The 60,948-nt window shown below is 41.0% G+C and overlaps 2 protein-coding genes across 10 annotated transcripts; both read left to right on the top strand.

Annotated features, from left to right (window-relative positions):
- Positions 1-2,159: 2,159 nt before the first annotated feature.
- On the top strand, positions 2,160-45,091 carry U2SURP (U2 snRNP associated SURP domain containing). 9 transcript variants are annotated; one of them, XM_062498757.1, is made up of 28 exons: positions 3,152-3,213; positions 10,138-10,185; positions 12,971-13,069; positions 14,164-14,278; positions 14,659-14,792; positions 15,921-15,962; positions 16,726-16,793; positions 18,064-18,158; positions 18,242-18,277; positions 18,379-18,461; positions 18,838-19,003; positions 19,428-19,639; positions 20,579-20,622; positions 23,860-23,964; positions 24,580-24,646; positions 24,737-24,900; positions 26,004-26,166; positions 26,368-26,447; positions 27,474-27,561; positions 29,135-29,257; positions 30,170-30,326; positions 30,671-30,766; positions 31,381-31,447; positions 32,338-32,500; positions 39,393-39,503; positions 41,599-41,717; positions 42,494-42,661; positions 43,933-45,091. In XM_062498757.1, exons 1-28 carry the CDS (start codon positions 3,169-3,171, stop codon positions 44,069-44,071), a joined length of 2,997 nt encoding a protein of 998 aa, XP_062354741.1. In that variant the 5' UTR covers positions 3,152-3,168; the 3' UTR covers positions 44,072-45,091. The 9 variants fall into 9 exon arrangements, with proteins under 9 accessions (XP_062354747.1, XP_062354741.1, XP_062354745.1 ...); XM_062498760.1 differs by lacking the exon at positions 15,921-15,962 and adding an exon at positions 10,602-10,625 and having other exon boundaries at positions 3,165-3,213; XM_062498759.1 differs by lacking the exon at positions 15,921-15,962 and having other exon boundaries at positions 3,165-3,213; positions 18,242-18,274.
- An 11,753-nt stretch (positions 45,092-56,844) lies between these two features.
- Positions 56,845-59,980, top strand: CHST2 (carbohydrate sulfotransferase 2). Its single transcript, XM_062499044.1, has one exon. The coding sequence runs from the start codon at positions 56,945-56,947 to the stop codon at positions 58,232-58,234; it is 1,290 nt and encodes a 429-aa protein (XP_062355028.1). The 5' UTR covers positions 56,845-56,944; the 3' UTR covers positions 58,235-59,980.
- Positions 59,981-60,948: the final 968 nt, after the last annotated feature.

Genomic DNA, 60,948 nt, shown 5'->3' with positions numbered 1-60,948 from the left:
AGAGAGCAGACAGAGCAGTGGCAGCAAGTCCAGACTGCCCTCTCCCAGTAGCCCCTCTGGCTCTTTCTCGTTATTCCGGTGGTCCTTGCTAAAGCATCTCAATTGAGCCCAGGCTCTCTGTGCTCCGACTGGAAGTGCTCTGGTTGTGAGTGCTCCTCTCCCTCTCCTCCCTAGCAACCCTCGAGTGCACGGGGGAGCTGCAGCTGCCTGTTCTGAGAATCCTCGCTGGCGGTTTTCAGTCTCTGGGGTGGGAGGAGGTGGAGGGCGGAATAAGGGAAAAAGCTGGAAGAGTGCTGCCTAATCTTACGCTAGGGAGCGCACACGCAGCCGGTGGCTTTAGTGATCCGGGAGCTACTCTGTAAAACTACAGAGCAAAGTGTGAACTGTTACAGAGTTACAAACCTCTACACTTCCGTCCCACTCATCATCTGCCTGCCCCACGTCCTCAAACATGCTTCCTTTGTCACAGGCTACGGAACTTCCACAGCACCCTAAATCCTTCCTCTCCCGTTCCCTGGCATCCACATTTGCTAAAGAGTTGCAGCAGTTCCGTGGCCTGGCCCGGAGTGAGAATAGTGGAGAGCTTTCACCTGGGGGTTGGGGAAAAAGCAGCCGGAAAGACAAGTGTAACACACTGCAGCGTGTGGTTTACTTAATGTAGCTTAATTATTTATGATAATTCGTGATTTTCCTGAGTATATTGCCTAATGCTACTTGTCATTGTAACAACAGTTAATAAGCAATTCCCAGGTCTGCAGGCAACCAGACCTACTGCATTATAATGAAAAATGCCTACAATTTACTTTTAAATATTGTTATTATTATTAGCCTACTATTATTAGCCTTTCCTGCATTAATTCTCCATGGATTTCTGCATCTCACTGCTTCCTTTCCTTTCTGCTCTCCTTCCTGCCCTTGCTCTCCCATTAAGCCCTAAACAGTAACATGTGTTCTCATTCACTAACTGTACATGAGTGCTACTGTACTATTGCAATGTGCTACAAATAGCACAGATTGAGAAGTATGGTTCATTCTGAAAAATTATCTTTAGAGATGACCTTTGAAACTGTCTTTCCTGTTTTTCACAGCATGCTCTCGATTGCGATGCTCTTAATTTGGGGCAGTTTATTAATTACAAAAGAGTGTAGAGGCTAAGCAGTAAGCAGAGGATTTGAACAATGAGGTGGATAATTAAAATGGATTAATGAGGTGGATAAAATAAAGGGATCGAGGCCAAATGGAGCACAAATTTTCTAAACCTTATTGGCCCCAAAACTCTTATCATCCAAGGCACATTCCTCTTTCCAGCAAGATGTCCGTTTTGTATCCAGAAGTGTCAGTCATCTTTCATGCCATGTTAATTAATACAGTCCCAGGTGAGTTGAGCATCATCTAGCGTCTTCTCCTGTGGCTCTAAATGCTCTTTCTAGCCAGTACAAGTTGCCCAGCTGGTTTGCTTTCCACTCATTGCTGCACCTGTTTGCACTACTAAGTTAAAAACCACTCCAAAAGCAGGTCAGAGATGATACTAATCCTGTGTCTCTGCAAGCCAGTGAAATGGTCCTCAAGTAAACAGGGAGAAAGATGAGTGAAGAGAGGGGCTTGGCTTGGATTCTGAAGCAGTAAATCCTGCCTAATCCATCCGTAATACTCCTTGACCAGGAAGGGCTCCTCTATGGGAAATTTTGGGGCTCAAAAAATCCTAAAAAGACGGGTGGAATTGCACCTGTCAATGCGTGGGTTTTATTCCCCCTCCTTCCTTCCAAGCCTCAGTGATTCCACGTCAAATTTATCCTAGAGAGCCGTGCGGGCTCCTGCAGGGTGGAGGTGCGACCCAGCACCGTGCCAGCCGAGGGACCAGCCCGCACTAATCGCTGGAATCGCCCAGGTGTATTAGACACACATCTCTGTGTCTGCAGCCCCGGCTGCCACGCCGGTACCAGAACATTCCGCCTTGTGTCGCGGACGGCGGCGGGAGGCTCCGGCAGCCGGAGAAACGCCTTGACTGGTGGCCTTTCTCCTTGCCTCGCCTTTGCCGCAGTTCCAGCAGCACCGCCTGGCCCTCTGCGGGTTGAACTGCGGCGTAATGCAGCTCGTACCTAAGGAACGATGGGCAGCCTTAGTTTTTATTTTGCCATTTTTCGTGTAACTTGGGGTGAAGTCACGTTACGTGGCACGGGCCGCCTCAGGCGGGCGCGCGGCGCGGGCCGTGCCTGCCCCCTGGCGGCGCCTGCGCGTCCCGCCGCGCCCTGCGCCGCTGCAGGAATAGGAAACCCCGGCAGTGCCGCTGCTGCCCGCCCTGCTCTTGTTGCACACTGACCCGCGTCCTCCGCCTGCCCTGCCGTCAGCGCTCGCTGCCGCGCCGTTGTGCCGTCCCCGTCCTGACCAGCCCGCTCAGTGCTGGTGACGGCTGCCATGGAAGCGCTCGCAGCTGGGCCCTCGCCCTGACACAACTGCGGGCAGAGCAGCGGCTCTCACCAGACCATGTCCCTGCACAGCTGGACGCGCATCGACAGCCGGTGAGGTTTCCTGAGAGTTTTGCCTTCTTCTATAAACTTCCAGCCTTCTGCAGTTGCCTCTGCCCTCTTCAACCTCTCCTTTTCCTTTTTTTCTTTTTCTTTTTTTTCTTCTGCCTTCTGGAACCTTCATTTCCCTCTGCCCCAAGTGGTTGTTAGCACAGGCCCTGCTCCCTCCTGCAGGTGGTGGATTAAAGCTTTCAACAATGTTTGTGTATCTTTTTGTCTTCTCCTTAAGTATTATCTCCTGCCCTGCATATTCCACTCTGAAAATTCATGAAAGCACGGGGATTCAAGACTCATGATAAATGTGACCGCGGATTATAATCCCCAGTTAAACAGCGTTCAATAAAGTTGCAACTGCAGTGTGATATCAAACCCAGTAACGAAGGATTTGCTGTGTTAGCCTTTTCAATATTCAAGGGCTTTTCTCAGTGAGATGTAACATTCCAGGCTGTTCCAAACGGTGTCAGTTCCATTTCCCATCGTTACACGTACGGGGCAAGCGCTACCTGCGGGCGGTGCGGCCCTTCCGCGCCGGGGGTGGGGGCCATCGGCGGCTCGGCCATCGGCTTCGCGCCCTCCGCTGGCGGGCTCGGTGGGATCGGCGCTCGCTTGGCCGCCGCCAGGGCTGGGCGAGGGAAGAGGCAAGATGGCGGACAAGGCGCCCGGCGGCTCGCAGAAACCCGCCGGGAAGGTGAGGCCGCTCCGCCCCGGGGCACGGCCGGCGCCCGCTGCGCTCGGCTCGGGAGGCACGGCGCGTGGGCCGCTCCGTTGCGCTCGGGGAGCGCGGCCCGCGGCCCACTGCCGGGCGGCGGGGCCCGGTAGCGGCAGGGCGGCGAGGCGCGGGCGGCGCGGCCTGCTCTGCTCCTGCTCTGAGCCCGGGGTGACCGCGGGCCCCGGGACGGGGTGGGAGGCGGGAAGGGGGCTCGGGGTCCCGGGCCTCTTACGGGGCACCCCCGCTCCCCGAGGCCGCCCCGGGCACGTCTCTGCCCCCGTGGCGTCCCCGTGCCCCGGCGGAGGAAGACGCGGGGCTCGGCGGAGGCGCTGTGCCGGCCCGCGCGTCCCCGGGTTGGGGCGCGGGCTGTTCCGTAATGCCCGAGCCCCACCGTGCCCTCCGACGGGTTTTATTTCATTGTCTTCCCTCCCGTGGGCTGAGCCCCGCGCAGGGTTAGTTTCCAGCTCGCGGGTGTGAAGGAAAACGACGGATTGAGATGGAGTGGGTTCTTTTAAAGTGCCGTGAAGTTCCGTAGAATTGCCGCGGCGTTCCCCGCGCTTTTCACTGTACCCGCTCTACTTCCTGTGGTTCCTGTTGGGTGGATTTCCAGCCCAGAAGCACAGGTAGTGCCGCAGTTCTGGAAAACTTGGCCCAGAGCTGTGTTCTGAAATCTGCGAGTGGTCCCAGCCTACAGCTGCTTACGCTTGCAGCATCGCTCCTGCTGGGAGGGTAGAGGGCAAGATATTTTGGGGGATACGATGGCGGCTGATGGTTTGAGGATTACTCCCTTTCATTCACTTTCGTTTCAGGTTTTAGATTAGAACTACATAGATCCTCCAGGTTTTGGTGTTTGAGTGTGTAAATCATTCAAAGAGGAAGCCGTGTTATGGCTCAGGAATTTCCAGTGCTATAAATGTATAATTTTTGTCCATCTTTTTATTAAGCAAAATCAGGATTATTTATTTTTTTCTTTTATTTTGCTGCTAGGAAACGGTAGTAATTAATGCAGTGGGTAATGAAATGTAGTTACTTAACGCCTCTGCATGTTTACTCAGTTGTTATTAGAGTAGGAGAGTTTTATTTTTGTTTCCGTTTTATGACCCTGTTCCAAATATTGCCGAGAAACATTTTTTTTAATCTTGCTTTTGTATTGGCAATGGCAAGTAAGAGCTGGACAGAACACTTGAGTAGTAAAATAGGTCTTAATTTGTGGGCAGTAGCTTTCAGGGAATAGGATATTTTGGGATTTCAAGTATAATTGGAAATAGAATAATTAATTATTGATTAATGCAGCTGGTAACATGGTACAGAAAACCAACCCCGATGTGATTCCTTTCTTTTTGCAGTTCCATCATAGGTTATTTTTGTTTTGTCATTTTCTGTTTCTGTACTGATGATACTAATTTTTCAATATACAGTAGCAATTAATTTATATTAATTGTTTTCTGTCTTAGATGTCAGTTCTGCAGAGGTATGTTCAGACAGTTAACTCTTCCATCCCATGGAAGTCAGTGGGATACCTAGGGAATGTAAGGTCAGACGTGTGTTCGTCTGTCAGGGCCTGCTGAGGATGTCCTGTACCTTTCTTGCCACCTTTGTGCACTCTCCACTCACCCCTCAGTTCCCCATTCCTCCAGACATCCATGCTGTGTTCCACTGGTATTTTTCCCGTGCTTTACATGCTAGATCTTGCTTGTTTCTTGTCAGAGAAAATAGGGATAGTACATACTTGGATCCATGAGAATGTTTCTGTTGAAAAGTGAAATAAAATGAGATATGCCTATCTCATGGGATTTATTTCCTAAAAAGTAAATCTTGGGAAATCTTGGGGGGCTGAACAGTGTGTGTTCCTTCCAGTACCTTTGTTTTTTTATTCTGTAAATGCTTGTGATACACATTGAGATACTTTTCAGATGTCTGCAGAAAGAAATGGTGTTGAAATTAGTAATATTATTTTTTGTTTTAATTAGTTTATTCACACAGGGATTACAATGTGTATTTTTTAGTTGAGCCTATAAAAATGTTTATGGTTTAACAATTGAGCAAGTAACCATTTTGCTAAATTTTATGAAGTAATTATTTATCAGACATTTTGATTATTTTAAATCATTTTAGGATTCATTTACTTATGTAATTAAAACTGAAGTTGTAGGCTTCTTTTGCCAGTTATATTTGTTTTGTAAATACAATTATTTATGTATCTCATAAACTCCATAGGATATGTTTCAGTGGCAATTCCAAAGTGTGCTTTTGCTGGCTGACTTCTAGTTACCTGCTGGAACAGTGACCTTTTATTTTCTGTGCTCTGTGAGGAACTGTGACCTAGTGCCTGAAATAAAATAACTTCTCCCCTTCAAAATGGTTGGTGTTTGTTCTTCAGTCTCGGTGTCCAAGTACTGATTTTGACCCAGTTATTTTGATGATATATATTTATAGTGTAAACCCACATATTTTCAGCCAGGTATTATTTGTTTGATTCACTGACTGGAAAGTCGTGCTGGAGGTGGTACAGGTTCAGGCAGCCCCCAGCGCCTGCCTCGCTGTGGTGGCAGCTGCTTTGTGTGGTACTGGCAGCTGCTAAGTAACTTTGAGAGTCTCCCATGTGAAATGTACTGCAAAGGCATTAACTATTCCTTTGGCACTTGGAGATTAGAATAGCAAGATTCGTGCTTGAGATTTCTAGTAATCCAAGTAGGAAAGAAGGATAATTAAAGAATAGAAAATAGTGATTGCCAAGGACTGCGCAGGACATCAGTATAGGACATGGTTCTGAAATGGCAGATACAGATGTTCAGTTTTTATCTTTATGTAATGAAGTTTTAGCTGCTCAGTGACTCTTCCATTTTGTTATTATATCTTCTGAGAATAGTGACTGTCTGGCATGACCACTTCTCTTATATAGGCTGTTGTTATTCTTGGGTACCATATGCAAAAGAAATACTCCACTTGGACCAAGCTGTACCTTTCCCTTTTTCATCCCAAGAGCTGTAGCTTTTTTCTGAGTTTAAGGTTCTTACAGAATACCATTCTATACAAATACTTCCAGAGAAAGCCACTGTCCATTTGCTTTTGTGTCTGAGAGTTATTTTTCAAGCACTTACTTTCTAGAGAGAAAGGAAGAACAAAAAACATAAGGCAAGCTGGAAACCTCCTTTTGCTGACTTTTGACATCTTAATTTATGATGTGTTCCCATTTGTTTTTCCTTGCTGTCAGTGCTGACACAAATAATCCCAGCCTAAGGTACTTCTTCCCTACCACATTGTCCTCTTTGGTTGATTTGGAATGATGTGGGCAGTGAGGTGCTCTCTGAGTTGGGAGATGGTTTGGCTGAACTTCCCCATCTCTCTCATAGTTGATCAGCTGGACCAGGAACAGTGGTGTAGTTCAGTGTGACAAGTATGGGGGCAGGATCAATGGAAGGTGTTGAAACAGGGCAGGAGTGGCTTTCATCAGAGTTTCTTTTAAACATTTCACTCTGAGGCTATTGGTTCCTTCAAGGACAGGGCTTTAATTTATGTTTTAAGTTGTAGCCATTACAGTTGTAAAAATACCATTCAGCATTTAGAAGACCACAGATTGTCTCCTGGGCTCTATTGGCAGCTTTTGTGCTTTTGTTGCTCTTTGTTGTTTTACCAAATGACATTAATGAAACGTTTCACTAAATGACATTAGTATTAATTTAAAAAATACTTACTGCATACAGTATATTTTAAATACTGGTGATATAACAAAATCATGCCAGTTTTACCAAGAGATTTTTAAATCTGGAGAAAATGTGAAGAGCTGGATTTGTGGCCATGTGAGCTGTGAGCAGGAAGGAAGATTTTGAAGAGCTGTTCTCTTCTCTGTTTTCTTGGAAGCTTCCATGAAACTGGAAGAAAATGTAAAGATTTTAATCTCAGAGATGACTCTGCTTGGGCATTTCCATGGAAGTTTGTCGTAAATCTCATTTGTATGGTCCTTTGAAGTTTTTGGCTTTTCTCTTGGAGGTTGAATGAAGTTGGCTGGACTTAGTAGTGAAGCTTTGTGTGCCCTGACCTCTAGGACTGGGGTTTGACAGGGCTGTATTTTACTGCAGGAGCAATACAGGCTGCTTGAATGGCACTTCAGCTCTGCTGGCACGAGCTTGGAGAAATGTGCAGTGTGAAAGTGGTGGAAAAAGTGGTCCAGCTGTAAAATAGTCTGGTTGAGGATAAAAAAAAAAAATTAAAGATAGTTTTCATGCAGAGATGCAATGAATTGGGGATAAGAAGGCATTTGTCAATTGGTTATGCTGGCAGTGACTGAAAGTTGGATTCACTGCATTTTTTCTGTCGGCATTTTGAACAGGAGGGAGCTGTCCTCACATCTCATCAGTGTAGGGCAGAGCTTTGTGTGTCTTTCTTTCAGCAGTTAAGTTCAGTGGAGCTACTTGACATGATGAGAACAGAAAAAATAATCCTGCTCCAGATTTCAAGACAGGTGGGCAGTGTCTTCTAAAATGTTTCCCTCTGTTAAAAAGACACCGATTCCGCTGAGTCAGTGCAGCTGGTCTGACTCTTAAGGAAACAAAATGGCCCCTTTTGTCAAAGCTGTGCAGATGGATGCAAAGTGCAGTGTTGTGAGAATTTGTGATTTTTAAATAACTGCCATTTAGAAACTGGCAGATAGCAATGTGCAGTTTTGTCAAGAACCTTGTGCTTTGTCAGAACAGTTGCTTGGTTGGTCAGGAGTAGTATCAAAGGTAGAACTAAATTTATACCTAGGAAGAGAAGACTTGAAAAATAAGAATTGTTGAGTTTGTGGCTCTCCAAAGCTGTTAATTACTGTGGGGTAAAGTTGATCCAAAAGCTAAAATTGCTTTTAGAAGTTTTCTCGGTGCGCCTTAATAGAAATTCTTCTGCTCAGCTAAATGTTCAGAGTGACTCCACAGTGCCATGGGCCCTGTTGGTGGTTTGGGGAGAATCACACAGAATGTCTGTGTGCCACCACTCACTGAAGCCTTTCTGAGCAGTATCATCTGCTTGCTGGTGGAGGAGCAGATTGAGTGTCTTAGTTTTTTTATATTTTTCTTCAGGATAATCTGTCATTTTACTGAGCATTCCCACTGCTTGTTACTCTGTGTAATGCTTTGTTTTTGTCCTCCCTGTAGCACCACCCAGTTGGGAGGTGCTGCTGTCTAAAACTTCTATAAATTAAACAGATGTGGACAATGAGGAAGTGGCCATTCCTTTCTGCTGTTGCCAGACAAGCTCCTGTCCTGGAGCAGCGCTCGATCTGTGTCGGTACACTAAGGCAGGCAGCACTGTGTCATTCCACCTCTGAGACTTAATTTTTTTTTAACTGCAGGTCTCAAATTGTTTTTTGGGAGGCTGGAATTGCAGCTGCTGTGTTGGCTGCTGCAGGGTGGCAGCTGGCAGCAGGAAGAATGCTGTTTCCATGTTCTGGAATTCTTTTGCACAGTGTACATCTTTTATCTGTGTGATGTTGGTTCTACACGTTCATAAACTCTTGGGGGGAGGACAGCTTTCCTTAGGCTACATTTGTGCAGTATGCAGACCTGTGCATAACGGAATTACTGATCTGAGTGCCTGAGGCAGTTGTGGATCACAAAAAAGTCCAGCACCAAGTACACAGGAGGACAAGTTTGCAGGAAATGGCATTAGTAAAAGATGCTTGAGATACTTGCTTCCATGTGTATTGTAATGAACTGCTACTGCTGGATGTGATCTTAGATTGTTACTAGCTTTTGTGCAGAGGTGTGGTTGTGAGTCATACAGTGCTGCAAGGAAGGGGTTTTGGGAGGTCTTTGAGAGTAAGACATGATTTTTTCCCCTGCCCCATTTCTCTTTCTTTAAAACACTTTCAAACATATTCTTAGAAGCCTTTTGCTTTTCCCTTGGAAGAGCTGCATCTTTGTGTTGCTCTTTACCTTTGTGCACTTAATTCTGGTTGCTGAAGTGCTTTCTGTTGAAGACCATTTTATTCTAAATTGATTTTATTGTATAACATAGGAATATACTTGCTGAAAGAAAAATGTCTCTGTCTTAGCTGATGAAAAAGCAGGATGCACAGTTAAAACAAGGCCTTGTAAATTATCTTCTAAAGTAGCATTTGGTGCTTGTTGGTTTTGAAAGACTGGAAATGAGCATCATCTCCTAGTATTTCTAGTATAAACTGTGAACTCCAGGTAATAAGGATAAATACTAATGTTCTGCAACAAATGAACAGATTTCAGCTAATGGAAATGTGTTACTTTGACATAAATTTCAATTAAGGTATGAATTGTGCATCAGGCAATAATATCTTAATAGTAAATGTTACGTCAGGTTTTCTGGAATTTGGGCATTACATAATTTAAAAGCATGTTCTCCATCACTTAAGCTCATTTAAAACCTGATTTTGTCTGTATGCTAGTTTAAGTGTTGAAGTTCAGTTAGGGTTTAAAGTAATAATGTCACTTAGTACCTAGTCACAAAGTGAGGTTTTTGAGGTGGCCAGGTTCCATCTATACACAATATGGTAAAAGCAGTTTTGGAAATTATTTTATAGGAAACCAAATGTAATCAAGCACTTTATGTCATCTTTAAGGTCCTTTAATGACAGCTCTTGGGGGTGCCATGTAACTAACTTTGTTCCCAGTGGTTCCATTAGTGATGTATTTATAAAATCCAGCTGTGGAAATTCACATTTTTTAATGTTCTGTCTTTAGATCTGTCCCTTACTTGCCTTATATTGACATTGTTCTTGAGGTGACCTAGGTCAGATATGTCATTAAAATACATTATATGTATCTTTGTTCTTGTGTATTTGGATGTTGAAATTGAAATGAAAATCACATTCCAAGAACTGGGAAAAGCCCCCCAGAGGTTGGCTGTCTGTTTCTTACTACGTGCCTTACCTCCTCATCATTCTCTCCTTAGGTCAGAGGGCCAGATGCAGTACATACCACTGGATCTGCTGATTCACATGTAAGTCCAAAATGCTTAAAAAAACAAAAATTGCAGCCAAACCCACAGACTCAAAATAGGCCTGTTTTTAAAGAAAACTACTTGCTACAGGCAGAGTCTGGTGCACTGGGTATGTAACCTGTAGGTGTTTGCAAATGAACCATTGATTTCATGTTTAAAAATACTCGTTGAAACTTTGAAAACAAGCACCAGTGTAGGAAGCTGTGATGCATGCTACTGCATCCATAATAGGTACTGGAACAGAAAGAAGCTGCAAGGACCCTGTATGGGTTTGTGCCTTCTGAGGAATGCTTGAGAATACAAGGTGATCAATCCTAGGAGTCATGGGATATTGAAGAGCCTTTTCATACACACTTGGCTTCTCAAAGCTGAGACAGTGTGGCCCTAATTCCATCCTTTATTTTTCTTTCAAACAGAATATGGTAAAGGAAAAGATAAGAGTAATAACCTGATCTTTCTGTCCACCCCACCCCTTATCCCCTCAGTAATGTGACCTTTGCCTGGTTGTGTGGTTGGTACATTGCCTGAAGACCTACCTGTTTCTGAGCTAAAATGAAAACAGGAAGCAAGAGCCAAACTGGGACTTAATACCAGACGATTCATTCTGTGCTTTGGATTTTCTTCAGGATTTCAATTTGATTTTGTACATGCAAAAGTCAATTACCAGCTGTTAAATTGCTTGTAAGAGCATTATTCAAGTTGTGATAGCAGAAAGTTTTCATAACGAAATAGTTTGTTTTATTGATTTCTTTTACTTGCTACAATTTGACAACTACTCTTAAATCTCTTCTGAGTATTTTCTACTGATGGAACCGGAACTTGAGTGCTTTGTGCCACTTGACAGTCAATGCAGTGTTCTGTTTAAACAGAAACTTGCTTTCATACAGAGATTTGATTACTCAGCTGCAATTTTCTCTTTGCTTCCATCATTTGCTTTACCCTTTTCACAGTATTTTGCATTTTTTGAAGGAGGAAGACCTTCAAGTTTTGTATAGTTCTATTAGGAATTCTGTGAAGCTGCATGTGGTTAATGATGATGTTATAATTGCCCACTGGAATCTAACTAGCAGGCATAAATTAGTTCAATCTTCTTAACTTTATATTGCTCCTGCCCCTTGGAAGGTGTTTTTTTCCCTGAGACCCTTTCTAAACTGAGCACATCTTAGTGTCAGATCTCTTTATCTTGCAGCTGCTTCTTTTCTGTCACTGGAACAAATATTCATGTGGCTGATCCGCAGGTATCCTGTGACATTACTGTGAGAGATTATTTTCTGATGACAGGATAAGCCTTGGGTAGGAGTGTGGTATTTGTTCTGCCTGCATTGCTGTGCCGTAGCTGTGTGCTCATGTTTTGCCAAGGTTGTATATTGTTTGTCATACTGAAATAGAAGCTGTTTTTCAGACAACTGGAAGACAGGATTTTTTTAAATTTAAAAACACACAGATGAATTAAAAGCTCCTGATAAGCTTGTCACAGGAGCTCACATTGACAAACACAGTGTCATAAAACAGATAACTTCACAGACAACACTGCATAAATTTGTCACTGGTACCTTTACTTTCAGTGATGATGAGGGAACATTTTCAAAGAAGTATGAGCTACTAGGTCCTATGCTTGGCACAGATCTAAGAGATGTCTGTGATGTTAAGCAAGGATTATAAATGGAAGATATTTAAAACAGTTTGTTTTTCATGGTGCTTTTTTATGAAAAAAAATTTTGAATAGGAAGCTGATACTAGAAATAAAATTCTTTACAAAGAAAATTATTCCTAGAGGATACCAGTTGGTATCAGAATATTTTTTGTAATATGCCATTTAAGTTGTTCACCTTATTTGTCTTAATGTTTTATTGAGCTTTTTTTTTTTAAAGAACTGTCATTGCAAAAATTGTAGTTTTAAGCATCACTGTGTGCTCTGTATAAGAGCATCACAAATATTTAAAAAACAAGACTTAGAACTTCTGGGGCTTTTTTGTTGTGCTGTTTCTTCATGAATTACTGTGTTAAGGTAGGAGTTTCCAGAGAAGTATCTTTTCTCTCATGTAACTTCCCACTGCCCATGTCTTTGGAACGTGCTCTCCATCCTGTTGTCTTTCTTCTCTTGGTGCTTTACTGCCTGTTAACTACCAGAATAGAGCCTTAAGAATTAAATTTCTCCAGAAATTACTGTTATCTGGAGTGCTTCTTTCATCAGGGTTTTGGAAAGAAATTTGAAACGATCTAGGTGGGTGAGGTTTTTTGTTTAATTTCATTTAACCGATAACTGCAAACCTCTAGAATGCATTTTGTTGTTCCAGCAAAGCTATTAATTTTTACCTTGAAGTACAGCTGAAATTTAGCATCCATATGATTGTTCCATTACATGTCCAACTTTGCACAAACATTTTTCTGGCCAAAATAGTCAGAAAAGCTTTTTTGAGGGGATAGGGGAGGGAAGGGGGAAGAATTGTACTGCCAAGTGTGTATTTCTGAAGGTTTAGAAACTGCAGCACTGCACAGTGGTAAATGTCCAGACTCTTACAGCAAGTGTCCTTCAGATTTCATCTGTGTATGAATGGTGTGTTAAAAGCTTTCTCATTAAACCAAGGATGGTTTGTTTAAAAACACCCACAGAGATTAAAATTTTTGTTTAGTTGTATTAGATTATGACAACTTTAGAGATAAGTACAGGAAGGCTTTTCCTTGTTTTATTTGAAGTACTGGTGTAGACCAAGGTCAAAAGCAACATAAATATTTTAATTGTTCTGTAAACAGTTTGATGTCTTTTTCCTTACTCCCTTTGCAGCCTCTAATGGAAAGTAAACTTAAAGCATTCAGTATTGGCAAAATGAGTGCTGCCAAACGGACTCTGAGCAAGAAGGAGCAAGAGGAATTAAAAAAGAAGGTAATGGTAAACCATGAAAATTTTGCTTTGTATGCAGAGCTCAAGTAAGTTTGCTTTTAGGTTGCAACCAACTTTTACACTGAATATGTTAATTTTGATAATTTTAGCTCTCCAAGAGAGAAAGTGAATCGTATTTTACATGTGTAGTGTATTTTTGGCATCCATGGCATTAATGATACAGAGAGGCTTACTCTTTCCTTCTCTGTGAGAAATCAAGGTCTCTGGCTTCCTGAAATAGGGAATTAAAATAATCCATTTATGTATTGCTCAGGATGGAGACAGCTGTCACCTTAGGTAGTTCTCTGGTCTTCTATTGCTCTCTGTCATTGGATTTCAGTAATTATCAAGTACCTGTCATTTTTGAAACTTTCAGTACACATCCTTGTTAGTTCTATAAAACATCTTTTTGTCTAATGACCGTATTGGAAACTAATACAAACCTTAAAATTTGATACTGCACTTTAGATTACTCAGGAGTGTCCAGATTTTAGGAAATATGTATCTAGTAGTTGGTAAGGTGGAAATTTTGAAAATGTTGGGGTTTGAACTTCATACACGCAACTCATACTATATTGTTGTGGCTTATCTCCTGCTGGGGTATTGGAAATATTGGCCTAAAGATCACGATCATGCTAAATTTAGTGTCTCAGATTAATCCATTGAATTAACTTGTGTTCTGGGAAATTCAGAAAGGTGGTCCTATTGTCTTTTGGTCTCCTTCAGTCACATAGGTTGATCGTAAAGACTGAGATGGAATGGGCACTGTTCTCTCATGCTGAGGCCAACAAAGCTCCAGGCTCATAAGACTTTGATTTGAGCTTTTCTGTTGGGCATATTTTGAATGTTAAATTTTCATATAGACTCCTGAAAAGGAACATACTGAGCACACAGCCTCACTGGCTTTGTGTGTTATATGCTGTGTTCTGCCCACATTTCTCAGAAATTTGAATTGTGTAAAATTGAAACTCCTTTGATGCGGTTTGTAGCTTGAACTCTAGAAAATAAAAAGGAATGTCACACAGCTAATTTAAGAGTAACTGTCTAGTGAAGGTTGTTCTGCGATGATAGTAAATAGATTAACATTTGCTATGTAGGAGGATGAGAAGGCTGCTGCAGAAATTTATGAAGAATTCCTTGCTGCCTTTGAAGGAGGTGACGGTAATAAAGTGAAAACATTTGTAAGAGGAGGAATCGTTAATGCATCTAAAGGTATAGCTAATCTTTTTTTGGATGTGGTGGGTCATTTGGCTTTGAGTAAAGATGAAGATTGGCTTTGAATTGCATTTTAAAATGTTACATTAGAAGCAGAAAAGAAAACTTGATGCTAAAATCTACTTTATGCTTTGACTGAGGTAGGCAGTGGTGTGATTTGTATTTTAACCATAAGGAGAAAAAATGTTTCTGTTTGGACTACCTAATATATATTCCTTTTCTTCATATTAAAAGACGTTAAATTAAGTGAAATCTGTATTTTCAGCTTTTTAAAAATGAAATAATATATTGAATTGAAGGAACAGCATTATTTCTAATGAATAGTGTTGTGCAGCATTAGTTAATAAAATTTGCTTTCAACTTGTCTTTAATTTCAGAGGAGCATGAAACAGATGAAAAACGGGGTAAAATCTATAAACCTTCGTCACGATTCTCAGATCAAAAAAATCAACCAAGTCAGCCATCCAATGAGAAACCTCCATCCCTCCTAATGATAGAAACCAAAAAGCCTGTAAGTTTCTTGCTTGAATCTTAACTCCAGCCTGATGTATTTAGAAGTGCTTAGAAAAAGGGCCATGTGATCTTGCAGAGTAGTTTTATCTGCACGAGAGAAGATGGACATTTGGAGTTGCCTGAACCCATAGCAGATATGAAGGTGATGAAATGCAGGGGCCCAGGAGCCCTGTATGTGGCACAATACATTTGGTGCTGCACTGCCTTTTTACTGTGTTCCTGCTTATTTGGACAAATTTCTTGTGGATAGGGATTTAGTGACTGTTGCAAAGTAACAACTTCTTCAGTCCTGAGAATTTCTGGTTTTAGAAGCAATTCTTCTCAATTCCTATTGCTACCATCTGTGTTTGATTTTTTTTTTTTAACTTAAAAACCAAAAGATAAATTGACCTTTGTGTTGATCCAAGTTTTTCTTGGTAGGTTTCTTTGAGTTTGTTTGTTTGTTTTGGTTTGTTTTTTTGGGGGCAGTAAAGTTTGAGAAATCCCTCTTTGAGTTCCAGAACTTGCACAGTTCTGAAGCTGAGCACCTTTTACTTTATTTTGTCTTCCACATGGTTTGATGGAGGGTTTTTTGTTTTGTTTTAGTTTGTTGGTTTTTTTTAACCAAGGTTCATTGTAAAATGTAATGAAAATAATAGAAATACGAACAAGCAGCCTTCAAGTCAAGTGATAATTGCAGATGATTACTGTTACTACTGTGTATGTGTAATGAATGTCTTGGATGTCTTCAAAGTCTTTTAACAGAGCTTACTACAGTTTTAAAGCTTAAGTGAAACATATGATGCTGCCTGTTAGGGTGGGAAATTAATGTAATGTGATAATTGTGGGCAGTTCCATCATAACCTCCCTTCAACAAATGTCAGTGTTAGACCAGTGGGGTACTACTGGATAGCAGTTTTGATTTTCACTGTATATAAAGCTCTACAGATACAGAAATGAATTGTAGCATTTTTTTTTATTTTTCTGAGCTCTGTTCTGTCATATGCAAGTGTTTGTAATGTAAGACTATTACTGCTTTTCAAATTTTTCATAAATACTTGTGAAGTAATGCAATCAGTTTACTCACTTGCCATGTCCAATGGTGATTGAAGATAATGAGGTAAAAATGATTTTATTTATTTGGCAGACCCTCCCCAAAAACAAAAACAAACAAACAACTTTGCCTGGGGTGAGTAGGAAGTCCAGTTTTTCCAAAGCTGTAGTGTGTAACACAAATATTTTGTATGTCTGCCTATTGAAAACGTTTTCATTTAAATTTGATTATATAAAAACAATGTTGTTGAAGATAATATTTCACATGAGTTAGTTAAGGAACATATATTACTGTTAAAAAAGTAGTATTGCAGTATCCATATTCTTTGTCATACAAGAGTGCTTTTCCTGAGGATCTTGTGCTATTTAAAGTAACTTTTTTCGGATTGTATTTACATCCAAAAGGAAGCAAGAGAAGGAAATTCTTTTCAAGTAGAATGTTTGTGGATAAAATAATTGAATATATATGTAAAATAATTTACATATATATATATATACACGCATCTCTCAAATTCATTAGAGCATGATGGTTTGCTAGGGGTGTAGTCAGCATCCTAGTTTCCAGATGGACAAAGTGACACAATACCTCACAGTTGTTTTAAATGTGTATGTAGTAGAGAGAGTGTTTGATCACATGTGCTGCATTGAAAGAATGAGCAGTAACAGTTTATTTTCAACTATCCTTAAGTTTTTATTTTCTAGCTTTGTGTTTGATAGCGCTCAGTCTGAATGTTTCGAGTCTTGTTTGGTTGTTGTTTTGGGGTTTTTTTTGTTGTTTTTTCCTCCTTTTGAAAGCTGTGGGTAAAAATGCATGGAAATTATCTAAAGTTTTGTTATATGATTTTTAATTCTGTTCATTTTTGTCTTCTGAAATGCTCTTTTATATGTATTTATTTTAGCCTTTGAAGAAAGGAGAAAAGGAAAAGAAAAAGAGTAATTTGGAACTTTTTAAAGAAGAATTAAAGCAGTAAGTTTCCTAGTCTTTACTGTAAACAAACAAAATCCAATGTTTTTGCCTTGCTTTACAGACAGTATTTAAGATCATTCTTGCTGAGCTGTTTCTTAAAAGTTGTTTCTTTTCCTTTTTATAGCTAATTAGCTTAAAATAAATTAGTTAGGCTTAATTACTGCCATTGCTGATGGGCTTGGCCTTGGCTGTTGTTGGGTCCATTTTGGAGCTGGCTGGTGTTGGCTTCATCAGCCATGGGGGAAGCTTCTGGCAACTTCTTGCCCAGGCCACTCCTGTAACCCCCACTACCAAAACCTGCCCAGCAAACCCAGTACAGGGGTGTAGCAGAGAGATTGGTGGCAATATGAAATGTCTGTCACTCTTGGAAAGAGTGAGCTTTGTCAGTGTTTCTAACCTATATCCAGAGGAATTTGTTGGAAGAGGTTGAGCTTTCATGTGATGCAGAAATAAGGGTTGTAATTCAAGTCTAGAGACTTCAACTTACATAGTATTAAAAGCAAGCTGGAGAATGCTTGAAAAAGCAGATTGTTTCACTTCCACATGTGTTGTAATACAACAAAGAGCAGCACATATATTGAGTGCAGCTGAGTGCCATATGTTTATCCTGATGCTAAATATGGAAAACAAATCAATTATGCATTAGAAAGCAGTAGGTACAACATTCTAAATCCATGTATGGCCTTTGTGAGGAGTGCCTGAGCCCCTCTGCTGCATGTTCCTTAGTTGGTATAAATGAGATGAACTGACAGCCTTGTATTCCTGGGATTCAGTGTCTTCATATTCGGATTGAAGGCCAAGCTGCAGGAAACCAAATAGTTACTTGTGAGTACTGTCCTCAGCGTGAGAAACTGAGATGAAATCCATTTTATTCTGGAAATAGTCATGTGGATGTGCCTGTGAGTAAGGCTTAGAAAGTCTAGAATGATAAATAGACACTAAGGAGTTGTGTGCAACTTGAAAAGTCACCTGAGTCGTCTGCAGATTTCTGGTAGTTGGGTGTGGAATTGGAGTCACTTTTTCAGAACACAGTTCTTATTTTCAGTTTTGTTTGAGAAAAAAAGGCCCTGACAGTATGAATGAGGAAGCATGCAGCTGGAATAATTCTGGTTGATACAGAAGTTCAGACATACTGGTAATTGGAATTTCTAACAAACTCATTGTTTCATATTATTAATATTGTCGCATAATTGTAAAGTTAATTCAAAATTTTAGAATAAAAACTTCAGAATGGTTTTAAGTTGTTGCTTACTTTAAACTTGCTTTGTAGAATCCAAGAGGAGCGTGATGAAAGGCACAAAACAAAAGGTAGATTGAGTCGTTTTGAACCACCCCAGTCTGATTCAGATGGGCAGCGGCGTTCAAGTAAGTAGATGTTATTTTTTATGTTAGTCTGGGCTACAAGATTCATAGACTAAACTGTACATATTTTTCTTCTCTATATTCAGTGGATGCTCCTTCAAGAAGAAACAGATCATCTGGTGGTAATACAGATTCTTTTCTTACTCAATTTAATGTTGTCATTTAAATGCATAGCAGAGATTATGACTTCTTTTTTTTGTTTGTTTTTTTTCCTTTGTTTTAGTACTGGATGATTATGCACCAGGGTCACATGATGTTGGAGATCCAAGCACAACAAATTTGTATCTGGGAAACATCAATCCTCAGGTAAGTTCAGAGCCAAGGAGTGTTGGCATGTTTGGGCCCAGATGAATTGTTCTGCAATATTAATTGGAATAAATGCTCTGTACATAATGCTGAAAAGTTAAGGTTTAGCATACCAATCTCTAGCTCAGTTAAAATTCCCTTTCCATTGATATCCCTAAGCAAGGTGGATCATATTTTAAAAATTTGGTATGCTAAGGTGAAAGTGCAATTTTTTAGATTCTTGTTTCTGCAGTAGGTTGCACTGAGGGGCTATCAGTGAAGTGGTGTTTCTCAAGAAACTAAAAAATTAAAATTTTGACATTTGGGCAATAATATGAATGATTGTCACAGAAATACAGTGGAAAAATGTTATTTTTTACCTCTTTTTTTCATGTAGATGAATGAAGAGATGTTATGTCAAGAATTTGGCCGCTTTGGACCATTAGCAAGTGTTAAAATTATGTGGCCAAGAACTGATGAAGAAAGAGCAAGAGAAAGAAACTGTGGCTTTGTTGCCTTTATGAACAGGAGAGATGCCGAAAGAGCACTGAAGAATTTAAATGGTAAATGTATTTCTTAGTTCAGGGCTGTAATTATCTTTGCAGACTGTAAGCACATTTTCAGGTTGATGTATCAGACAAGTGAGATGTATTCTGTAACTTCAGTAGATACCAGGCTGGAAGTGATTTTAGTTTACACTTGACTATTCTTCTGGCAACTGCGTATTTTCAAACAATAATAATCGTGTACTCTAATGTCCTGAAGACAGACATTGGGGGAAGACTAATAAAACGTTTTGTGTAATAGGCCTTCATTTGCCTATGTTGTAGTCTGATAGATGTAGTAACAGTAATCAGCAATGTAAGTGAAAGGTAAACGGTGGCAGGCAAACCTAAATGTTGCACTTAACAGGGAGAAATCTTAAGTGATGCAGAACCAGTTTATTACATCATGGTAATGGAGGTTTTTATTCTTTCACTTTTTCAGGCAAGATGATTATGTCGTTTGAAATGAAGCTGGGCTGGGGCAAAGCTGTACCTATACCACCACATCCAATCTACATTCCACCTTCCATGATGGAGCACACCCTGCCACCTCCCCCATCAGGACTGCCTTTCAATGCCCAGCCTAGGGAGAGGTTGAAGAATCCTAATGCTCCAATGTTACCACCACCAAAAAACAAGGAAGATTTTGAGAAGGTAACTTACAGTACCCTGGGCCGTATCTCATTGTTAAGTACTACATCTGTGACAGTATTTCAATGGCTTCATAGATTTGCATTGTTCAGGCTGACTTTGGCAGCCCTTAGTCTGCAGATTCTCTGGCTCCCTGCTGTAGCCCAAGGGAACCTACTTAATTCCTGAAGATCTTTCATGTCTGTGTTAGGGTACAGTTTATTGGCTCTTGGTTAATTTAGTGCTGCTTAAAATCTGGCTATCATTTTCCCCCTCCAGGCTCCCTGGATTTTTTTCTCCTACGTCCCCCCCTTTTCTTGGCTGCCAATTTGCAGTATCTAAATTGTTTTCCTTATAGAAAATCCTACATTTTAATTTGGGTAGCATTATTTTTACCCTAGAAGAGTTGATGTATTTTGTGTAGAAGGTAATTAATCTGGACATTGAGTAAGTATTTTATGCTACTTATGGAGTCAGTTTTCAAACTTTTCTTTTTGTGGAATATTAGCTGATTAAAGGGTAAGTATCTTGAAATCACAAACCAGCTTGATTTACATTTGTAAGAATTTATTGATTCTTTGAATGACACTTAAATGTCAGGGCTGTTTTTAGTAAGACTTGGGAATAAAGTAACACCAGTGTGATCCAAGTCAAATAGTTTAGAATCTTTTCATAAACTTAAGAACTCCTTTCTTATATATTCAGCATAGTTCTTATTCAGTGCCTCAATGTACATTCTGACAGGAATGTTCTGATACTTTGCAATTAGTGAACCTTCATGGTTCACTGACACAACCATTTGAATTTTGTGTAATTGCTTAGTTATAACTTCACAGCAGTGATTGCCTGCAAAGTTTGTGATAGATGTGTAGTATTTTCAATGCATATGTATATTTTTGCTTGTTACTTGTTAACAATACTCACATATTCTATGTTTATTATCTGATGTGACTTCATATACAGACTCTGTCGCAAGCCATAGTCAAAGTGGTTATCCCAACAGAAAGGTACATGTTTTTCTTTATTATTACTGATCTAAATATAGAAAATTTCCCCTTCGGAATTTTAAAGAAAAATGGTGATGTTGTGGAAAAGGTAATGGCTTGACTGAGCAATGGTTATTTTATGACACTTAAAAGAAATGTGTGTGGTTTACAGTCTAACTATTCTTGTCTTATTAACTCTTTTTTTTTTTTAAGTGAGAGTAGACTAAGTAATTTTCTTTTGCATTTAATTCGAACACTATAGATAGATGCAGGGTAATTTTGTGAGCGAACACTAGGGTGAAATATTGTCTTACAGATGCAGCATAAGTCCTGACATAAACCTCTGCATACTGGGATGCAGCTATGGGGTTTTTTTGTTTGTTTGTTTGGGTTGTGTTGTTTTGGGGGTTATTTTTCTTTTTTTTTTTTTTTTTTTGACTTGTCCATTTTATCACCAGTGCCCTTGAAAATAACTTGATATCTGCTAATTTTTTAAATGCAGCAGTTAATAATTTTTGTCACTGGAAAAATATACTTATGTATTATTTCAAGAATATTTTTCCATTTTAGTCCCCATCACTGTTCCTACCTTCACACTAGTCTGGGTGTACTCTTGCTCAGTTAAGCTAAAGCCTTTTCCCAAACATAGGAACACAACACTGTTTTAAAAGTAAAGAAGCACAAAAGATTACCAAATTCTCTTTGACATTGGCCTTGGTGAGCAACACCAGCTGAACTGTCTGCGGCAGCGGGGGACCAGGAAAACATCATGGGATGGATTGGGAAAGTATACAGTTTTTGACCAGACATTGGTACGATCGGCTCCAATAAATGTGGTTTTATTATAACTGGAAAACCTTTTTTTTTTTTTTTTGTTGGCCAACTTAAGCTAAATGCCATTTTAAAATAATGCACTATCGTTTTTTTACTACGCTGTCTTAATTGTCACAAAGTCCCTTTTTTCTTTTTTTCGCATGGGGGGAGGGGGCAGAAGGAGATTTGTGAAGCTGGTTATAGTGCATTAACAAACTTATCAGTACATGCTCCTATGTACTGTATTTTTGATGGAATTTAGGACAGTACAGTTTTTGTTGGGTAGAGACTTGAATAACTGGGGCGACCAGGAGGAGTCTTGATTTGAGAAACATATTGAGTAGTAGAACAAGTACTTGTAAAATTGTACAGTGCTCACAGAGCAGCTGTCAGAGAAAGAAAAATTATTTTTCCATGTCCATTTTATTTACTGTAGCATTTTAAAAGCCTGTATGATAGGAACTCATGTTAAATGAATTGTATTTGAAAACACTTCTAATGACTCTTTTGCTGATGACTTTGGAAGTTGCTAATGACAGTTGGTAAGACCATTACTCAGTGCATCCCATCGTGCAAAAATTTTGACTGACTTCAGTGGGTAATGCATTTAATTTATTCTTCTTCAATTAAAAATTTTCAATACCATTTTTACCATCTCTTACTACTTAGTAAACAGCAAACCTTGAGTATGTACAACCAATTGTTTTTTTTCTGAGAAATTCACTTCCAAGTAGTCACATCTTATATATCAAAGTGCCTGTAACAACCTCTTTCAGATATGGGATGAGCTGAATCTATTTTCATACATCAGAGATCTTCATGAAGCAGATGTTCTTGCTCAAGCATAAGCTGCTCTTACACAACTTGATTTTACTTGATGAAAGAAAAATTTGATGAAAACCAATGATGATTTGCAGGAAGCCAGAAGTGATCACATTGGATTTGCTTTAAAATAAACGAATGCTGTAACAGCTCAGAGGCTTGAAAGCTAATTGTAGCTTTCTTTCTTGCTGATGTTTTCAAATACAGTTCATATAACAAGAAGAGTCTGGCTGTTTAGACTTTCAGAACACTGCTGTAAATAAAATGGCTACAGAATTGTTGAAACTATGTCCTCTTTGCAATGTTTCTGGGATTATAAAAAGCAGACAGGAAAATTGAACTGGTAACTGATTTTATTTGTGTAATATTTGAGGCAGATGTAGATTCAGTGCTAGATGGTTTAAAAGAACACTTGCAAATGGTAGGGATAGGTTTCTATTGCTATGTTTTTAAGTTACTTTTTTTATCTAGTGCATTATATCTGTGGCAGAACTTGGAATACTCATGGTAGAAAATAGTCACCTCATTGCTAAGAAGTAATAGAAAATTCTGCAACTTTACAATGTAGCAATTATGGAATTTCAGTCATTAAAAAAGTGCTATACGGAAATCTAATAAATTACATGTAAAGAACCAATATCCATTTGTTGCATCTAAGAAAAGAAATAAAAAATGCAAAAATCTATATTTTTTTGGCTTGCATCACATTCAAAGGACACGTGCTGTGGAAGCTTTTGCTATATGTAGGTAATCTATTCTAAAAATTCAGGACCCTGTTTCCATAAAACCCCAAAGGGATGGAAACTGGCTGTCACTATTTTTGATAAAGCTTTTATGACTCTCTCCTGTTAGCATGCTTAGAAGTGACTCTGCATTGAAAAATGTGCACTTCACATGCACTTCTTGCCTGTCTCAGGATATAGTGCTGAATGAAGTGATACAGATTTTTATTTTTTCAAATTGTGATTTAGTTCTCTTGGGTGTATGAGGGAGGGAACATGGGATGGTATGACACAAAAGGCTGGACAGTTTTGTTCTATGCTGGTAGTTGAGTCTTGACCAAAAAGAGGTTATCTAAATTTAATAAATATATTTCCCTGTTTGGCATCAAGAAGGCTATTTGCTTTTCATTTCATACTTCAATAGTTTGAAACCTGAATTCAGACTCTGTTGAATATTCAGAAGTATGTGTTATTTATTTTGAGCAAAATATTCAGCCACTTGTTCCCCTGTAAAACTTCAGATAACACTTCAGTCTTACTTCTAGACAATGTAGATGAGGGCTTAGTTTTTGATAGCTAATTGTACTTGGGTGTTCAGGTGCCCATATTTGTCTGTCAGGCTTCTGCTAAGCAAGACATGGTTGTAGATTAAGCCATGGAAATTCAGGAAGGAGGTCTCTTAAATACCTACTCCACCACTGCTAGGCATGGTTTGATTTTTAGAATGCCCGTGTCTGTGATGCAAAGCTATAATATGTTCCATGTTGCCTTATCTTTTATGCAGATTTCTTAACAATACAGCAAAATAATCTCCTGCACAGTTGTAGTATCTTAGGTGGAGTGTAGTTTTATATAGTGTTAGGTCTGAATCAATTTTTCTTTAACTGTGTTGTTGTTGTAGGAATTTGCTCGCTTTGATACATCGAATGATAGAGTTTGTGGTTCGGGAAGGGCCCATGTTCGAAGCCATGATCATGAACCGAGAAATCAACAACCCCATGTTCAGGTGATTACATTGCTTCACTTGCAAATGACACCAACTACTTTCATTGTTGTTAATATTCTGCGTTATGGTTTTTATACGCAAAGCGAGAAAATATACAGGTCAAAATATCCTGGCCATTAGAAATGGGGTGCTTGTCCCCCACATCCTCCATCAGATGTTGCCAGTGTTCTGCCAGACAGTTTACTGGTGGAAAACCAGTAATTCAGTATTTGATGAGTCACCTTACTGTGCAACTGCAGGCTCCTGCGTCACTTGAGCTGAGGTTGCATTTGCTCCTGTAGTGACTCTTTGCACTGATGATTGCTGTGGGGTTGCACAGTTGTTCTTTCTGTTTGCTCTGCTCTTGAGTTCTGAGCAATGCTGTGCCTTTGGGGAGCTCTTCTCTCTGCAGATTGCGTGTGTGTGTGCGTGAGTGCGTGGGGCAGTTGAACATGCTCTGCCTGGCTGTGCTGTGGGTGTATGTGATTTTAGCTCCTTGTGTTCACTCTGCAGCTGAGGTGGGATTCTGAACAGGGTTTGGTTGTTCTTTTATTTTTTTTTTAATGCTTCCTTTAAATTTTTGTCAGTTCAAGATTTGTAATATGCTTTGTGTCTTTTCTTTTCTCTTTGATTTAGGTTTTTATTTGAAAACCAGACTCCAGCCCATGTGTATTATAGATGGAAGCTTTATTCAATTCTTCAGGCAAGTAGAATTTTAGTGATAATTTATAGCTTCAAGCATAGTGATTTAAAATAACGCCAAAGTAAAAATTCTTCTGTTTTATTTTCGTAGGGGGATGCTCCAACCAAGTGGAGGACAGAAGATTTTCGTATGTTCAAAAATGGATCCTTCTGGAGGCCACCACCATTGAATCCATACTTGCATGGGATGTCAGAAGAGCAAGAAACAGAAGCGTTTGTGGAGGAACCAAACAAGAAGGGTGCACTTAAGGAAGAGTACGTACCACCACTGATTGATTGATGGTGCTGCCTTGATGGCTGCTCTGCCTGGGTTTGCCCATTGTGCTCTTGTACTTGTAATGTGTCATCCCCTAAGTTGTCATACTTGTCTTCGTATTATGTACATGTCTGGGTAAGGGTCTCTTCACCTCAGGGCTTCTGATCATCCTTGCTGCTAAATACATTCTTGATTTGGTTTGATTTGTCATCACTGAACCTTTCATTCCAATCATTACTAACCCTTAGTTTGAACAGGATTAGGAAGATGAGAGTTTTTCCCCATATTCTGCTGCTGTCTGTAGCTGAGGATATGTGGCATCTTTCTCAACGTTGTTATGACCTCACAAACTAAACCGTTGCTGTAATCTTAAACTTACTGATGCTGTTCATCAGAAATTAAGATTGGGAGCAGTTGTTAATGAACAGGAAGACAGAGATCATCAGAGTTCTTTGCTATGAAGTGTCAGTGTACTGGGGGTGGCTGTGGTAGTGGAAATAGTGACCTGCTTTTCCTAATTTTGCTGTTGTTACAAGTGTATTACTGACATGTGGAATTGTTTTGCTTATTTTATTCTTCTCATCACAGTTACCACACAAGTCATGCTTCTGTAGGTTTTAATACACAGTTTGTTTCTCATACCTTCTTTTGGAAAGGCTGAAAAAGAGATGGTTTTAAAAACGTTCTGTGCATATGGAGGTCAGGGAAGATGTGAAGTAATTATTTATTTACTAACTGAATCTAGTGTTTCTTATTCTGTAGCAGAAATTACTTGCATGCTAAACCATTTGGTTTAGGCCTAAACTAAATCCAGAAGGATAATTACTTTATTAGAGATACTGATATACTTAATTAGGTATTTCTCACCTATTTTTCCTTGGGTTCTGTATGTAATTAAGACTTGAGTGAGAATGTTTTGCACTTTATGTAATATGGAGACATAAATTCATGAACCACTGAAAGAACTCAGGCAAAAGAATATAAAAATATTGAAAATTGCTTTTCTCCTGAAGATGAGAAAACAAAAAAACATTGTCAGTGGAAATTTGCAGAAATATTTTTTTATTTCATATTGAAAGTATTAAAATTCCTGGTATTTCAGACAGAGGGACAAACTAGAGGAAATTCTACGTGGATTAACACCTCGGAAGAACGACATTGGTGATGCAATGGTTTTCTGTCTGAATAATGCAGAAGCTGCTGAGGAAATTGTAGACTGCATTACAGAATCATTGTCCATCCTCAAGACTCCTCTTCCTAAGAAGGTGTGGAGATTTTCTATAATCATGTATTTTGGGGGAAGAGCTCACTTAGCAGCACGTGCATGTAATTTACAAACATTATTTCATGAGTTTCAGGTAGTGTTGAAGTTTTGTACTAAAAGTTTTGTTCTTTCTGTGAAAATGCCTTTATTTTCAGGAGCATTTAAATTGGAGTTGTCTTAATTTGGCTGTTTTTTATTGTAGATTGCAAGATTGTATCTAGTGTCAGATGTGTTATACAACTCTTCAGCTAAAGTTGCCAATGCTTCTTACTATAGAAAATTGTAAGTATAACATTTTAGGTGATTGGCAGTTGAAAAAATCCTCTTAAATTCATCTCTGTATGCATATTTCTGGATAAACATGGTTGTAGGAAATTCAGACTTTACTGTGCTACTGCTATTACAGTCTGATGGTATTTATATCTGTTTGCATGAAAATGTGTAAGATGTAGCATGCTGGTAATGCAAAAAATGTATGTGCCCTATGCAAGGGACCACTTGCGTGGTGAGAATACCTCATGTGACTCTTGACAAAAAGAGCCTGTAGACAGTATTCCAGATACGGTATAGCAGATAGGTCAAGCAAAGAAGTAAATTTTTGAAACAGATTTATTTTTATTAAAGTGTGGATGGGTGTAACTTACCATAAACTTAGGATAAGGTATAAGGGGTTATTACGTTCTTTATTTCTAAGGTGCTGAGCAGAATTTAGGAAAAATGTCCAAGGGACAGTATCTTTGTCATATTAAATGTTTGTGTCTAGTTCCTGGAGCCTCTCTAATGTTAGGGCAGCATGGTGGGAAATACTCAGCATGTTACAAAACTAGTGATTGCAATTGATGTTTCTTGTTGCAATGTGTCTCTGTTTTGCTGATTTACTTTTTGCACACTGTGAGAAGCTCAAGGGAAGCTGGACAGCTGTTGCTCACTGTGCTTTCATTGAGGGCTTCACTGAACAAATCAGAAATTAAGTATAACTAAGAATATTTTAAAAATACAGATTGAATTTTGAGACAATTCTTTCATTCTGTTTAAGGTTATAAAACTCCTTTTATCATCCTCCAATCTTTCCAGGGTGTATAAAGAGACTGCAGCAGATGTGAAGATCTCCCTTCACAGTTCTGCTGTTGTCCAAGGTGATTTAATATATAGAAATCATATTTGCTTTGTAGTTCAGTTCATGGCTACTGTAAGGATCAGAATCTTGTGCTTTTGAGTCCTGTGTCCCGGGTATTTTCATTAATTATTTATGTCTGGAAAACATATATTATGAAGTTTAACTAAAGAAATGTATATGTTTAATTCTAGTTTTGAAACAAAATTATGTCAGATATTCTCTGATCTCAATGCTACTTACCGTACAATACAAGGCCATTTACAGTCTGAAAATTTCAAGGTATGTATTTCATTGTTATTTACATGACATAGAAGTCACATAAATAGATGTTCCTGCACAAGGGATTGCATACTATGATAGGTGGCTTGGACATCAAGGTCCCTATTTAGGCTTTAAAAAGAATAATTTTTAAAAAGTTTTCTTTTTTGCAAGGATAGCCTTGAAATTAAGGAAGGAAATGAGCATCTGCCAGCTAAATTATACCAGTAGATGTACAGTTGTGGAGTTGAGAGGATAAGTATCTATTACTTGAATTGCAAACAAGGCCTACTAACTTTCTTACTGTTCTTGGGCCACCTGTATTTCAGTTTCAGAAGTGAATATGTGTGGAAGTGCTGTGTGTGGGAAAGAAGCTCATGAGCAGAACAGCATAAAGTTACTTCCAAATGTTTTGTGTCAGGCTTTATTTTAGAGTTTTGATAAACTGTCTGACCATGGGTATTTGAGAGTGATTTTTGAGGTCAAATGCTCTCTGCTTCTTATGCTCGACCCCTTCTGTTTCCATGGTTCCTCTGCACTTTTCTTTTGATTTTTCAGTCAGAAGCTTTAAATATGAAGCTTACAGAGTAGTTAGTTTGTCTGTATGAAGATCTTCATCCTGGTTGTCCTCCTTCTGCTCTCAGTTGCTCTAGACTGAGAATCAACTTTAGTTATCTGCTATTTTAAATTTTTTTATAATTATATGGTAAAGAGAGGCAGATTTTAAAAATATATCTACATCTTCAGTTACACAGAGTGTGTCAAACTTGAACTGAAACACATATTCTCAAATATGCTTTTAAAAAAGAAAAATTGTAGAATTATTTGGTGTGGAAGGGACTTTAAAGATCATGTGTTCCAACCCTACTGCCATGGGCAGAGACACCTTTCACTAAACCAGCTTGCTCAGAACTCCATTCAGCCTGGTCTTGAACACTTCCAGAGGTGGGACAGCCACAGCTTCTCTGGGCAACATGTGCCATTGCCTCAGCACCTTCACACTGAAGAATTTCTTGATAATTCTAATCTAAACCAACCCTCTTTCTGTTTAAAGCCATTCCCCTCTTGTCCTGTTACTACCTGCCCTTGTAAGAATTCCTTCTCCAGCTTTCTTTTAGCCCCTTTGGGTCCTGGAAGGGGCTCTAGGGTCTCCCCAGAGCTTTCTTTTCTCCAGGCTGAACAAATAAAAGTAGGAACGCAATTTCAGTTCATATAAGCCAATGTTAATTTTAGTAATTTTATTTTACGAACAGATATTTTCTCTTAGATTTGGTAGAGTCTGCACCTGCTTCAAACATTGGGTCAGAATGAAATTTACTATCAGGATAGAACTGGCAACAGCCAAAATGAATAATGTAACAGGAATTTAAAGGGAAAATGAAACCCAAGTGAGATTTCTTAAAATGTAGTTCCTGTATTTGTATTTTTGTAAAATTACTAGTCTTGTCCAGCTTGGTATCATTTTAATATACTTCAGTATGGAACTACTTAAAAATAGTTGTCTACAGTAGTAATTCTCTGTGGTTTATTTCCCATCATATAAAATTTCTCAATACGCCTGTTTCAGTATTTATTTTTTTCCTCTTGCTTCTAGCAACGGGTGATGACATGCTTCCGAGCATGGGAAGACTGGGCAATCTATCCAGAACCATTTCTGATCAAACTGCAGAATATTTTCTTGGGTCTTGTAAATATCATGGAAGATAAAGAAACAGAGGTAAGTGACCTCAGGAGTGACACCCACAGACGGCTGGGAAAAAACATGTTAATATAAGATAGGACTGGCAAAGATTATTTTGCTCTCTCTTTTCGGGTGAATAAACCTTTCTTTCTTCCAAGTCCTTGCTGCTAAATAAAGGTGTGATGTATTTTCAAAAGCAAATACCATTTATTCTGTTCGTGTGCTTCTTGCTTGTAGATTAAATGCTGTGGTGGAGTTACATTGTGAAAGTGTTTTAGAGCAAAGACTAGTACAGAATGACAGGTATTTCCTTTGTGCTGGAAATACTCTGCAATTCCTGTCTCTGAATTCTGAGTGGAGTTTCAAGCATTGTAACTGTGTGTGGAAAGATGCCTTTCAGAGCAGTGGGAGGGAGGCCTGCAGTATAATTTATCTAAAGCTGATTTCTCGGGGTGGAAGAACAGGGTGAGCACACATGTATAAAGGACAGTGCCTGTACCTAGCAAGTTAGAATATACAGCTATAATTATGATTTGTGTGTTCCTTTAATTGGTGTTCCTGCTAAATAGTCCATTTTTGTCAGCTGTTCATTTTTCTTGGGGAAACTTTCTTATCAAGGAAGTATGATTTATCTGACTCTTGACTGATTTTGAGCTAAACCTCAACTTAATAGATATTCTTCTGAATATAGGTATTGGAATGCTTCCAGTACACTGGGGACAAATTACAACTTCTTGCCTATAGGTTTTTATAGGAAGATATTGTTGGGTTATTTAATCTACAATATAAGCAAATAAACATGTTAGCAAAAATTATTGAAGTAGATTTTTTTGAGGTTTTAGTATTTATGAAAGTGCTTATTTAGCAAGAAATTATTTGATGATCAGAGAAGTAAAGAAAAGCAATGTAGATTTGTACTTGAAATAATAATACATGATTTGCTTTCAGGAAGTGCCAGATGATCTTGATGGTGCTCCCATTGAGGAAGAGCTCGATGGTGCTCCACTAGAAGATGTGGATGGAATTCCTATTGATGCTGCTCCTATTGATGATCTGGATGGAGTCCCAATTAAATCGCTGGATGATGATCTTGATGGAGTTCCTTGTACGAAATATTTCAACTTTCACATTGAATCGCCAGTCTTTGATCTTTTCTTCCTGCGTAGTTTTTAGAAATACAGCCTAGAATTGATCTGGCACGTAGCTTTGTAAAATGTTGATTAATTTCATTATGCTCTACTGTCTTTAGGTAGTAATTGTTTCAGAAACACAGGAGGTGTCTTCTGATGTGACACATGTCAGGATCTAAACCCTGCTTTCTTTACTTTGCAAAGAATAAGATTGTATAATTCGTTCCATTATTTAATTCTGACTGTTAACTTGGTACTTTTTGGTTTCAACTTCTGAAGAGCTTTATAAGTTATTTTTCTGTGTTTCTTTCTTCACCAGTGGATACAACTGAAGACTCAAAAAAGAATGAGCCTATATTTAAAGTTGCCCCTTCCAAATGGGAAGCAGTGGATGAATCGGAACTGGAAGCTCAAGGTTAGTTCTGAAAGTATCTTTTCTGAAGTAAACTGAAAGCATACTGTCACTTATGTAATGATTATTTTCAGCTGATCTGTGCTAAAATGCTAATAGGATTCATGTTGCAACATAGTAGGATTTTCTGTTGTAACTTGTTCACTGAATTTTTAACCAAGGAAAATTTGAAAACTGAAATGGTGTATTCTGTTATGGTTATTCTACTTCAATAACCTATCAACCTTTAAAAGTAATTTCCAGTTTATTAAGAATAAATACTGAAACAAAAAATCTGGGTATGTGGTTGGCAGTATTTTTAAATCTTGGTTTGAAAGATAGTATTTTACAAGTTGACAAATACTTGTGTGCTTTTGAAGGATTTACTGCAGTGTGGTATGCAGTGTGAGTGAATAGCTCTGCGAATAGTAAATATTCTGATAATGGGCTGGTTTGAATATTTCTGTGAAATAGAAAGTCTGTATTAAGTGCTAGATACTGGCAAATTTTACCACATTGTAATTTTTACTATATGTTACATACTGCATATGTCTTACTATAATTATATTACAAATGCTAATTTTCAGATTAAGTGGTATCTTCTTTTGTCGTTAAAATTATCCTACTGTTTCTTCTAGCTGTTACTACTTCTAAGTGGGAGCTTTTTGACCAACATGAAGAATCTGAGGAGGAGGAAATTCAAAAGTAAATGCCATTTCATTCTAATTAAAACATGTTTATTTTATGTATCTAAGATTGAGTGTCTTTGGAACTCCTTGTAAGATAGATATGTTATTACATGAGTAGAACAAAAAAGAAATTTTGAAAGTGGGAAAATAACAAAATGGAGAAAACTCAGGTTTATAGTGCAGCATGCTTTCAGCCCCCATGGTTTTTTCTAACACAAGAAATTACATCTTTTGGTAGAGTTGTTAACTATAATCTTCATGCTGATTTGAGAGTTCAGCATCAAATAGTAAGAGTTTAGGTAGTAGTACAGTGAGTCATGTTCTGAGGTATTTCATTGGATGCTGATAGGCTCCATTCCAGCAGAAGTTGGTTTTGAGTTGTGTTTTACTTTATTCTTGAGGCAGCTGAGAGCATCTGTTGGTTAATGCTGTAAATACTTCCTGTATTGCATGGTGTCCTGTAGCACTCTAGTGGCCAGCCTGGGAATATAATTTTGGGTATCTGCCATCTCACAGGTTTATCTCCCAAAAGCAAAGGCAGTAAATGTTGTTCTTCTATTAATATCCCTGAAAAGCACCATTACAGCACTTTGAGGTGGTGCTGAGGGAGTGGGTTTCCTTTTATAGCTGAGCTAGGTATGTATTTAATGACTGTGAATTTAATGAATTCTTCTGCACTCTGTTTCTCTGAAAAGTATAAATTGTGTAATAAAAACTAACAGTTTAATTAAATGAGAAAGATCTGGCTCACAAATGGCGACTAATTTGTAGCTGCAGACTTACATAATTTAACTTAACAGATTTCAAAACTTGTAACTAATCATAGTAACTAACAGAAATAGTACATTTCATACATACTGAAGATAGCTGTGACATCTTAGTTCATTCTGTATGTTTTCTGTAAAGTCAAGAAGAAGAAAGTGAAGATGAAGAAGACACACAGAGTTCGAAGTCCGAAGAACAACACATGTATTCCAATCCTATTAAAGAGGAAATGCCTGAATCCAAGTCATCAGTTAAATATTCAGAAATGAGTGAAGAAAAGCGTGCCAAACTCCGAGAGATAGAGGTGAGCACAGGGTGTTTTGTGCCACCCTTCTGTACCTTTCCAGTCCTCAGCTCACCCTGAGCTCTACATATGACTGGGAGTTATTTTTACTGGAATAATTATAGTGGGTTTATATAGTTATATAGTTATACTGTTATATAGTGGGTTTTGTTGCACTCTGTTGAGTTTTTGTAAAGGTTTATTTGTTCATGCCCTTATCTTGCCTAGTTTTCACATTTTAAAAAATGGAGGAAAAAATGAAAAGGAAAGCCAAGGGCAATATTTATTGCATGTTGAGAATGACTCTTCTTTTTCAATGTTCAGTACCACTGCAGCTTTAGGTGCCCTTACACTTTTCTCCCCTTGGCAAATTAACTTTTGGGACATGATCTTAGTCCTCTGACTTTCTTTTTTTCTCTGTTTCTTGCCTTGAAGTGTCGGTATTTTATTGCTTTTAACAGTGTCTCTTTTCACTGTCTCAGCCATCAAACCAAGAATTAGATAGAGTTAACCCACATAGTCGTGGAATTGGAGCTATTTTAATTGAAGCCCTATGTGCAGTTCATAGGGCTCCCTGGTTCTTCTCTCTCCAAGCACAGGTGTTGGTGTTGCTGTTAAGCTTGATCAGCAGAGATTGTTATGGCTTTGTGCTGGCTTCTGAGCTTGTGCTTGAGTGAGAAGGCAACTAGAACTGGAATTCAACACAAGCTTTGTGGAGCAGTGAAGCCTTTCTGACATAGTCTGCCATGTAAAATCAGGTTTAAAATAGTACATGACTTCCTGGCTTGTATTCAGTATTCAAACCTGGGGGACATGGAATATCAGAATTTTTGTAGCTTCTGTTCAGTGCATGAAAATTATACTAAGAAGTTGCCAAATGCTTATTGCTGTTGTAGCATCTACAAATGACAGGTTGTAAGATGGATGTTTTGAAGGTAGAATTGTGGATGCTTACCTATTCATGCTGTACTGTGCCAGTTAGCTAAAATCAGACATTAGCAAAGTGCAGTAATATTCTTCTAAGACGTTCAGCCAATAATATTTTAAAATGTCACACATGTTGTTTCTCTTAAATATACCTCCTTTAACTATTCAGATTTGATTGAAATTAACAGACTCTCACTAAGCGCTTAGAAATCTCTTGCTTTGCAGAGCAGTTTGAAAGTTACTGATATGCAGCCATGTTAAGTGAATAAATTCTGCATGTGAGAAGCTGAATGGGATTTATGTTGGACCTGACTCATGGTGGCAGTATTTTTGTAGAAAATACATGATGTTAGACAAATGAAAATACAAGTGAAGCTAGTTTTCATCTTGCTGTAATATTGATGGTAGCAGTTACGGAAAGAGCTCTTTTCAGACTGAGTATCTGTTTTACAGACGTTATCTTGGCAGTTGTGGAGGCAGATTAGGCAGTGATTTGCTTCAACCATTGTCAGTTTTACACTGCACAAGTGTTCTTTCATCCGTGTATTTTGTCAGTAAAAGTTTTAGGTGGCAAATATTTGGGTTTTGCAAGTGCATGCTAGCATTTTATTCTTTTTGGTAAGTAAATTACCATTTTCGTTTCAGACTTTTGGAATTGCCGGAAGAGGAAAAAAAACATTTCAGACACTATGTAGGAGTACTTAAAATTTTCCTCAAGTTTGTCACTGACAGCAAAGTACTCCCTGTACTACTTCAAGGCATTCACACTCATGATTTCTTCTTAGTATGTACCCAATCCCTGCCAAAACCCACATCCATCATTAAATCTGAGGAAAGGAGCTGAGGAGAAAAACAACCAATTATCAGCTTTAATAATTATGCCATCTAATATGCACTGTAAAAAATGTTGTGTAAAATATTTGGCAAAAAAAATGGCGAAGTCTTAATTCTCTGGCTACACAGTCTACACAGTGACTGCCAGGGAAGTTGAAAAATACTTTTTCATGCGTTTTTTGGAAATGCATTAATGAAGCAACAATTCTTTCTCTTGGCACAGTTAGCAAATTAAGCTCATTAGCTGGAAGGAGAAAGTGAAGTAAGAAACAAACTTTGGCCTCAGCCGTCAGACTGATGCCATCAGAGGAAGCAAGTTAGTAACCTTTTGTTTGCATCCCTCATGCCCGAGTTAATCCTTCTGAAGTGTGAATTCTTTCCAGAACTTAGCAGGAGCAGAGCCTTTTCTACAACATTGCATAACAGTGATTTCTTAACTGTTTTTTTTAAGTGTGGAAAGACTGGCATTTTGCTTTATATTGTACTTCAAGTTTCAGAGTGGTCTTTATGGTGCTTTGTGTGTCTTTCTTCCCCCGGGACATCTAAGCAAAAGGTATTTGTAAAGAGACCTTAGTACTATGAAGTAGTAGAAAAATGGGAATTTTATTATTTAAATTGTTCATCAAGCATGTTTCCTTAGAGTGCAGATAAACTCACAGACAAAGTGGAGCAGCATAGCCCTGTTTGGGCCTTTCTGTAGGGTTTCTTACTTTTGCCTCCACCTTGCTGCACAATTTTTGATAATCCTACTCCAAAGAAAAAAGCACAGCACAGGCTTCATCTGCAGCAGGAAGCAGGCTCATCACAAATCCAGACATATTGGTACTTCCAAAAGGGTTAAACAGGATTTTAGTCCTTTTAAGTAGCTATCTTTACTCACCTTTGTGTTGGCCACCTGAGACCTCAAAAGCAGAGTTTGATTGAGGTAGCAGACCAGGGGTGTGGAGGATTCCTGCTGAGCCTTTCTGCTGATAGCTGCAGGAGGGGCATGGTTGGATCCTGTGACACCATCCTGTGGCTGTGCCCTGTCAGTACCTCCCTGCCCCCTGCACAAATACTCCACACCAAACACCCCCTGCCCCCTCGTTTTATTAAAAGTCCAATTTGTTTTTCTACCAAGAGCCAAAGAGATTTTCCTGAATGTCACAAAAGACAGGTGGTTACCTTTGGCAAGAAGTTCTATAAAGTTTTCATTACTTCTTTCTCTGGATTGTGGTGCTTCGCATGCAGAATACTCAGCTTTTGAGTATTTGTTTGTCAGGTCACATGAACTATCTGTAATCATCACTAGAACAAAATATAACCCTTTGGTTTTGCAGTCTGTGGAGGTTTCTGTAGCTGGCTCATTTGAGGCTGCTGCAATATGGCATAAAGATACCTTATTAAATGACCTGATTGTGGCTTAATAATAACAGATGAGACAAATTGACTTTGGCTTAACCAGTAGTTTTGCTGTTTATAGCAGTTGTTTCATTGAAGGTGATGACTGCTCAGAAGATTTTGGTCTGTTTTAAGTCTTTGACTATTTCTGCTGTACACAAAGCCAAAAGCAAGGAATTGTTTAGCTCCAAGACACTTGGCAACCCGTGAGTGTGATGGAGCATGCCAGAGGGATCTGTGGCAGAAGAGCTATTTCACGTGTGTACATCAGTGTATCTGTCATTTGTTGATAATATCGTAGCTGCAGACATTCCACTCCTCGTAGACTTGCTGAAAAAAAATCAAGCTTTCAAAGAAATATTTTTCTCTGCTTCTGGCAAAATCTAGGACTTGTGACAGCCATTGTTGGGGCAAGACTGTTAGAAAGAAAACCAAAACACTTTGGTTTATTTGGATGTCTGTCTTCTAATCAATCTGTATTGGAGTGCTTACATTACTTACCAATTAGAAATTCCTATCTTTCATCAAGTCTGTGGTGATTAGCTTCTTAGTTCATCCTAATATGTAGCATGCAGCTAATTTATCTCAAATTAGTTATGTTTCAACATGGCCACTTTAAGTTCAGAGGCTGTGTAACTGTGGAGTAACCTCATGTGAAAAAGCATTTTTGCACTGAAGTATTTATTCCTGAAAATTAACAGGGCTACTAGTTCTTGTCTGTAACAAGAATGGGTAAAGAATAACCCATGAAGTGAGGATATATTAGTTCGTTCTCAGTGCAGGTGTACAAAATGATATGCTTACAAAATTTATCAGTTAGATGCTTGAGCCGATGGATACCTAAGTATTAAGGATCTTTTTCTCCTGGGATTATCTTGAACTGTGTGATAGGAATAGGAGCATCCTGTACTCTGCAGGGAGGGATTGTGAGAAGAGCGTTCACTATGGCCTGTGTGCAGTGAGCAGTGAAATGGTGAAGGGACATAACCAAGCATCTCAGTTCAAATTGTAATTCCCAGTGGTCAGTTTTTTAGAGAATTCTTTTGTGACCTTTGGAACTTTCTTATAAAACGCAGTTACAGTGGTGACAGATGAGAGCAAATAGCAAAAGCCTCTATACGTGAAAGTGTAGGATGAACTCACCTGATTAACTGCTCACCTCTGCTGGGTGAGGAAGCATCCTGATCCTGTGAGCCTGTGCTTGGAGTGCAGGAATGGATGGAAGAGCCTGATCTTTCAGTAGTGAGCTGTTGATACCATCTCAGCACTTTGTAACACTTAGTCACCTTTCCTGGGGTGTGCTCATTTCCTCTGCCCACAGCATCTTTTAGAAGGAGTCACTTTGCACGGGTTCAAAGGGAGATCCAGCACTTGTGTGGAGGAGAAATCTATCTATGGGTGGTCTGTAAAAGACCACAGCTCCCTCAGGAAACCCCATCATCCTGCCACATCTGGAGTCTGGGGAGTGAGATGTTACCACAGTGTAGCCTTTCTCTTTCAAGGCACCTGCTAATGACCACCTTCAGCCCCCACTCCACCCACAGTTTCTGGATAAGCTACATGCAAATAATTCCTTTTGCCATTTTAAACTTCCTGCCAACTGTGGGTTGTATGCCATGCATGTCAGCATTTTTTTGCATCCATTTAACTTAGTAAATCAGGTGAAGCCTGTTGTTTGGATTCCTAGTTTATTTTCATCTCAGGTTACTTTGGGATATTAGATTTAGGCTTCCTTGCTTTCAAAATATGGTTAGAGACTGTCACAACTTTGTTGGCTAAAAATGTAAAGGAACACATGAGAATGGAGGGGTTTTGTGGACTTTTGTTGGTTGGAGTTTTTGATTTTTTTTTGTGGTTTTTTTTTTTTTTTTTTTTTTGTTTGTTTTGTTTTGGTTTGTAAATTATATGGGTTATTTATTAGGAAAAACAAAGTCTTACGGGCATATTTATGCCATGACAGCCCAAGAGGCTTCCTGGATCAGCTAAGCCTCCTCTGTACTCCTCCTCTTTAGTACTGAAGGTGCTGAGCAGCTGCTGACCTTGGAGTTTATGTGGTGGTAGGGAATGCTATCCTGATTTCTTAGCAGAACAGGTGGTACACAGTGACACTGAGTGTATGGTTCCAAAGAGTATTTCTGACTTTGAAACTCTGTTTTTAAAGTGGAGGAAGAACAACATACCTTCTATGGAAGGTGGTATGTGACAAATGATGACATTTTCCATTGGCTGAATTGTCAGAAAAAATGCTCAAATGCACGTAGAGCAGGCTCTGTAAGTGAGGGAGGAAAGCAGAAGAGCTGGTGGAAGTTTACTGTGGTATGAGATAACAGTGCTTTTTTAGAACTTAATTTTATTTCTTTTTCCCCCAAAACAAGTTGTCCCCTTACATTTGAGACTAAAATAAAAAAGTACTGTTGGCATAAGCTCTGTAACTGAAGGGAAAGGGGATCTTGTTCAAAATAGTGTTATTCTTGCTTGTGTTTTATGTTTCTTAACATACTTGTGATTAGTTTGTTTTTGTGGTACCTTTCCTTTTTGCAGCAACTAGCAATTGGAAGGGTTGATTAGATACAGTCTGGTGGATTTTTGAGAGGGAAGAAAAAACCTGTAGAGTTTGATTTTGTGACTACTTCATATTAGGGAATTAAGGACCTGGAGAATAAGAATCCTTTCCGATAAATGGACAAAAGTTGCAAAGGCTTTTCCTTTGTGTGTTTTCAGTGTGGAAGAATTAAATATTTTTAAAGAGAAAATAACTTTGTTAGCTAAAAATAAAAGCTCAAACACTGAAAAAATCTGCTCATTTATAGAATGTTGGTGTTGGGACAGGATGTACAGAAGGGTCAGAGCATGAACATTTGGAAGAGGGCTGAGAAATACAACCTGAACTATTACCAGGCTCTTCTCTCTTTCCCCAAAAAAGAGACACCTCCAGAAAACCAGGTTTTGGTACAGTGACGTGTCACTAGGAATAAAGAATTGACAAATGATAAGAGACGTGAGTGAAGTTTCATGATGTGAATCAACTTGGAGAAGGTTTTCGTTCATCTAGACAAAAAAGCCAAAACAAACAAACAAAAGTAATCACAACTCCCCACAAAAAACAACACATGGAGAAATTCTGACATTTGCTTAACTTTGTGACTCTGTCAGGGATACTGCAGCAAACTTAGTGTTACATTTAGCAGCACGTGGGAACTGCAGTCGGTTGCTAAGCTGGTTAGCACATGAAAAAGTATTTTGTTAGTAAAAATCAGGTCTTTCAAATCAGCCACTCTGTGCAAACAACCCTGAAGAGGAGGTGCATTGTTTTATGTCCTAATTATGTCAGTCATTTGATTTTTACACTCAGAGTTAAGTGGAAAAAAAGCAGTTTCCAAAGGAAACTTTGAAGTAGACAAGAGAAGTTGAAAGAATATATTGACACCTGCAGTAAATTACTTCATTTTGAAAGAAAAAAAAACAGATAATGACCCAAGAAATACAAGGTTGCAGTGTACTAGTGATGGGAACAGAATTTAGTAGAATAACAGAAAAAAATTCCCTCTATTTTTAGTTCTCACCATATCTGTAAGCAACTGCAGGTGCCTGCAGACGAGTGTGTGGTTTTGTTATTTTGATCCAGTTTAAAAAAAATAAATTAGTAGCTCTGTGCACAAGCTTGTATAGAAGGAATGAAGAGCACATATATCGTGGAAATTTCATTTTTAGCCACCTGCCTAACTGGACAATAGTAAGTCATATAATCTAATGGTCAGTATTATTTTCACAGCTTAAGGTGATGAAGTTTCAGGATGAGTTAGAGTCTGGGAAAAGACCCAAGAAGCCAGGCCAGAGTTTTCAGGAACAGGTTGAACACTATAGAGACAAGCTGCTCCAAAGGGTAAGAACTGTTCTTTATGTTGGCCTCTGATTCTGTGATAGGCTTTTATTGAGTTTATTGAATGTAAGGTGGCTTTAAACATAACAGCACATGGGTCTTGTTAAAATACTACTGTAATGTCAAACTACATGTCTTAAGTCCAAGTGCTTTCTGCAGAATACAATCTCCTTTTTAAATCTAAATCCTGTAGTGTTTCCCACTGTACAGCTGGGTATCACAGCATGTATGGAAACCTTAGAGACCACTCCTGGATCTGCTGCATGAAGCAAACTCTTAGGTGTGGGAAAGGAAAGGACAGCTCCCAGTTGAAGATGTTAATCAGACTTCTCATTTTAGTAATTGATCTGTTGTGCTAAAGGCTTCCCAAGGAAGGGAGAAAATAGTTTTAGCAGCCTATCTGTTTCTGATTGTCCACTGTCTAAGTTACCTGAATAATTCCAGCTCATCCATTCACCCAAATGTGACTAGTTCTGTACCATGACCATTTTGAGAAGATATCCCTGAAGGTGATGTACATATTGGAGGTTGATGTTTGCAGTTAAGACTTCATAAAGCTTTCAGAATTTCTTTCTAAATGTAGTTGTGTTGTAAAACTTTTCACTTTCTTGGTGTTTTCTGTAGAAGAAATTATTTCTAGAGAAAGCACAGAATGCTTAGAGAGACAGTAGCTAAAATAAACAGAAACTGATAATAACAGGCCTGATAAAATTTTAGATGCCTTGTGTTGAATTAGTTCAACCAGCTTACAGTATTTTTGATTTTTAATAATTGTCTCTTCTCTTTCAAGAAAGAAATATTTAATGATATTTATAACCATTCTTTAAAACAATAGTAAATCTGTTGTTAAAGAATAACTTCATCTTTTGCTTTAATGACATAAAAAGTTAGTTTTTGTAACAATAATGTAATACTGATCCTCATTATATTTCCCATGAAATTGGTGGCTGGTCATTCTTTTTTATGAAACTTAAAATAAGCTTTCCAAGAGTAATTTCCCAGCAGCATTGTATATTGTTTAGAGACTAAAACTTAGAGCTATTTAAAATACTATGTATTCTTATTTATCAGGATGAATACGTAGTTATGCTGTTAAATAAATCTGGCACATCTTGAGAGTGCAGTGATTTTAGAGATACCTAACAGCAAGAATAGGTGTGTGGATAAGGGACACTTGCAGGTTTTACTGCTGAGTCTTCCCTGTAAAAAGAACATGAGACTACATGAGCATAAATGTCCTGGTATTTCCTGCACTTACGTTACCTCCTCTCCCTCTACTTTTTTTACATTTTATTTTTATTTCCACCATCTCTCCCCTTTCTTCCATTTAGCTAAATCACACCTTCTTTATCTTCTTTATGGGGTATGCAGGGACTATCTGTTTATTTTTTATCATGGGATAGAATTATTTTTTTAATGAATGATCAGTACTAAAAACCACAGTATCTGATCTCTGGGTTCAGACTTACTGATGAGGTTAATTTTATGTAGTCAATTTTCTATTTAACAGACAGATTTGGTGTGCTCAGGGTATATATTTTCTTTCAAAATGGTCCTATTGATACCTAGGAATGGACTATAGTTGTTTGTTTTTGACAGAGTAGATGTTATTGCAGAATCTTGTTTGTAAATTTGTTTTGTCTTTTAGATGGTTTCTAGTTATGATAGTATATCAATTTTCAGTCTGGATTAATGAAGATGAATACACATGTTTAAAGTAGAAAGAGGTTCCTGGTATTCTTCCATGTTTAATTTAGTTTAGAAAATCTTACTACAGCTGCAGTATTTCCCTAAAATTAGTAACATTTTGTAACATTTGTAACATTTGCACAGACTGTTCATTTCCAGTTAGATACTCAGATTTTCTCACACAGGGTGATATCCCTCATGTTTTTGTTAGTTTGTGTTACAGTAAATGTTTGTGCTGTGTCCCAAGCAGGAGCAAAGGGCTGAAGAGCTGGGAGGGTGTGAGCTTTAGTTCAGATCATGTGCTGTGTTCCATCAGTGCTCACTGCTTTTATGCTGTTTGTCATTAGTTTGATTGCCGCTAGTAATTATTCACACCTTACCTGAAATCATGATGCTTCTGATAATCTAGGAGAAAGAAAAAGAGATGGAAAGAGAACGGGACAGAGACAAAAAGGACAAGGAAAAGTCTGAGACCCGGTCCAAAGACAAGAAGGAAAAAGAGGAATGTACACCAACACGAAAAGAGAGGTATGGCTCTCCTTGGACTAAAGTGGATGGGAGGAAAGCCCTCACAATGTCTTTGCAGACAATGTCAGCCTTGAAATTACCTTGCTTCATACATCTGATTTTAAAAGAAAAACATAAAACCGCCCAACAAAACAAAAAACCAAACAAAACCCATGCTTTGGCTAGTAACACATGCTCAAAAAATGTTAAAGGAATTGTCTTTTTTACCCTGCCCCAAGTGAGGTACCACTTCCCTTGGAGCAGAGCTGCCCTTTGGCTCATTTGTGCCCTGGGGAAGCATGGTAAAATGATTACCAGTCGTGAGTGGGGTTAACTGTCTTGTAGCAGTGAATTGCCTGCAGTGCCTCAGTCAGAAAACTGCCCTGAGGACAGACCACAGATGGCACGCACTGGTTTCAGTGTTACTCATCTCATGGTGCAGATCTGCAGCAGCTGGGTCTGGGGTAGCTGGTTGGACACTGATCTTCTAATGCTTGCATAGCCAAACTCTGCCGCGGTTCTAAGTGTAGCTGTCGTAAAAGGCCTTGCTTTTCAGGGAGCTGTGACAGAATGTTTTTACACTACAAAATGACTCACGGGCCGTATTTTTTTCAAGCAGAGAAAACCCGTTGCACACGTTAAACTTGACTTTTTGTTTTAATAACAAAAAGCCTACAATATCCTAATTGCTTACAAGTAAGTGACATGACACAGGCTAAAGCAAATGCCTGCGTGAAGGCGCAGATGTTCTGACGGTGTGTTTTCCCTCCCGTGTGCGTGGCTGCGCGCGTGGCCAGGAAACGGCGGCACAGCGCTTCCCCCAGCCCGTCCCGCAGCAGCGGCAGCCGCCGAGCCAAATCACCCTCGCCCAAATCGGAGCGCTCCGAGCGCTCCCACAAGGAGAGCTCCCGTTCCCGCTCCTCACACAAAGATTCTCCCAGAGATGTCAGTAAAAAAGGCAAAAGGTGAGCTGGTATCTTCTCTGTTTTAGGAAGCCGATGGGTGTGTTTGGCTGGGGTTTGGGGGGTGTTTCAGCAGAGCGCATTTGGTGCTCGGGTGCTTCCAGTGCTCCGTAGTGCACGTTCCTCACCAATGCCTTTGGGCACCGGGGTTGGAAGTGCACGCGGCCTCCTGCCCTGAGAGCTCCAGACTCTGCTCTGCTGTGGGTTTGTTTACCTGTTTACTGGTGATTTTAAGAAATGCTGCTTTAAACCAGAGCACCTTGCTGCTTTCTAATTTTTTAGTTTCAAAAGATAAGTCTTCTGTAGTCCTAAAATTTCTGTAGCCCCTTTCTTGTAGCCCTTCTGTAGCCCTTTCTGCAGGGACCATGTAGCCTTTCAGTGATCAGCTTACTTCACTCCCATAGTTTGTTTTTTAAGGGGAGAAGAATCGGATACTGCTTATGGAGTTTTGTTTCCGACCTAGGTATTTCCTAACCTACACTCCGACACAAATATTTGTCTTTAGTTAATATTAAACTTGAGGTGAAATTTTGTTATTCTGCTAATGCTGCTGTAACTTGAAACTTGAAAGCTCACCTTCCACTTCTTTTAGAGGTATAGAATATCTTACTGATATGAAATACCTCGGTCAGGCTGAGGAAAACTCCTTTGGTGGTGTTGAAAAAAATCATAGCACAAAACTACAGTATTCTTGTGCTTATATGAACAAAAAATTCAAATAAAAGTAGAAAAGTAGTTGAGTTGAGATTATTTTTTTTAGAATTAATATGATGCTCATTCAGTTTTCTTTACATTAGATCAGTATATTAGGTGTGGGTTAGATGACAGTGAATTTATTCAGTGTCCCTTCTTTTTGTGTGGGGTTGCATCACAATCTGAATATGCTTGATGAGAATCAAAAGTATTTCACTGTAACACAATTGGACATAGTTTTTCATTCCTGTATGGACACAGGCTGCAATTCATACAAAAGCCAAGCCAGTTGAGGCTTATGTGAAGGGCTGTGAATTCCTGATGTGAGTTTAAGGACATGAGTGTGTGTTATTTCTCATGTGGGTTCTAAGCACTGAAGTTAAGCCCAAAATACTCTCAAAACCTTACAATGCAAAAATGGCCTTTTTCTCAAAAGCAAGATACCATCCTCTTAACTTTCCTTATTAGGGAAAAATATTTTCTACCTCGTTTGGCTCAATAAATGAATGCAAATAACTTCAGGAAAAGTTGCTTTTATCTGTTAGTATTTGACATAAGCATTTTTTTTTTCTTTTTTTCAGGTCACCGTCTGGCTCCAGGACACCCAAAAGATCAAGAAGATCACGATCCAGATCCCCTAAAAAGTCAGGGAAAAAATCCAGGTCTCAATCCCGTTCTCCTCACAGATCTCACAAGAAATCAAAGAAAAGCAAACACTGACATTGTTAATATTTTTTATGATGCTGTCACTTACTGGAAATGCAGTTTTGTTTTTGTGCCTGAACAGTCTGTTTAAAAACAAAAAAGCATTCCTGATTTTTTTTTTTGTGAATGCACGTGTATACTCATGAGTATCAGCATCTGTAGACCTGTCATTGTTTTATATTGTACAAAATATCTTCATTGTGACTATTTCCCAAAAGAAACATTTTTGTGTTTAGAAGTTTCATCAGAAATGTGTGTAACTGATCTGCTGGCAGTAGTGATATTTTGTTTTTAGAATGTTGTGACATAGCAGAAATAACCCAAATGTTCCCCTTTTTGTAGCTTTGACAATTTGAATTAGATTTCAAATAAAATCTGAACAGAAAATGAAGATGTTGTTTTCTTGCCGCACTGGTGATCAGATCCCTAGGGAAGTGCAGACTTTGTTTGGAAGTACTGTGTATTTCAGACTGTGGTGCTGGATGGCTCTGCTCCTGTTCTCACTGGTTTGACTGTCCAGATAAAGGCACCTTCTGAATCCAGTGGATGGGGTTTCTTTCCTGCTGTGAGATTTTACAGTAAGAAGAGTTGAACAGTCTGGTACCTACCCTGATAAACTTTACAGGTAAAGCTTTGCTTCCTATGTCTCCATTTGAATCACGGGGAGTATTTATAACACCCCAGTAATGTTTTTGTTTGTTTTTAAAAAGGGCCTCTGCAAAGACACATCCTGTGGGGGTTTGTGTGCAGCATATGTGGGATGTCTCAGTAACAAGCCACCTTTGTGGCACACATGGGGAACACTAAAGGACAGCAAGCCTGGGGCTCTGTCGTGTCTTACATATAGATACAATAATTGCAGCCTTCAGTACACTCTTATTTTCTAAAACTGATTTTTACTGCAAAAGGACAGCTTTTACATTATTTTATTGAATGTATTCATCTGTTGTGAAAATTCTTCAAGATGAGAAAAACTAAATTTTATTACATATTTATGAATATTTTTTATTCAAGGGGCTGTATAATTTTTTTTGTGTTAGGCTTTCACTTCTCCAAACATGTTCTGTGTGTTAGGCATTGATGTGGCTTTAAATTGCATCACCTTACCATGCAACCTTTATGTGACTTGGAGGGAGGGACAAGAAATAGGGAGGGTTCAGTGTTTATACGTGGAGGTGTGGGGAGATTGTAATAAAAATATAAAATCAAAAGGGATCTGGCCTCTTGTGAACTGTTTGTAAAAGCCAAAGCTGTGCTTAGCTGCAGGCACAGAGTGCTGGATGATGGCCTGCTGTAACACTGCTGGTACATTGGTGTATCCACAGGCTTCACACAGTTAGAGATTTGCAAATGTGTTGGGGAAAACCTGTTGGACATGTAAATAGTCTCACTGGCTGCACTTCCAGACGTAGGATCTAAAAGGTCCAAAAAATACTTATTTTCTTTTTTTTTTCCTGATGAGAGACATTGTTATAAGATTCTGTAAATCATTGCATATGTGAGAATTAAGTGGAGAATTCTCTTTGGTAATGAGAATTCTGAAGTGATCTGGAAGACTGAAAATATGAAGAATGCACGCATACTATAAAGACTTTCTTAGAATGAGTATGAAATAGATGTATTGATAATGAAAAAACAATACACCTTTGATCTGTTTGTAATACATTATAAAGAATCTATTTTAGAAATATGCAGAGTTTATTTTTTGTATTTTTTTCTTCCTGTAACATAAGGTGTTTCAGGATAGGACTCGGCAGAGATTTTGGTTGCTAAATTATTACGAACGAATTTATTTTTTTCTGAAATGCTGTGTATTCATACCTGGCACAGACCAGATGAGGCTTTCTAGAGACAAACGTAGGTACTAAAATCAGTTGGGGGCAGGGAGAATCCTAACTGTGCAGTGGAAAGATGATCACTTCAGATCAAATTAACTTCTTCATTACTTTTATCTCGTAGCTGTTTATAAATGGAGGAGTGATAAATGTCAATGTTCTGGGTCAAGTGGGACTAAAGATGCTTTGCCACAGGAATATTTTATCTGCAGAATCAATTGTATATTTCATTTAATAGCTAAAAACCCTCAGGGTAGAAAATCACTTAGCATTTCAGGTACTTTTTCAATAATTAATTTTCATTTCAGCTTTTATAAAATTCTCATCAGTGATTATAGGAAGCTTAAGCCAAGTAGCAAGAGAGCTAAAGGAGCACACCCATTAGGGTTTATTTTGTAGCTGCTCTATTATGCAATACCTTTTTCAGTGTCTGTTCTCTAAATACAATTGTCATACCTCTTGTTCTTTGCTTTGTGTCCTGGGCTCTAAAACAGCTGTTCTTACCCAGTTGTCTCTTAAGAGCAATTGAGACTCTGTATCCTTTACTGGATTGCCTGAGCTTTTTTCCCCTGTAGAAAAGAGTATCTTTTGATCCTGCTTAGTCTTAATTTCCTCCTCCCTTGGTACTTTTGTTTATGGCTTGGCCTTTCCACAAAGAAAAGCAGGAAGGGAGTGGCATCTGGTAACAAATATTTTGTAAAAGATGCAAAATATTATTGGAGACTTAAAATTAGGCTGTTTATGAAATTAATTTTTCTTTAGGCCACATTGCAGTGGCACGGCACAGTCACTGTGTGCCATTACTATGTGACTTGTGTTTCTGCAGCCTTTTGGGGTGAAGTGCTGAATGGGTAATGTACATAACTGATCTGGGATTCAGGAAGTAGCATTCAGGTGAATCCTTGTGAAATGAAGTGCTGTCCTGAGGAGGTGAGGTCCTGTGTCTCCGGATGGTTTCTGTGGTTGTAGAGGAAGAGGGAGCCCATTATCCTCTGAGACCCCTCAGTGTGTGAGCATCCAGCTCTGCTTTGGGAGGGTGTGGGGACATGAGTGGGTAACGGGCTCCTCTCCTGCCCTGCCTTAGGGAAACCAGAGGGAAATGTTCATGCTTCAGGGTTTAGGCTTGTCCACAGCAGAGAAAACAGAGTGTAGCTTTGTACAGCTCGGTTCTAGCCTGGCTGAGAACCCCCATGCAGCCTGGAACAGTGGGGTGACCTTGGGAAGGAATGTCTGTGGTGTTCCCAGTCTGTGCTGACACTTCTGATGAGCTGTGCTGAAGCCTGCCCTGCACTCCTGCACATGCCGGTGCTTGGGGCAGGGCCTTCAGGGGCACAGCTGCAGGTGCCTCTGCTCTGAGCCAGTCCTGGCCCCGGGAGGGTCCAGTGCTGCTGCAGGAAGCTACCTAGTGCATAGGTCCTCTGCAACAATTAAAAACTTCCCAGTGTTACACAAGTGCTTGTATCTGAAATGCCTTTTTTAAACTCTGACTTCATTTGACTTCCCTGCACAGCAGCTGCTGTATTTTTTGAATACTGTTTTAGCAAAAGTTGGTTTCTGAATTTTAGTGTCAGGTTATTGTTCAGACACCGTACACATGCATGTGGTCTCCCCGCAGCTCTCCTTAGCAGGTTTTGAAGGGTAAGAATCAACAGCCACTTAGGAACAAGGGTAACAAATCCATGTTTCCCAAAGTGTGTATTTAAAACTGCAATTATTGCTGATGTGATTTCATCTGTCCCGGTGACACGAGAGCAAAGAGTTCATGTAATGCCTTAAAATCCAGAATCTTGGGATGAGAAAAGCAAGATGAGATTTGCCACAAATGGCAAATCTGTTCTGACTCTCTCTAATCACTTGAGGCAGCTTGCTTGAGGTTTTTTTTCCAGAGGCCTTGACAGTGCTTCAGTGGAGTTAATGCTTTGAATGAATAAAAATGTGAAGCATTTTATTGCTGCAGATGGACTAAGGTGTGAACTTGGTGGGTTTTGGATAGGTAGCTTGCTGCACCTTGTACAGCTGTGTGAGGAGTTTGGGGTGAGGTTCTCAGCTATTCTTGGTCTACCCTGAGTACTTAAGGTGAATATTCTAGAGGAGAAGACAGCAACAGTGGCAAAACCTAGATGAGAATTTTAGTTACCTTTTCTTAAAATCAGCACTGTTCAGTATCAATTAATCTACTCAGTATAATGAGAATTACCAAATTACAAACTTGGTATTGTAAGTCTGAAAATTTTATCAGTTTTCTGAATAAGGCTGCTGAGGTAATTTTATTAAAACAGCTCATAGTAGTATTTTAAAATTTCTCTTTTCTCACTGTTGCCTGTGCTGTTGCAAGACTTCCAGTACTTTGGTGGTTCTTGCTGCTGCTGGAGCTGCTGCTCCTCAATTTCTAAGCCACTCTTATAAGGATCACAACTAAAATGCTAATTTAATTTTGTGCAAATCTCTTTCTCCATAGGATACAGAAGTCTTAAACAATTGCATACTGTTTTTTCCTCTACCTACTTCTATCTGTACATTGTTGGCTTTCATGGGTGAGCCTGTGCCGTTTGCCACTTCTGATGTCTGATCTTATGCTGGGATGTTCTGCAGTGTAGCTCTGTCATAGGCTGGAAAGTTTTCTGTTTGTGGTTATTTAAAGAGGAAATGGTAGTTTCACGTGGACTTTTTGTCTTACTTGCTTTTGGTTTTGTATTTTATACAGAAGATTTTCCAATTGACATGGCAACAATAAAATTGTTAGTTTGCTGATATCCAAAAATGGTTTTATTTTTAACCTGGAGGAGAGCAATGTTTGTGCTTGTTATGCATGAACAGTTCCTTGGCCTCACCAGCTCTTCTGCTGCTCGATGCTGTTCTGCCTGTGTTGTCCAACCCTAATGGCTGCTGCTGTTCCTCTGTCAGCAGCGACCTCTGTGCTCCTCTAACTCGTAAATGATCCATGGGCTGCTCTCTCTAGCTGTCTGTATAAATCTCTCTTGGACAAAGCAGACTCCCCCTTGGGACTGCTGCTGGGGTAGGGAGATGATGAGCAGCTCGCTAGCACGGGCAGCAGTTTGCAGGAGGGCAGGCAGGGCAGGGAGCTGGGTGGTGCTGCAGTGGGACCTTGGGTGGCTGGGCCAGTGTCACACCTCAGTGCTGCTTTGGGGACAGGTCCTGTTCCGGCCTTCCCCGTGCCTCTTGTTCTTCTCTCCTTTCTGCTGCCTTGTTTGACAGCTTTCCTTGTGGAAAGGGTGAGTGGGCACAGGGTGGGCAGGCCCATGGGATGAGGGGCAGGGCAGGAAGGACGTGCAGAACTGGGGCCATCCCTTAGCAGCCATGAACTGTTACAGGCTGGGCCTCTTTCTTTCTCCCCTTTGCTCCAGGAACAATTGAACACAGCACTCAAACCTGAGAGGAGCAAATGCCTCCAAGATAATTTAGGTTCTACAAGATCTGTGGAAGATAAAAAAGAGGAGAGACCTCAGATGCCCTCACAAGATGGGAAAGGCTGGGATATGAACTCTTGATGTTAGAGCCCAGAGTATTCCTTTGGGATAGATTACAAATCTCAGTTGCTGAGAATCTCCACTTAGAGCTCAGAGTTCCTAAACACGGGATGTTTTGTTATCCCTGGACCTTGCTCTATTTTTACTCTTGTGTGGACTGGGGAACTTGCTGTAGCTGTTTGCCTTAAATACAGACCATCAATTCAACTCTTCAAGACCTTGTTAAGAGGCTGCCTGCAAGCAAGTGTGTAATGTGTTTCCTGAATCTTTCTTGGCCTCCTGAGGCTGCACCTAGGTTTGAGATCAGAGCTTGTGTATGGTAACTATGCCTGTAGAGAGATGAGAGAGGGTAAGCATAAGGTCTGTGTAAAGCTCTTGGAAATCTTTCACATAAAGATTTTACCTGGCAGAAATTTTTAATTCTGTATGACAAACTGTTCTTGTTTTAAAATTTAGCTGGCGTGGGAAGAGGAGGGTGGAATTAATGCATACAATTTGGATTTGTGGAAGATGGAGCAGCCTGTGCCCAGGATTGAACTTCCAGGATCATTACCAGCAATCGGAATCATCACCAAAGCCATCACTGGGAGTAGAAGCCAGTTTTTATCTTTTTTGAGCCATGCTAAAGAGGTACAGCTCTGGTGTTTCAGGAATGATTTGGCCAAATGTTTTCACCTGCTCGATCCTGCTAGAGCAAACACTGACCACACAGTTGCAAATAGAAATTCAGGAGGGTAGAGATTAATCTGAATTTATGGCATAGAGGTTTGCACTGCAGCTGATACTGGACATTTTCACTGCAAAATCTGCATCTCTTGGATTTCTGGTGATTTTTTTTTTTTCCTGGTATTTCAGGTTATCTTCTCTGTGCTATGAGAACAGTTTGCTGATTAACTCAATGGAGACTTTTGCCTTGGGCAAATTCTGGAAAAGAATTAGCAATAAACTTTTAGGCATGAGACTGGGACTAAATTCTGACCATTGTGTGAAATAAGGGGCTGGAGATTCTTATCCTCTGTTTTTGCACAGGGTAATTACTGTACTAAATAAATAAATTAAAGCTAAGTTTGTAATAAAGCCTGATTTCAGCAGGGGAAAACTCATCTTTCATGCCAGCCTGCAGGAAGTCTACTGGGGTATGGGGTAGAAATATGAAAATGTTACAGACTCCCTTTTTCTCAAATCCTTGGGATTTTCAAGAGAAATTAGTGAATGATTTATGTCACTCTGAGTTTTGAAGAGATGCAATGGATTAATTTGAAGAACTTTCCTAGACAGTCATTTATAGCACATTGTCTGTTACTTATGAGAGAAACTGAATTCTTACTCTTTTGCCCAAAGCTCTGTGTTTTAATTTTTAGACAAGGATTGGCAGCTGTCTTCCCTGGGATTTAAACTTGTCCAGTCCATGTCAAATGAGGACTGGCTATTTTGCTTTATCATCTGAGAGCTTAGATCCAAAGGAACATTGTTGTGTGGCCCCTGCCTGCTGCCCCTGGGGAGAGGAGAGGCAGGTGAGGCCCTGGGACTGTGCAGCAGGAGGTGTGGGGTGACCCTGCCTGGACCGGTGCAGGCAGAGCCCCTGGCACAGGTCTGTTATCCAGCCCCTGGGACAGGTCTGTTATCCAGCCCCTGGCACAGGTCTGTTATCCAGCCCCTGGGACAGGGCTGTTATCCAGCCCCTGGGACAGGGGTGTTATCCAGCCCCTGGCACAGGGATGTTATCCAGCCCCTGGGACAGGGCTGTTATCCAGCCCCTGGGACAGGGGTGTTATCCAGCCCCTGGGACAGGGCTGTTATCCAGCCCCTGGGACAGGGCTGTTATCCAGCCCCTGGGACAGGGGTGTTATCCAGCCCCTGGGACAGGGATGTTATCCAGCCCCTGGGACAGGGCTGTTATCCAACCCCTGGGACAGGGGTGTTATCCAGCCCCTGGGACAGGTCTGTTATCCAGCCCCTGGGACAGGGATGTTATCCAGCCCCTGGGACAGGTCTGTTATCCAGCCCCTGGCACAGGGATGTTATCCAGCCCCTGGGACAGGGCTGTTATCCAGCCCCTGGGACAGGGGTGTTATCCAGCCCCTGGGACAGGGCTGTTATCCAGCCCCTGGGACAGGGCTGTTATCCAGCCCCTGGGACAGGGGTGTTATCCAGCCCCTGGGACAGGGATGTTATCCAGCCCCTGGGACAGGGCTGTTATCCAACCCCTGGGACAGGGGTGTTATCCAGCCCCTGGGACAGGTCTGTTATCCAGCCCCTGGGACAGGGATGTTATCCAGCCCCTGGCACAGGGCTGTTATCCAGCCCCTGGGACAGGGATGTTATCCAGCCCCTGGCACAGGGATGTTATCCAGGAAAGGGCTGCCCTGAGCAGCTGAAGGGCTCCTGGGCACCCCAAGCCTGGGGATGGAAGGTGCTAGCACAGTCATTAACCCAGGATCATGGTTTAGTTGGAGGGAGTTTAGAGATGCCCGAATATGTGGGGCTGAGGTAGTTCTTAGGTGTGACCTGCTGAAGGTTTGGGAAGCTTTTGATGTGAAACATTGCATTGCCCATTGTTTTAAAGGTACATGGTTGTAAAAGTATAATTTTTTAATTTCCTTTAGAACTTGAACCAGTTACACAACACCCGAAAAAAGATTTGTAATTTTAATAAAAGTCAAATAGAGACTAATCTATACTGCAGTGTCCCCAGGATATTTGCAAAGTCCTGGAATTCCGACAGCAGTACAAACAAAAATTTATAAATATTTATTGAAATTAAGTTTATTGAAAATGTCACCTGTGCAACTGAAAGTGAACATGAAAGAGAAACGGGTGGAAGGGAACAGCTTGTTACAGACAGCTTGTCCACTTGGCTTTGTATTTTTGGTTCATGAGTGGCTTCTTTAATTTTGGTCCCTGCCAGCTTCTTCTGCACACACAGTTCAGAAGGAACACCCAAGAGAAAAATGGATACTTTAGGAGGCAGATCATAGCAGCTATCACTTAATGGAATGGCTGCTGAAGGAGTCAACATTACTGGAAAAAAAATTTATTGAGGGAAACCAGCTGCCACTGCTGCATGACATGTTGATTATGCTGTTATATCACACACAATACTAAAAGGAAGAGTGCAAAATATAAACACCTGCAATTCTAAATGCTACTTTACAGATTCTTCTCACCCATCTCCAGTGGTGAGAGTAAAATACAGTCTAAAATAACTTCATAGGTTTCCCAAGTTTTGAGAGCTACTCAATTTTAGATAAATTTTGTAAACATTTTGTGGTCTATAATTTGTGCTTTAGTTTTAAGAATCTTACTTTTGAGCAATGTTTGAGGAATTCAGGATCTCTATTTATCCTGAAAAGATTAGGCTAGATACAGGAGTATTTAATCAGCAGCCAGAACTTATCTCACACTAGGTATATAACAGCATAAATCTCCATCTTTCAGTTTCTTAAAAAAGATAAAGTCTTGCTCAAGTTTGACTTCAGGAAAAGCTGCTCCTTGTGCCCATTGCATCCTTGTGAACATGAGAAAGGCAAATCTTAAAATGAAAAAACAAAGTTGGGAAGTGCTGTAGTAAGGATAAAGCCTTTTTCAGTCCCATTGTTTAAATGAAGGGATGTCGTGGAAGGGATCTTGGAGAATTCTGACTGGGGCAGTATCACTTTGAGGGAGGAATAAATTTAGCTAGTCAGGATTTGGGTTGCCTAAACATTACATGCAGAATTCATGAACATAGTTACTAAATATGAAAGTATTGAATGAAAAAAATATTTTTTCCCACTCGTATTTTATATCAGGGCATTGTAATTGCAGGTACTTATCCCTCACTTTACACATTGCTGGCTGCAAAGTTTGAGGTAAATACAGCCACCCACCCTACTTCCATCTGAGTTTTGTAGTATGCAACAATCTGCACTGGAGAACGAGCATTCTCTTCTGCTCCTCAAAGGAATCTACATGTAATTGTCCAAAAGTAAAGCTGGCCTAGAAAGAAGTGTTGGGGCTTTGAATTTTACTTTTTTTGATGATGAATTTTGCTTTTTGAAGAAAGGAAACTTTTTATTATTTAACATGGGTGATCTAGTATACTGAAATTAGCCAGCCTAAAATAGATTGACATGAAGTACAATAGAGGGTGGAAAATGTGCACTGAAGTACCTGAATATATTTGTGAAGAGCTGTATTTGTTCAGGTGCAGAATGTTCCTCTTTCACATACTTTCTGTGCCTCTTACCATCTTTTATACTTTTGAGTTTCTTTTCCATATATGTTTCTAATGCTGTGCAACAGATGTATAAATTATTTTTAAAAACCAACCAACCAAAGCTCCCAACTTGTGAAATTTGGCTGTATAAATCTCTTCCATATAAATTTATTCAATATTCATTGATATTAACTTATTCAAAGTGCTAACTTGATTACCAGGCCTGAAAGTTCTGGGAAGATCAGATAAAGCAGCTGCACTGAACCTGACTGATTGCAGCTGTGCTGTGTGTGGGTACTTGGATCCACCTGCACAGCATAAATACCTACACAGCTCCAGTTGTGAAAAGTAAGATTCTGTTTAGCAGCATGTAGGTCGAATTAAAGAGCTGCTGGGCCTCGTGTTTTCCTCGATGGGTTGGAGCAGTTTGATGAAGGCAGTGTTGCTGTCAGTACTTCTGCACTGGCTGATTCAGGGAGATGCAACCACTGTGTAACAGCAGGGAAGGTGCAGAATCCAATTACAGCTTTGCATGTTTGGGTTTACTGATTAGTTTTACAATTTCAAATGTTATACCTGCAGTTCATGTTTACTTATCTTTATTTGTTACTTGCTAAATTTTAAATGCTATAAGAACTGGAGGTGGCATTGTAGGTTTTTTTCTGAAAGTTTCATATCTCTCTTCAGCCGACTGAAATGGAAAAAAAAGGGATTAATTTAAACTTCATGGTATTGTAATGATTTTTCACTGCTATGAATTGGTTTTGCTCCCTGTAGTCTCTGTCCTTTATTGCATTAGTGCTGCAGAACAATAGTGGTGGGAGATATTGCTTTATGAACTCCAGTGTCTCAGTACTGCTGTTGTCATTCATCATCTAATATAGGCTAATTGATGCTACTACAGACCATTCCAGAATGGAAAAGGAACATTTCTGCTTGATCTAGGTGATGGTCACTTCATCTGTATTGAGCATGGAAAGCCAAATAAATATTTGATGTGAACCTTTATAAAAAAATATTAAAAAGCAGAAGTCTTGTTTTATGCGAAGAACTTATGGATTAGAATTAAAGAATAAAATTAGAATTTTATGCTACAAAACGCTCCAGAGGATTATTATTTATCATCATATGCTGTGTTTCAAGAGTTACAAGTCAATCCTTTCAAGCTCATCAGGTTTAAACTAAACATTTCTTTTGCCAACTAGATACAAATAATTTGTACACAATGTGGCTTCAAAGACGGAAGTCTGGAGCACTGTAGGATGAAAAACCGGCTTCCCCTTTCCCCCTCACTTTTGACGAAGTAGAGGCTTTTTTCTTGAATGGTTATTTAAAGTCTGCTATTAGCAAATTACTTCTGTATGAAAAATCTCAGTGACATTTAAACACTGCCACCAGCCTCACCGGCAGCCTGTGGGCCCGTTCGGAGTTGTTCTGGGGTGTGATGGCCGTGTCGCAGCGGGGACAGCGGCTGAGGGTGGCCCTGGTGTCGCACCCCATGGGAGCTCCCTGCTCCCATCCCGCTGCCGCCCTACCCGGACAACGCTCGGAGGAGCAAGCAGGGAAGACAGGAGCGCTCCTGCTATAGATCTTACCCTTCGTTTTGAGGCTGGAAGGACCTTTCCAGAAGTTTTTCCAGAAACGGAGCTTGGCTGTTAATATCCCTGCTAAAAATGTGGGAGGAGTATTGAAATTTTTTTGATAATGGATATGAAGGTTTCTTACACATTTACGCCTTCACCCTCTTGTACTGTTTTCTTGCCTTTATCAAATAGTCTCCTACCAGGCAAGACGCACACCGGGCGAATTTGTGCTTTATCTGTTTTCTGAGCGTTAAAGCTTTTGCTGTAGTGTCAGATCCGTGCTGTTAATAAACGTTCCAGCAAAATCTCACCAGTGTCATCCCTTGTGGAGGGATTGGTCCGAGCCAGGGGCAGCCGCCCAGCAGCTCCCGGTTCCCAGCGGCCCGGGGAGGTGGGCGGTGTGTATCTGTGCGTGGTGGGAAAGGCTGCCCCAGTGCGAGAGAGCTGCTGGGCAGAGAAAGGGATGGACGGGAGAGAGCCTCCAAACGCTTCTGTGACTCGTAAGCAGCCCCGGAGCGCTATGAGCTCGGTCGGGGGCGGAGGAAACCGCTGAGAAAATTCCGTAAGAGTCACTGGGCATTGCCGAAAGCTCCTTGGGAGCCTGTGTTCCAAAAGCGCGCTGTCCCCGCGGGACCCGCCACTCCGTGCCCTTTTCAAGCGCGTTTTGGAGATGCGGTCGTCTTTAAAGCACCGGTGCTGCCTGGAGCTGCAGCACTGCTTACGCCGCCCTTCACGCAGCGCTGTGTCTCCAGGACAAAGGAGAAAGCCCTGCCTGTTTTGATCCCCACCTGGGGGAGGGAGTTTCGGGGCCCATCGCTGACCAGCTGCCGGAGGGGTGCGGGGCGGGCGGCAGCGGCGGGGCTGAGCTGGGCTGGGCTCGGGGCTGCCCCGCGCTCCGGCCACTCCACGGCCGAAGGAGCCCCCGGTGGCCGGGCACCGGCTATAAAAACACTGGGAAGAACTGCGGGCGGATGGATGTGTCCTGAGCTCTGCCAGGAAGATCCAGTGCGAGGGTTTTTTGAAATGTTTTGGAGAACCTTTGAGAACTCTTGAGTTTCTGCAAAGACCGAGATAAGGGCGGCGGGGCTGGGCCCGGAATCTTCTCAGGCCTTTCGGGTTTATTCCCCGCTCTGACGTTTTTCCCGTTACCGGCGCAGCTCCGCTGTGCGAGGGGTACCCGGTGCGGAGCCTTTCGGCGGGCAGGGCTGACGGAAGCGCCCCGGCAGAGAGGGGCTCCCGAAGCGGCGCGGGGCCGCGGTCGGGGTCGGTGCCGATCAGTCCGGGCTCTCCGGGGGGGGCGCTGCACCCCGAGACCGGGCGGCGGGGCCGCCAATGGCGAGCGCGGGGCGGGCTCCGCCAGTCGGGGCCGCCCCTCGGCGGCACCACCGGAGCTCTCCCGGCGCGGCGGGGGCGGGGAGCGATGCGCTCTGCCGGGGCGGGGCGGCCCCCGCCCGCCCCTCGCCGCCGCCCGGCGCTGCGGGGCGGAGCGGAGCGCGGTTCCGCCTCGCCCGGCGGCCGCCGTGAGTTGCGCTGCGGCGGCGCCCGCGGCCGCTCGGCGATGGCGGCGCGGGAGAAGCGCGGGGCGGGCGGGCGGCCGTTCCGCCGCTAAGTAGGGCAGGGGCGGGGGCGGCGGCGGCGGCGGGGCCGTCGCGGCGGCTGCGCTATGCGGGCCGGGCGCGGGGGGCCGGCCGGGAGACGGCGCCGGGGGCGGCGCGCCCTGCTGCCCGCCGCGGGCCCCGGGGCGCCGGGGCGCTGAGCAACAGTTGGCCCCGCCGCCGCCCAGCATGAAAGTGTGCCGGCGGAAGGCGCTGGCGCTGTGCCTGGGCTACGCGGTGCTGCTGCTGCTCGCCGCGCTCAACCTGCTGGAGTACAAGTGGCGGCGGGAGCCGCGGCGCTGCGGGGAGCCCCCGGCAGCCCCCGGCCACCATCCCCCGCCGCCGCCGCCGCCGGCCGGGAGCCGCGGCCCGGCGGGCGCCCGGCGGCAGCTGGTCTATGTCTTCACCACCTGGCGTTCCGGCTCGTCCTTCTTCGGGGAGCTCTTCAACCAGAACCCCGAGGTCTTTTTCCTCTACGAGCCGGTGTGGCACGTCTGGCAAAAGCTGTACCCCGGTGACGCCGTCTCGCTGCAAGGGGCGGCCCGCGACATGCTGAGCTCCCTGTACCGGTGCGACCTCTCCGTCTTCCAGCTCTACAGCACGGCGGGCTCCGGCAAGAACCTCACCACGCTCGGCATCTTCGGGGCGGCCACCAACAAGGTCATCTGCTCCTCGCCCCTCTGCCCGGCCTATCGCAAAGAGGTGGTGGGCATGGTGGACGACCGGGTGTGCAAAAAGTGTCCCCCGCAGCGTCTCAGCCGCTTCCAGGAGGAATGCCACAAGTACCACACGCTGGTCATCAAGGGCGTGCGTGTCTTTGACCTGGCCGTTCTCGCCCCGCTTATGCGGGACCCGACCCTGGACCTCAAAGTCATCCACCTGGTGCGGGACCCGCGGGCCGTGGCCAGCTCCCGCATCAAGTCCCGGCACGGCCTCATCCGGGAGAGCCTGCAGGTGGTGAGGAGCCGGGACCCCCACATCCACCGCATGCCCTTCCTTGATGCTGGCCACAAGCTGGGCGGGAAGAAGGAGGGAGGGGGCGGCTCGGACTACCATGCCCTGGGTGCCATGGAGGTCATCTGCAGCAGCATGGCCAAGACCCTGCAGACTGCTCTGCACCCTCCTGACTGGCTCCAGGGCAATTACATGGCCGTGCGCTACGAGGACCTGGTGGTGGAGCCCATCAAGACCCTGCGGCAGGTGTACGGCTTTGTGAACCTGGCGGTCAGCCCGGACATGGAGAAGTTCGCCCTCAACATGACCAGCGGCCCCGGCTACTCCTCCAAGCCGTTCGTGGTGTCGGCCAGGAACGCCACCCAGGCGCTGAGTGCCTGGAGGACTGCGCTCAGCTACCAGCAGATCAAGCAGGTGGAGGAGTACTGCCAGCAGCCCATGGCCCTGCTGGGCTACGAGCGGGTCGGCAGCCCCGAGGAGGTGAAGGACCTCAGCAGAACGTTGCTCAGGAAGCCGCGGCTGTGACGGGGCAGCGGCGCCCGGGGCTGGCGGAGCCCGGGCGGAGGAGCCGCTCCGGCTGCCTTGGGGGAGGGAGGGAGCCGGGAAAAGCTACCTGGTCTCCGATTTCCTCCAAAGACTGCTGAAGGGTAACATAGAACAACGCGATGATTTCGTTCTTTATGTTTTCTTTTTATTTTATTACCTGCCCCTTGAATTGGGTTAGATGCGATTTAAAAAAAAAAAATCAAGTGGAACTAAAAATATGTGTAAAGCCCTTTCATCCTTCTCTAAAACGCCAGGCAGTTATTTTGTACCAAAATCGTGTACATGAAGTTCTTGTGGGTTTGAAGATGGTAACAAAAACTCTTGCACAATTCCTAACACATCTTTATCTCCCTTGGTGCGGAGGGGATGCCCTTGGAAAACACAGTGCTGAAAATCAGACTTTTGTATGAAAGCAAATGTTCAGACAAGATAATATAATAAAAGAAAACAATAAATGATATTCATTTTTATAATTACCTCAATTGTTTGGGAAATACAGTGTTGCTTATGTACAGCTGAAGGGGATGCTTGCTTAAAAATAACAACGTGGACTTCTTAAAGGGTGTGGGTGGAGGGCTGGAGTGCAACATTTGACGTGTTCAAAGATCAGGAGCTGCTCTTGCAGAAACAAGTACAGATCTCTCAAGTGTAGTGCAGGTTTAATGGCTGTGTCAAAGCAGGTTTCTATTTAACTATTGTCTTTTCCGTTGTATTTAAAAAGTCTTTCAAGTGCCACTGTATTAGTGTCCTCAGAGTTTTAAAACGTTTGCCATCACAGCAGTATTTATTTTTGTCTTGACATGTATGTCCAGGAGTCACTGTCAAATAGAAGCAGATCTACAGTGTGACCAGAAATGCAGGATTAAAAAAGACATTTATCATACTGGAAATATTAGCATGTGTGAAAACAAAAATAAAATTATGTATACTATATATATTCTATAGTGCTAACAAAACATAAGATATGTAAGATATTTCTTGATCTTGATTGGTAACAGGCATAGCAGGGAAGCATAGAAAAATGCATAAAATGATTTATTTTTTTCCCTTTGTCTGTGTCCGAGGGTATATTTATGTAGGCAGAGGGAGGAAGTGTACAGCTGTGTGTTCATGGCTGTAATAGAGCTTTTATGGAGCCAGCCCAGCGTTTGATTTCAGAGTGCTGGTTGGAGACTCATTGCCTGTGAATTGTCATTGCTCTGTGATGGAGCCAGATGGTGGTCTGGCTCTTTCTGGGAGCTCTGCCTGGAGTCTGTCCCATCGTTAAAACTTGATGATTTAAAAAAAAAAAAAAAAAGAAAGAAAAAAAAGAGATTTTACTACTTCTGCTTTTGTAATTTCTTGGAAAAGTCCTGATTTATTTAAGTGGTGTGTTGCATATAAGAAGTGCAGACACCCTAAATAATTTTTAATCTTGGTGTTCTCTGCTGCTCTTTGAAGGCTCATTTTGGAACTTGAGTTTTTAAACAGACGTAGTTTTGCCAAACCGTTCTCTTAGGAGACTACAGACTTTTCTACAGGAAGTACATTTTACATTGCCTATTTGGGTGTTGTGCCTTCAGAAAATGTGAAGAGTATGAGTAGGAAAAAGGAGATTGATTTGTGAAAAATAAATTAATATAAACAGGATGCTGATAAGTGTGTGTGTATGTGTGGATGTATGTGTGAAAATTTTAGTGATGTGTAATATGTCTATTTCTTGTAATTCAAGTTAAACAGCTGATAACTGGCTACTAAGATTTTTGAGTTCTTGATGAAATTTTGGCATTAGATGTTGAATTTATTCTGAAAAGGAAAAACATTTAATAAACTAGTTTAAAGATTATTGCATAAGGTTATCTATACACTTGCTGAATGACTGCATTACATGTTGGTTGCCTCAGCTCATTTTCGCCATCAGTGAAATAACATAAAATCTAGCAATGGGGGATCTTTTAATTGGTCTGTTAGGATGTATTCCCAGATTCCAGACAGCAGTGCTGGAAACGGGAGGGATAGTTAATTTGGTATTTAAAATACAGATTAAGATACTTGTGTTGTTGTGGAACCATGTATTTTGTGTTACCACTGTGCATGTTCAGTGCCGAGAGGATTTTGGGTGTTTGGCTTTGGGCTGTACCCAGTGAGGTTTTTTTATTTTCTTTGGTTGTTGTGTCCGGGGGCAGTGCTTGAAAATCTGACCTGCTTGTAGAGCACGGTGCTTGCTTTTTCTCCATGCCTGCTTTCTGAAGCTGCCTGCTCGCCCTGCCCTGCCCTGCCCAGTCCGTGCTCCTGCTGTGGGCAGGGTGGGTGGCTGGAGCTGGGAGCCCCTCTGGAGCTGCATGGAGCACCAGCCCAGCTCCAGGACCCTGCCACCACCTCGGCTCCAGCAGCAGCTCGGCTTGGCTCTCTCATGGGGGCTTTTCATGGCAGCATGTTACAGAAAAAGCTCTTTTGATTTTGGGAGCTGAAGCATGGTCATTTCTGCGTGCAGAATTCCCTGGTCTTTTTTGGGGGAAAGTTTTCAGGATGAATAAAGTGAGCAGGATTTGATTGCCTCTGGGAGCGTGAAACAGATGAGCACAATTGACTTAGCTTCCAAAAATGTCCTTTGGCTCCTAATTATCTTAAAAAGCTCATCGTGTCATTTTGAGAGAGCACTTGCTGCTCTTCTAGTCGTGGTGCATTGCAAGCATCTGCTTCACTTTCTTGAT

Source organism: Cinclus cinclus, chromosome 10, assembly GCF_963662255.1.
Source record: "Cinclus cinclus chromosome 10, bCinCin1.1, whole genome shotgun sequence".
NCBI lineage: Eukaryota > Metazoa > Chordata > Aves > Passeriformes > Cinclidae > Cinclus > Cinclus cinclus.
This window is presented reverse-complemented; position numbering and strand designations above follow the sequence as displayed.

Excerpts from the sequence above, each read along its gene's own strand:
- U2SURP (XM_062498757.1), top strand. The coding sequence starts at position 3,169 with ATGGCGGACAAGGCGCCCGGCGGCTCGCAGAAACCCGCCGGGAAG. Across the intron at positions 16,794-18,063 it reads TTTAAAGAAGAATTAAAGCA|AATCCAAGAGGAGCGTGATG; the intron begins GTAAGTTTCCTA and ends CTTGCTTTGTAG. Across the intron at positions 18,159-18,241 it reads AGATGGGCAGCGGCGTTCAA|TGGATGCTCCTTCAAGAAGA; the intron begins GTAAGTAGATGT and ends CTCTATATTCAG.
- CHST2 (XM_062499044.1), top strand. The coding sequence starts at position 56,945 with ATGAAAGTGTGCCGGCGGAAGGCGCTGGCGCTGTGCCTGGGCTACGCG.